The sequence below is a fragment of the Eschrichtius robustus genome, chromosome 19 (genome assembly GCF_028021215.1).
Source record: "Eschrichtius robustus isolate mEscRob2 chromosome 19, mEscRob2.pri, whole genome shotgun sequence".
NCBI classification, from domain to species: Eukaryota; Metazoa; Chordata; class Mammalia; order Artiodactyla; family Eschrichtiidae; genus Eschrichtius; species Eschrichtius robustus.
In genome coordinates this window covers 37,362,711-37,427,602 of record NC_090842.1, presented here as the reverse complement: position 1 = coordinate 37,427,602, position 64,892 = coordinate 37,362,711, and the positions used below count along the sequence as shown (strand labels likewise).

The window sequence follows — 64,892 nt, the reverse complement described above, 5'->3', positions numbered from 1 at the left end:
GACAACCCAAAATACACCACCAGACGTGGACGTGCCCACCAGAAAGACAAGATCCAGCCTCATCCACCAGAACTCAGGCACTAGTTCCCTCCACCAGGAAGCCTTCACAGCCCACTGAACCAACCTTAGCCACTGGGGACAGATACCAAAAACAACGGGAACTACGAACCTGCAGCCTGTGAAAAGGAGACCCCAAACACAGTAAGATAAGCAAAATGAGATGACAGAAAAACACACAGCAGATGAAGGAGCAGGGTCAAAACACACCAGACTTAACAAATGAAGAGGAAATAGGTAGTCTACCTGAAAAAGAATTCAGAATAATGATAGTAAGGATGATCCAAAATCTGGGAAATAGAATAGACAAAATGCAAGAAACATTTAACAAGGACGTAGAAGAACTAAAGAGGAACCAAGCAACGATGAAAAACACAATAAATGAAATTAAAAATACTCTAGATGGGATCAAGAGCAGAATAACTGAGGCAGAAGAAAGGATAAGTGACCTGGAAGATAAAATGGTGGAAATAACTACTGCAGAGCAGGATAAAGAAAAAAGAATGAAAAGAACTGAGGACAGTCTCAGAGACCTCTGGGACAACATTAAACGCACCAACATTCGAATTATAGGGGTCCCAGAAGAAGAAGAGAAAAAGAAAGGGACTGAGAAAATATTTGAAGAGATTATAGTTGAAAACTTCCCTAATATGGGAAAGGAAATAGTTAACCAAGTCCTGGAAGCACAGAGAGTCCCATACAGGATAAACCCAAGGAGAAACACGCCAAGACACATATTAATCAAACTGTCAAAAATTAAATATAAGGAAAACATATTAAAAGCAGCAAGGGAAAAACAACAAATAACACACAAGGGAATCCCCATAAGGTTAACATCTGATCTTTCAGCAGAAACTCTGCAAGCCAGAAGGGAGTGGCAGGATATACTTAAAGTGATGAAGGAGAAAAACCTACAACCAAGATTACTCTACCCAGCAAGGATCTCATTCAGATTTGATGGAGAAATTAAAACCTTTACAGACAAGCAAAAGCTGAGAGAGTTCAGCACCACCAAACCAGCTTTACAACAAATGCTAAAGGAACTTCTCTAGGCAAGAAACACAAGAGAAGGAAAACACCTACAATAACAAACCCAAAACATTTAAGAAAATGGGAATAGGAACATACATATCGATAATTACCTTGAATGTAAATGGATTAAATGCTCCCACCAAAAGACACAGGCTGGCTGAATGGATACAAAAACAAGACCCATATATGTGCTGTCTACAAGAGACCCACTTCAGACCTAGAGACACATACAGACTGAAAGTGAGGGGATGGAAAAAGATATTCCATGCAAATGGAAATCAAAAGAAAGCTGGAGTAGCAATTCTCATATCAGACAAAATAGACTTTCAAATAAAGACGATTACAAGAGACAAAGAAGGACACTATATAATGATCAAGGGATTGATCCAAGAGGAAGGTATTACAATTGTAAATATTTATGCACCCAACATAGGAGCACCTCAATACATAAGGCAAATACTAACAGCCATAAAAGGGGAAATCGACAGCAACACAATCATAGTAAGGGACTTTAACACCCCACTTTCACCAATGGACAGATCATCCAAAATGAAAATAAATAAGGAAACACAAGCTTTAGACGATACATTAAACAAGATGGACTTAATTGATATTTATAGGACATTCCACCCAAAAACAACAGAATACACATTTTTCTCAAGTGCTCATGGAACATTCTCCAGGATAGATCATATCTTGGGTCACAAATCAAGCCTTGGTAAATTTAAGAAAACTGAAATCGTATCAAGTATCTTTTCCGACCACAACTCTATGAGACTAGATATCAATTACAGGAAAAGATCTGTAAAAAATACAAACACATAGAGGCTACACAATACACTACTTAATAACGAAGTGATCACTGAAGAAATCAAAGGGGAAATCAAAAAATGCCTAGAAACAAATGACAATGGAGATACGACGACCCAAAACCTATGGGACGCAGCAAAAGCAGTGCTAAGAGGGAAGTTTATAGCAATACAAGCCTACCTCAAGAAACAGGAAACATCTCGAATAAACAACCTAACCTTGCACCTAAAGCAATTAGAGAAAGAAGAACAAAAAACCCCCAAAGCCAGCAGAAGGAAAGAAATTATAAAGATTAGGTCAGAAATAAATGAAAAAGAAATGAAGGAAACAATAGCAAAAATCAATGAAACTAAAAGCTGGTTCTTTGAGAAGATAAACAAAATTGATAAACCATTAGCCAGACTCATCAAGAGAAAAAGGGAGAAGACTCAAATCAATAGAATTAGAAATGAAAAAGGAGAAGTAACCACTGACACTGCAGAAATACAAACGATCATGAGAGATTACTACAAGCAACTCTATGCCAATAAAATGGACAACCTGGAAGAAATGGACAGATTCTTAGAAATGCACAAACTGCCGAGACTGAACCAGGAAGAAATAGAAACTATGAACAGACCAATCACAAGCACTGAAATTGAAACTGTGATTAAAAACCTTCCAACAAACAAAAGCCCAGGACCAGATGGCTTCACAGGCGAATTCTATCAAACATTTAGAGAAGAGCTAACACCTATCCTTCTCAAACTCTTCCAAAATATTGCAGAGGGAGGAACACTCCCAAACTCATTCTACGAGGCCACCATCACCCTGATACCAAAACCAGAAAAAGATGTCACAAAGAAAGAAAACTACAGGCCAATATCACTGATGAACATAGATGCAAAAATCCTCAACAAAATACTAGCAAACAGAATCCAACAGCACATTAAAAGGATCATACACCATGATCAAGTGGGGTTTATCCCAGGAATGCAAGGATTCTTCAACATACGCAAATCAATCAATGTGATACACCATATTAACAAATTGAAGGAGAAAAACCATATGATCATCTCAATAGATGCAGAGAAAGCTTTTGACAAAATTCAACACCCATTTATGATAAAAGCCCTGCAGAAAGTAGGCATAGAGGGAACTTTCCTCAACATAATAAAGGCCATATATGACAAACCCACAGCCAACATTGTCCTCAATGGTGAAAAACTGAAACCATTTCCACTAAGATCAGGAACAAGACAAGGTTGCCCACTCTCACCACTATTATTCAACATAGTTTTGGAAGTGTTAGCCACAGCAATCAGAGAAGACAAAGAAATAAAAGGAATCCAAATTGGAAAAGAAGAAGTAAAGCTGTCACTATTTGCAGATGACATGATACTATACATAGAGAATCCTAAAGATGCTACCAGAAAACTCCTAGAGCTAATCAATGAATTTGGTAAAGTAGCAGGATACAAAATTAATGCACAGAAATCTCTTGCATTTCTATACACTAATGATGAAAAATCTGAAAGTGAAATTAAGAAAACACTCCCGTTTACCATTGCAACAAAAAGAATAAAATATCTAGGAATAAACCTACCTAAGGAGACAAAAGACCTGTATGCAGAAAATTATAAGACACTGATGAAAGAAATTAAAGATGATACAAATAGATGGAGAGATATACCATGTTCCTGGATTGGAAGAATCAACATTGTGAAAATGACTCTACTACCCAAAGCAATCTACAGATTCAATGCAATCCCTATCAAACTACCACTGGCATTTTTCACAGAACTAGAACAAAAAATTTCACAATTTGTATGGAAACACAAAAGACCCCGAATAGCCAAAGCAATCTTGAGAACGAAAAATGGAGCTGGGGGAATCAGGCTCCCTGACTTCAGACTATATTACAAAGCTTCAGTAATCAAGACAGTTTGGTACTGGCACAAAACCAGAAATATAGATCAATGGAACAGGATAGAAAGCCCAGAGATAAACCCACACACATATGGTCACCTTATCTTTGCTAAAGGAGGCAAGCATATACAGTGGAGAAAAGACAGCCTCTTCAATAAGTGGTGCTGGGAAAATTGGACAGCTACATGTAAAAGTATGAAATTAGAACACTCCCTGAGACCATGCACAAAAATAAACTCAAATTGGATTAAAGACCTAAGTGTAAGGGCAGACACTATCAAACTCTTAGAGGAAAACATAGGCAGAACACTCTATGACATACATCACAGCAAGATTCTTTTTGACCCAGCTCCCAGAGAAATGGAAATAAGAACGCAAATAAACAAATGGGACCTAATGAAACTTAAAAGCTTTCGCACAGCAAAGGAAACCATAAACAAGACCAAAAGACAACCATCAGAAGGGGAGAAAAATATTTGCAAATGAAGCAACTGACAAAGGATTAATCTCCAAGATTTACAAGCAGCTCATGCAGCTCAATAACAAAAAAACGAACAACCCAATCCAAAAATGGGCAGAAGACCTAAATAGACATTTCTCCAAAGAAGATATACAGATGGCCAACAGACACATGAAAGAATGCTCAACATCATTAATCATTAGAGAAATGCAAATCAAAACTACAATGAGATATCATCTCACACCGGTCAGAATGGCCATCATCAAAAAATCTAGAAACAATAAATGCTGGAGAGGGTGTGGAGGAAAGGGAACACTCTTGCACTGTTGGTGGGAATGTAAATTGATACAGCCACTATGGAGAACAGTATGGAGGTTCCTTAAAAAACTACAAATAGAACTACCATACGACCCAGCAATCCCACTACTGGGCATATACCCTGAGAAAACCATAGTTCAAAAAGAGTCATGTACCAAAATGTTCATTGCAGCTCTATTTACAATAGCCAGGACATGGAAGCAACCTAAATGTCCATCGACAGATGAATGGATAAAGAAGATGTGGCACATATATACAATGGAATATTACTCAGCCATAAAAAGAAATGAAATGGAGGTATTTGTAATGAGGTGGATGGAGTTAGAGTCTGTCATACAGAGTGAAGTAAGTCAGAAAGAGAAAAACAAATACAGTATGCTAACACATATATACGGAATCTAAGGAAAAAAAAAAAAAAAAAAAAAAGGCCATGAAGAACCTAGTGGCAAGACGGGAATAAAGACACAGACCTACCAGAGAATGGACTTGAGGATATGGGGAGGGGGTGGGGTGAGATGTGACAGGGTAAGAGAGTGTCATGGACATATATACACTACCAAATGTAAAATAGATAGCTAGTGGGAAGCAGCCGCATAGTACAGGGAGATCAGCTTGGTGCTTTGTGACCACCTAGAGGGGTGGGATGGGGAGGGTGGGAGGGAGGGAGACGCAAGAGGGAAGAGAAATGGGAACATATTGTATATGTATAACTGATTCACTTTGTTATAAAGCAGAAGCTAACACTCCATTGTAAGGCAATTATACTTCAATAAAGATGTTAAAAAAAAAAAATGGGCAGAAAACCTGAATAGACATTTTTCCAAAGAAGATGTAACAGATGGCTAACAGGCACATGAAAAGATGCTTGATGTCGCTAATTATTAGAGAAAGAAAAAAAAAAGAAAAAAGAAAAAAAAATCACCTCACACTGGTCAGAATGGCTATCATCAAAAAGTCTACAAATAACAAATGCTGGAGAAGGTGCAGGGAAAAGGGAACCCTGCTACACTGTTGGTGGGAATGTAAATTGATACAGCCACTATGGAGACAGTATGGAGGTTCCTTAAAAAACTAAAGATAGAGTTACCATATGATCCAGCAATCCCACTCCTGGGTATATATCTGGAAAAAATGAAAACTAATTCAAAAAGATACATGCATCCCAATGTTCATTGCAGCACTGTTTACAATAGCCAAGACATGGAAACAATCCAAGTGCCCATCATCAGAAGATTGGCTTAAGAAGATGCTGTATATATACGTACATACACGATGGAATACAGCCATAAAAAAGAATGAAATAATGCCATTTGCAGCAATGTGGATGGACCTAGAGAATATCATACTAAGTGAAGTAAGTCAGAGAAAGACAAATAGTGTATTACATCGCTTATATGCGAAATCTAAAAAATGAATGTGTATAGCAAAACAGTATCATATAGAAAACAAACTACTGGTTACAGCGGGGAGAGGGAAAGGGGAAAGGACATGATAGGAGTATGGGATTAAAAGATACAAACTACTATATATAAAATAGATAAGCAACAGGGATATATTGTACAGCAGAGGGAACTATAGCCATTATTTTGCAATAACTTTTAATGGAGTATAATCTATTAAAATACTGAACCACTATGCTCTACGCCTGAAACTAATATAATATTGTAAATCAACTACAATTTAAAAAAAGAATCTGTCACTAAAAAAATTAGAAGATATAGAGTCATCCCTTGGTATCCATGGGGGATTGGTCCCAGGATCTCCCAGGATACCAAAACCTGAGGATGCTCAAATCCCTTATATAAAATGGTACAGTATTTGCATATAACTTATGCATATTCTCCCATATACTTTAAATCATCTCTACATTATTTATAATACCTAATACAATGTAAATGCTACATGAATAGCTGTAAATACAATGTAAATAGTGACTGGTGTGTGGCTAATTCAACTTTTGCTTTTTGGAATTTCCTGAAAAAAATATTTTTTGATTTGAGGTTGGTTCAATTCACAGATATGAAGGGCTGACCCTCATGTTTTTGTGGTTTTTTTTTAATCTCCTCCCCAGTTTCGTCTGCTTTGCTCTGAATGCATAACCTTGAAGTCCTTTTGAAGATATTAAATTTCAAAACTGTAAAAACATCGAGAATCCTAGTGATGCTTAGGTCAGAGCACAAAAGTGTACATTAAATCACAGTGTAAAACAAAAAGTATTCTGATTATCAAAGTAAAGATGTTCATGTGGAAAAACTAGAAAATAAAAGTCAAGGAAGAAATTTTAAAATTCCCTGTAATTCTCTAACCAGAATTAATCAAGCCTACATTCCTTTTGTTTGGCCGTGCCACATGGTTTGAGGGATCCTAGTTCCCCAACCTTGACCAGGGATCGAACCCAGGCCCTTGGCAGTGAAAGCGTGGAGTCCTAACCACTAGACCGCCAAGGAATTCCCCTAACATTCCTTACCGTCCTTTTCCTGAGAGTATTTTTATATGGTTGAGATGTGTGTATGTGTTTAGATCCTAACTTTTCCCCCTTCGACATTAGAACATGCTAATAAAAGTGCCTGGTGAGCAGTTTGGTTGGCTACTTCATCAATTCTATGGATAAATAGTCATTTGGTTAACTGCACACTTAAGCATTTAGATTATATACAGTTCCTGGTGTTTAAAAATAATGCCACTTAATACATCCATACACAGAGAGGGTATTCCCCTCCCTCACCCTTGTGTTTTAAGGCTTGTTGTGGAACATGCTCAGGAGTGGGTGTTTTCCATGAACCTCCAGGTACTTCATCCCGGAGGCAGAGCCAGAGCTGGGCACATCATTGTGCACACCTTGGCTCTAGCACTTACCAGCTAAGAGATCACTGAGCCTCAGTGTTGCCATTTGCAAAATGGGGCTAATCATACCTATTCATGGGGTAATAGAACAACTGTGAGCACTGAATGGGAAAATGTATGTGTGTGTGTGGGGGGGGGGGGGAATTAGCATATCTCATGCAAGTAGCTTCATTTGTTGACCACTTTCTGTGATAATCTGATTAATCTTTAGAGCAGTGCTGATATGATACATGTTCAATAAATGTTTAAATTGAAGGGAAAAATACACCCTTGGAATGCTAGATACAATATGAAAATGACACGTAGAGGAAGTGAGGACTCTTTCCCAACACTTCTGAACATAGCAACTTCTGAACATAGCAACACTTTGTCTGCTAGACAAAGTACACAGGTTATTTTTGTTGGTTTTTTTTTGTCAGTGGTAACTTTTTTTTGTCACACAGTTTCTGAAATAAAAAATGCATTGGGTCCAGTTACACTAGACTCCTTATGAGGTAGGTCCAATAAAAAAAAAAAAACACTTTTACAACTCTAGTGAAACTGGACATTTGTTTTTGGTGCAGGTCTATCTTGACCTGCTGGCACCAGTTAGGAACCGGTATTTGGGCTTGGTATTTACATGGGGTTGTGTCCTCTCCCAAAAGGAACTCTGTGGACCTTTTTCCCTTTATGGTTAAAGTAAGCCGCTATTTGCCATTTCCGCCTTAAAACTTTAAAACAAAATGCTCCCAGTCGTTTGAGCCAGCATCATGATACACTTTGAGTGACAAAGCCCCACTCCAGGAATTAGAGTGTATATGTTAGGATTCTTTTGGTTGTACATGACAGAAAACCAAATCTGAGAAGTCAAGAAGAACTGGATAAGTCAAACCTACCTTCCCCAGGCTCCCTTGCAGCTATGTGTGGCCATAAATTTAATGGGACATCATGAATAGTGTCATGTGGCATCTTCTGGGAACTTTCCTTAGGAGAAACCTGCCCTGTGTCCCTTTTCTTCCTTGTCCTGTCCTCTAACTGCTTGGAATGCATGGGTGACAACTGAGCCATGACAACAAGTGTTTCTTGTGCAGAAACACTGTGTAAGATTTTGCTATTATTTTTGTTGTTGTTATTACTCCACCCTAATCCTAATGACATAATCTTTTGGGCTTTCAGAATCATTTGCCTGGAATTTAGCTTGATCATCTCATCTTTGTTACCTACCAGGGCAGCTTAATAAGTGTTGGCAACATTCATAGAAATGGTAACAGCTCCTGTCGTGCATCTAGCACTGGCTGAGTAGCTGTGTGTCAGGCACAGTGCTTGGTGATGGGGAACCAGCAGTGAGTAAGACGTGGTCTCGTGGTTTATAAGGTTGATGATGCTTATGCTGATAAGAGTGGGAGAAGTAACCGTGATACACTGTTGATAGGAGTGTGAGTCTGTACCATTTTTTTGGGAGGGCATTTTGGCACGGTCAACATTAAATATACACATGCCTACTTTAAAACTGCAGTAACTGGGACTTCACTGGTGGCGCAGTGAATAAGACTCCACACTCCCAGTGCAGGGGACCAGGGTTCGATCCCTGGTCAGGGAACTAGATCTCACATGTATGCCGCAACTAAGAGTTCCCATGCCACAACTAAGGAGCCCACGTGCCACAAATAAGGAGCTAGTGAGTCGCATCTAAGGAGCCTGCCTGCCACAACTGAGACCTGGTGCAACTAAATACATAAATCAATATTTAAAAAGAAAAAAAGAAAAAAAAACTACAGTAATCAAGACAGTATGGTATTACTTTAAGGAGAGACAAAAATAAAGAGAAGAATAGAGTCCAGAAATAGAACCACATACATTTATCACTTTGGCATAAAAGAGACCACACACACACATACCTACATATGTATCTTTGACACATCTGTATTGACAAAATAATTTTTGACAAGCATGCTAAAGCAATCCAGCAGGAAAGGAAAGTCTCTTCAACAAATGGTGCTGCAACACCTGGGTATCCATATGGGGAAACAAATGAACTTCAACTCCTATCTCACACATATGCAAAATTTGGGGTGGATCATATACCTAAATTTAAGAGCTACAACGATAAATCTTCTAGAGGAAAAACATAAGAGAAAAATCTTTGAGACTTATGATGTAAATATTTCTTAGGACAAAAAGGCACAAATCTTAAAACAAAAAAAAATTGATAAATTGAACCACATCAAAATTAAGAGCTTCTGCTTTCTAAAAGGACATGATTAGGAAATTAAAAGACAAGCCACATACTGGGAGAAAACATTTTCAGAACATAAATCTCACAAAAGTCTTGTAACAAGAGTATATAAAGAACTTCAAAAGTCAATAAGACAAACAACCCAATTAAAAAACAGAGGTGGGATGAATTGGGAGATTGGGATTGACATATATACACTATTATGTATAAAATAGATAACTAATGAGAACCTATTGTATAGCACAGGGAACTCTACCTGGTGCTCTGTGGAGACATAAATGGGAAGGAAATCCAAAAATGAGGGGATATATGTATACATATGGCTGATTCACTTTGCTGTGCAGCAGAAACTGACACAGCAGTATAAAGCAACTATACGCCAATAAAAAAAAAATTTGTTTTTAAATGGGAAAGACTTGAACAGACACTTCACAAAAGAAGATATACAAATGGCCAATGAGCACATGGGAAGTTGCCCAACATCATCAGTGACTGAAAGGAATGCGAATTAAAAGCACTGAGATGTCACTAGAGTGACTAAACTGAAGAAGATTGACAATACCAAACGCTGAAGGCGTGGAACCACCAAAATCTCGGGGGTGATGCAATCACTTTGGAAGACTGGTGGCTTCTTACAAAGTCAAACATACATCTACTTAGTGACCCAGTAATTCCACGTCTAGCTAGGTGTTTCCCTAAGAAAAATAAAAACACATGTCCACAGAGGCCTTGTCTGCGAAGGCTCTGTTTGGGAACCCCTCCCTGCACTGTGGCCTGGAATCTCTCACGAGGCAGAAAGCTGGGGCCATCCTAGGGCTCCCTTCATTTGGTCCCCATCTCTCAGGGAACACTGTCTTGTGTTGACTGCTGTCTGTTGTCTGAAAAATATTGTTTCCTGTGTTTTTTCCACTCAGTTTTTAGTTTTTTAAGGTGGTTGGGTAAATCCAGTGCCCGTTACTCCATCATAGCCTGGAGCAAAATTTTCCTGTTCCATGTCTTCATAGGGCTGTGTGCTACACTGTTATATTCATCTGTCAAAAATTATAGAACTGTCCACTTAGGATTTGTGCATTTCACTGTAAGTAAATTATAACTCAACAGACTTTACTGGGGTTGGGGAGGGAATACATGTATCCCTTGATCCAGAAATTTCACCTCTAGGAATTTATCCTAGAACATTTTCCCACTTGTGAAAGATGGGTTTATATATATATATATGAAATAAAATTTATATTTTAAGGCAGGACAAGAAAAAATTAAAGATAAAATTCTCTCTCTGTGTTTGTTTGGGCCGCCTTCTCCCCTCCCTAATGTGCCGTGTGCATCTACATTACATTAACCAGAGCGCCTCAAAGATGGGAGTCCCTGCTCAACCATAAACATAGTTATTTTTTTCTTTCTTCGGACGCTAGCAGTGTAAATTTTTAAAAGAATAATGTTCTTTCCCAGCTCTGTAGGGGTCATGATGACTTGCTTCTCGCTTTGTACGTGCTTACCTGGACTATGTAACCTTGGTGAACTTTATGTAAAGTATCAGTATGTCATTTTCATGTACGATCTTTTGTCTCAGAAATGTATATGACTATGCCTTCAACTTCTTTTTTTTTTTTTTTTAATTTATTATTTTTTTTATATTTATTTTTGGCTGTGTTGGGTCTTCGTTTCTGTGAGAGGGCTTTCTCTAGTTGCGGCAAGCGGGGGCCACTCTTCATCGCGGTGCGCGGGCCTCTCACTGTCGCGGCCTCTCCTGTTGCGGAGCACAGGCTCCAGACGCGCAGGCTCAGTAATTGTGGCTCACGGGCCCAGTTGCTCTGCGGCATGTGGGATCTTCCCAGACCAGGGTTCGAACCCGTGTCCCCTGCATTGGCAGGCAGATTCTCAACCACTGCGCCACCAGGGAAGCCCGCCTTCAACTTCTAATAGGCATTCTCAGAGCTTTCTGAGAATCTGCTTCCCGAGTTATAATCCTCAATTTGGGTTGAATAAAATGCCCTTTGTTTCTCCTTAACTTGACAGTTAATTGAATTTTCGTTGACAGTATTCAAGGATGTTCTTGGCAGCGTTGTTGGCCATAGCAAAAGAGGGGGGAAACCTACATATCCATTAATGAGGGATTGGTGTATCCCTCCAAACGAATACCATGCAACTGTTAATCCAGATTAGTACATCTATATCTACTGACATGAAAAGTCATCCAAGATCCACTATTAAATTGAAGCTGCAATTGCAATTGCCACACGTAGTGCAGTGGTGGACATCTCAGTATTGTCTGATCTGACTCACCCTCTCCTGGGAATGTTCTCCCCCCCACGTCAGGGGCTGCCTCACTCTAAGGTGAGTCTGCACCCCCTGGACTGCGGCTGGATCAGTAAGTCCATTCCCAGGATTGTCTAACTTGAAACATAGAGTCTAATTCTCGAAAGGCTAAATTATTTTTAAAAAAGGAAACTCAAGCCCCAGAGAAACACATGGATCTTGTCTCATGGAGGAAAGCAGTCTTCAATGAGACAACAGAACTGACATTCAGAGAGGATCAGAGATGAGAGTCCACGGCCCAAAGGCCTTCATGGGTTTTGCCTTGAATTTCTTCAGTTGTTTTCAAAGTTCCCAGCCACATCCCCGCCGTTCCTGTGACTTGGTTATCTGATTTATTGGATCCTAAGTGCCAATAAATTCTCCTTTCGGCCATGTTAGCCGGAGTTAAGTTCCTGTTGCTGCAGACAAAGCGTATGTTAGTATATGCATAAGGAAAATTGAGGGGAAAAAAAGTTTTATATATATATATATATATATATCTGGTCTATAGTTGCTCAAACTGCTCAGCTTGATTTTTAATAAAGGGAACTGGGAGGAGGAAATGGTGTGACCACAGCTATCCACAGCTGTTGCTGGGTTTATCAGAGCAGTAAGTGAGGCTGGGGCTAGTTTCGCTTAAAGGTAGAAATGTGGATTTTGAGCGGGGAGTGGGGGTCTCCTGGGTAACCTTGAGATAGCTCTGTTCCTGACTGGTATTTGATTATGGAAATCAGTCTCTCTCACTTGCTCTGTCTCTGTCTCTTTCAGTCTCTGTGTCTCTGTGTCTCTCTTAAAGACAAAGGATTTTCCCTCATAATGTTGTTCTGCCCTAAAATACTTAAGCTGACAAATCCTTAAGAAGAATTCTTAAGAATCATTAAGCTGCTAAAAAGTTGCAAGCCCTTACTTGTCTTTAGAGCTTTGCTGGATTCAATCGCTTAATGTAATCTGTGTTCCTGGAAAAAAAAGTGTAAATCAAAGGATTTTTAATTTCTTTTTGAATTTTATTTTATTTTTTATACAGCAAGTTCTTATTAGTTATCTATTTTATACATATTAGTGTTATATATGTCAATCCCAATCTCCCAATTCATCCCACCGCCAGCACCACCGCCCCCCACCCCCCCGCTTTCCCTCCCTTGGTGTTCATACATTTGTTCTCTACATCTGTGTCTCTATTTCTGCCTGGTAGACAGAATGGTTCACCTGTACCACTTTTCTGGATTTCACATATATGCGTTAATATACGATATTTGTTTTTCTCTTTCTGCCTTACTTCACTCTGTATGACAGTCTCTAGGTCCATCCACATCTCTACAAATGACCCAATTTCATTCCTTTTATGGCTGAGTAATCCATTGTATATATGTACCACATCTTCTTGATCCATTCGTCTGTCGATGGGCATTTATGTTGCTTCCATGACCTGGCTATTGTAAATAGAGCTGCAATGAACATTGGGGTGCATGTCTTTTTGAATTATGGTTTTCTCAGGGTATATGCCCAGTAGTGGGATTGCTGGGTCATATGGTAATTCTATTTTTAGTTTTTTAAGGAACCTCCATACTGTTCTCGATAGTGGCTGTATCAATTTACATTCCCACCAACAGTGCAAGAGGGTTCCCTTTTCTCCACACCCTCTCCAACATTTGTTGTTTGTAGGTTTTCCGATGATGCCCATTCTAACCAGTGTGAGGTGATACCTCATTGTAGTTTTTTTTTTTCTTTTTTTTAAAGGATATTTATTTTACTTTTTTTTTTTAAAGGAATTCCTTTATTTTATTTATTTATTTTTGGCTGTGTTGGGTTTTCGTTTCTGTGCGAGGGCTTTCTCTAGTTGCGGCAAGCGGGGGCCATTTTTCATCACGGTGCACCGGCCTCTCATTATCGCGGCCTCTCTTGTTGCGGAGCACAGGCCCCAGACGTGCAGGCTCAGTAGTTGTGGCTCACGGGCCCAGTTGCTCCGCGGCATGTGGGATCTTCCCAGACCAGGGCTCGAACCCGTGTCCCCTGCATCGGCAGGCAGATTCTCAATCACTGCGCCAACAGGGAAGCCCTCATTGTAGTTTTGATTTGCATTTCTCTAATAATTAGTGATGTTAAGCAGGTTTTCATGTGCCTCTTGGCCATCTGTATGTCTTCTTTGGAGAAATGTCTATTTAGGTCTTCTGCCCATTTTTTGATTAAGTTGTTTGTTCTTTTAATATTGAGCTGCATGAGCTGTTTATGTATTTTGGAGACTAATCCTTTGTTCATTGATACATTTGCAAATATTTTCTCCCATTCTGAGGGCTGTCTTTTCGTCTTGTTTATGGTTTCCTTTGCTGTGCAAAAGCTTTTAAGTTTAATTAGGTCCCATTTGTTTATTTTTGTTTTTATTTCCATTACTCTAGGAGGTGGATCAAAAAAGACCTTGCTGTGATTTATGTCAAAGAGTGTCCTTCCTATGTTCCTCTAAGAGTTTTATAGTGTCTGGTCTCACATTTAGGTCTTTAATCCATTTTGAGTTTATTTTTGTGTATGGTGTTAGGGAGTGTTCTAATTTCATTCTTTTACATGTAGCTGTCCAGTTTTCCCAGCACCACTTATTGAAGAGACTGTCTTTTCTCCATTATATATCCTTGACTCCTTTGTCATAGATTAGCTGACCATAGGTGTGTGTGTTTATCTCTGGGCTTTCTATGCTGTTCCATTGATCTAAATTTCTGTTTTTGTGCCAGTACCATATTGTCTTGATTACTGTAGCTTTGTAGTATAGTCTGAAGTCAGGGAGTCTGATTCTTCCAGCTCTGTTTTTTCCCCTGAAGATTGCTTTGGCTATTCAGGGTCTTTTTGTCTCCATACAAATTTTAAGATTTTTTGTTCTAGTTCTGTAAAAAATGCCATTGGTAATTTGATAGGGATTGCATTGAATCTGTAGATTGCTTTGGGTAGTATAGTCATTTTCACAATATTGATTCTTCCAGTCCAAGATCATGGTACATCTCTCCATCTGTTTGCATCATCTTTGATATCTTTTATCAGTGTCTTATAGTTTTCTGAATACAGATATTTTACCTCCTTAGGTAGGTTTTTTCCTAGGTATTTTATTCTTTTTGTTGCAATGGTGAATGGGATTGTTTCCTTAATTTCTCTTTCTGATCTTTCATTGTTAGTGCATAGGAATGCAAGAGATTTCTGTGCATTAATTTTGTATCCTGCAACTTTACCAAATTCACTAAATTATCTCTTGTAGTTTTCTGGTGGCATCTTTAGGATTTTCTATGTACAGTATCATGTCATCTGCAAACAGCGACAGTTTTACTTCTTTTTCAATTTGTATTCCTTTTATTTCTTTTTCTTCTCTGATTGCTGTGGCTAGGACTTCCAAAACTATGTTGAATAATAGTGGTGAGAGTGGACATCCTTGTCTTGTTCCTGATCTTAGAGGAAATTCTTTCCGTTTTTCACCATTGAGAATGATGTTTGCTGTGGGTTTGTCGTATATGGCCTTTATTATGTTGAGGTAGTCTCCCTCTATGCCCACTTTCTGGAGAGTTTTCATCATACATGGGTGTTGAATTTTGTCAAAAGCTTTTGCTGCATCTACTGAGATGATCATATGGTTTTTATTCTTCAATTTGTTAATATGGTGCATCATGTTTATTGATTTGCATATATTGAAGAATCTTTGCATCCCTGGGATAAGTCCCACTTGATCATGGTGTATGAGCCTTTTTTTTTTTTTTTTTTTTTTTTTTTATTTTTGGCTGTGTTGGGTCTTCGTTTCTGTGTGAGGGCTTTCTCTAGTTGCGGCAAGCGGGGGCCACTCTTCATCGCGGTGCACGGGCCTCTCACTGTCGCGGCCTCTCCTGTTGTGGAGCACAGGCTCCAGACGCGCAGGCTCAATAGTTGTGGCTCACGGGCTTAGTTGCTCCGCGGCATGTGGGATCTTCCCAGACCAGGGCTCGAACCCGTGTCCCCTGCATTGGCAGGCAGATTCTTAACCACTGCGCCACCAGGGAAGCCCCTGAGCCTTTTAATGTGTTGTTGGAATCTGTTTGCTAGTATTTGTTGAGGATTTTTGCATCTATATTCATCAGTGGTATTGGTCTGTAATTTTCTTTTTTTGTAGCATCTTTGTCAGGTTTTGGTAACAGGGTGATGGTGGCCTTTTAGGATGAGTTTGGGAGTGTTCCTTCCTCTGCAATTTTTTGGAAGAGTTTGAGAAGGATGGGTGTTAGCTCTTCTGTAAATGTTTGATAGAATTCACCTGTGAAGCCATCTGGTCCTGGACTTCTGTTTGTTGGAAGATTTTTAATCACAGTTTCAATTTTATTACTTATGATTGGTCTGTTCATATTTTCTATTTCTTCCTGGTTCAGTCTTGGAAGGTTATACCTAAGAATTTGTCCATTTCTTCCAGGTTGTCCATTTTACTTGCATAGAGTTGCTTGTAGTAGTCTCTTATGATGCTTTGTATTTCTGCAGTGTCTGTTGTAACTTCTCCTTTTTCATTTCTAATTTTAATGATTTGAGTCCTCTCCCTCCTTTTCTTGATGAGTCTGGTTAAAAGTTTTGTTTATCTTTTCAAAGAAGCACCTTTTAGTTTTATTGATCTTTACTATTGTTTTCTTTGTTTCTATTTCACTTATTTCTGCACTGATTTTCTTTTTATAAACTTATTTATTTATTTATTTTTGGCTGCGTTGGGTCTTCATTGCTGCGCATGGGCTTTCTCTAGTTGCAGCAAGCAGGGGCTACTCTTTGTTGTAGTGTGCAGGCTTCTCATTGTGGTGGCTTCTTTTGTTGCAGAGCACGGGCTCTAGGCATGTGGGCTTCAGTAGTTGTGGTTCATGGGCTCTAGAGCACAGGCTCAGTAGTCATGGCACATGGGCTTAGTTGCTCTGTGGTATGTGGGATCTTCCCAGACCAGGGCTTGAACATGTGTCCCCTGCATTGTCAGGTGGATTCTTAACCACTGCACCACCAGGGAAGTCCTCTGCTCTGACCTTTATGATTTCTTTCCTTCTACTAACTTTGGGTTTTGTTTGTTTTTCTTTCTCTAGTTCCTTTAGGTGTAAGGTTAGATTGTTTATTTGAGGTTTTTCTTGTTTCTTGAGGTAGGATTGTATTGCTATAAACTTCCCTCTTATCTTTTGCTGCATCGCATAGGTTTTGGATCATCGTGTTTTCATTGTCATTTGTCTCTAGGTATTTTTTGATTTCTTCAGTGATCTCTTAGTTATTTAGTAACGTATTGTTTAGCTTCCATGTGTTTGTGTTTTTTATGTTTTTTTCCCTGTAATTGATTTTTAATCTCACAGCATTGTGGTCGGAAAAGATGCTTGATATGATTTCAACTTTCCTAAATTTACCGAGGCTTGATTTGTGACCCAAGATGTGATCTATCCTTGGAAATGTTCCATGTGCACTTGAGAAGAAAGTGTACTCTGCTGTTTTCAGAAGGAATGTCCTATAAATATCAATTAAATCTATCTGGTGTACTGTGTCATTTAAAGCTTGTGTTTCCTTATTAATTTTCTGTCTGGATGATCTGTCTATTGCTGTAAGTGTGGTATTAAAGTCCCCCACTATTGTTGTGTTATGGTCGATTTCCTCTTTTATAGCTGTTAGCATTTGCTTTATATATTAAGGTGTTCCTATGTTGGGTGCATATATATTTATAATTGTTATATCTTCTTCTTGGATTGATCCCTTGATCATTATGTAGTGTCCTTCCTTGTCTCTTGTAACATTCTTTATTTTAAAGTCTATTTTATCTGATATGAGTATTGCTACTCCAGCTTTCTTTTGATTTCCATTTGCATGGAATATCTTTTTCCATCCCCTCACTTTCAGTCTGTATATGTCCCTAGGTCTGAAGTGGGTCTCTTGTAGACAGCATATATATGGGTCTTGTTTTTGTATCCATTCAGCAAGCCTGTGTTTTTCGTTGCATTTAATCCATTCACATTTATGGTAATTATCAATATGTGTGTTCCTATTACCATTTTCTTAATTGTTTTGGGTTCTTTTTTTAATATTTCAGTATAGTTTAATTTTGTTTTCTCCTTTTATGAGTGACAGAATATCTGCCCAATGTCTGTGGTATAAGTTACAAAAATATTTTTTCCAGTTTGTCACATGCCTGACTTTACATATGTAGTGATATTGCTATACAAAAGTTTTACATCTTTACATAGTCATAATGATCAGTCTTACAGTGTATTACTTTAGAATTTTTTTTTTTTAAACAACTTCTGTAGCTTTTTTTTTTTTTTAACTTTGGGTTTATTTATTTATTTATTTATGGCTGTGTTGGGTCTTTGTTTCCGTGTGAGGGCTCTCTCCAGTTGCGGCAAGTGGGGGCCACTCTTCATCGCAGTGCGCGGGACTCTCACCATCGCGGCCTCTCTTGTTGCAGAGCACAGGCTCCAGACGCGCAGGCTCAGCAATTGTGGCCCACGGGCCCAGTCGCTCCGTGGCATGTGGGATCCTCCCAGACCAGGGCTCGAACCCGTGTCCCCCGCATTGGCAGGCAGACTCCCAACCACTGCGCAACCAGGGAAGCCCTAGATTTTTTTTTTATTCAAACAGAAAGTCATAAAAATTATAATCATCCTCATCAGTTCACTCAGTCCCATGTAATTAAATTTTTTTTCCTCTTGATCTTTTGTTAGCACTTTTATGAATTCATCAGTTTTCCATTACAGTTCTGAAAATGCTTATTCATTCAGTTCAGCAGTATAGTCAGTTACCAGAAGCCTGTGCTTGTCAGAGTCTTTTCCATGAATTCCTTGAAGATGAAACCCTTTTATAGGAACAGTTTTGCGAAAGCATCAGAGTACACCCAGAACTGTCTGTAAATGACAAAAGACTTAAAAATGACCACGGTTAAAGATTTGATGAAAGTTCATAATAATGCAATTGACAAGGAAATTTAGTTATTTCTGAGATATACATTTTAAAATAATAACTAGAATTATGACTTATAACATTATACCAGAACATATAAGATTTTTAGGAATTTCATGTAATGTCTGAAACATTCATATTAACATATTTCTGTACAAATAGCCCAAAGAAAGTTTAGTATTAGTTGGTTTTTTTGTTTTCTTTTTTAATTTTTAAATTTAATTTTATTTATTTTTTTATACAGCAGGTTCTTATTAGTCATCAATTTTATACACATCAGTGTATACATGTCAATCCCAATCGCCCAATTCATCACACCACCATCCCCCCCCCCCACGCGGCTTTCCCCCCTTGGTGTCCATACGTTTGTTCTCTACATCTGTGTCTCAAATTCTGCCCTGCAAACCGGTTCATCTGTACCATTTTTCTAGGTTCCACATACATGCGTTAATATACGATATTTGTTTTTCTCTTTCTGACTTACTTCACTCTGTATGACAGTCTCTAGATCCATCCACGTCTCAACAAATGACCCAATTTCACTCCTTTTTATGGCTGAGTAATATTCCATTGTATATATGTACGACAACTTCTTTATCTGTTCGTCTGTCGATGTGCATTTAGGTTGCTTCCATGACCTGGCTATTGTAAATAGTGCTGCAATGAACATTGGGGTGCATGTGTCTTTTTGAATTATGGTTTTCTCTGGGTATATGCCCAGTAGTGAGATTGCTGGATCATATGGTAATTCTATTTTTAGTTTTTTAAGGAACCTCCATACTGTTCTCCATAGTGGCTGTATCAATTTACATTCCCACCAACAGTGCAAGAGGGTTCCCTTTTCTCCACACCCTCTCCAACATTTGTTGTTTGTAGGTTTTCTGATGATGCCCATTCTAACTGGTGTGAGGTTGTTTTTGTAGGTTCTTTTCTTGTCTTGTGTTTCCCACTTAGAGAAGTTCCTTTGGCATTTGTTGTAGAGCTCGTTTGGTGACGCTGAATTCTCTTAGATTTTCTTGTCTGTAAAGCTTTTGATTTCTCCGTCGAATCTGAATGAGATACCTGCTTGGTATAGTAATCTCTGTTGTAGGTTCTTCCCTTTCATCACTTTAAATATATTGTGCCCTCCCTTCTGACTTGAGTTTCTGCTGAGAAATCAGCTGCTAACCTTATGGGAGTTCCCTTGTATGTTATTTGTCATTTTTCCCTTGTTGCTTTTAATAATTTTTCTTTGCTTTTAATTTTTGTCAGTTTGATTACTATGTGTCTTGGCATGTTTCTCCTTGGGTTTATCCTGCCTGGGACTCTCTGCGCTTCCTGGACTTGGGTGGCTCTTTCCTTTCCCATGTTAGGGAAGTATTCGACTATAATCTCTTCAAATATTTTCTCGGGTCCTTTCTCCCTCTCTTCTCCTTCTGGGACCCCTATAATGCGAATGTTGGTGCATTTAATGTTGTCCTAGAGGTCTCTTAGGCTGTTTTCCTTTCTTTTCATTCTTTTTTCTTTATTCTGTTCCATGGCAGTGAATTCCACCATTCTGTCTTCCAGGTCACTTAACCATTTTTCTGTCTCAGTTATTCTGCTATTGATTCCTTCTACTGTATTTTTCATTTCAGTTATTGTATTGTTTATCTCTGTTTGTTTGTTCTTTAATTCTTCTAGGTGTTTGTTCTTTAATTCTTCTAGGTCTTTGTTAAACATTTCTTTCATCTTCTCGATCTTTGCCTCCATTCTTTTTCTGAGGTCTTGGATCATCTTCACTCTCACTATTCTGAATTCTTTTTCTGGAAGGTTGCCTATCTCTACTTCATTTGATTGTTTTTCTAGGGTCTTGTCTTGTTCCTTCATCTGGTTCATTCCTCTGCCTTTTCATTTTGTCTGTCTTTCTGTGAATGTGGTTTTCATTCCACAGGCTGCAGGATTGTAGTTCTTTTTGCTTCTGCTCAAAGGATTTTTAATTGTTTAAATTGTTACTTTTTAATAATAGTTGATATGTTTATTTGTAAAAAAAATTAGAAAACACAGATAAGAAAAAATAAGAGAAAATCACTCATGGAAATGCAAATATAATCTGGGTAGTGCAGAAACTGGAGGGTTTATTGTTAATATGTTAGGTGTGATAATGGCATTGTAAACATATAAGAAATGTCCTTTTTAAAGACGCATGTTGAAGTATATAGGGATAACATTCAGTGATGTCTGATATTTGCTTTAAAATACTCCAGGAGAGAGAGGTCTGTTTTAAAAAATAGGTGTGAAATGTTACTATTCAACAAAGTAGTGTAAGTTTTAAGATTAAACGTATTTCTTTATTGGAAAAAAAAAATAGGTGAAGCAAGTGTGGCCAAATATTGATGATAATTAATGAATAGGGGCAATAGATTATAGAGGTTCATTTTATTATTTGACTTTTGTGTACATTTTCATAATAAAAAACATTTTTAAACACCTGTAACCTTCAAATGCAGAGAAAAATCATTATTTTCAACTTCACATACACCCCATCAGAACAGTTATGCAGGCATATATTTTAAAAACAGCAACACATTGAATGCATTTTCTATTATATAATTGACATCATGCCATAAAACATTCTTTACAACATTGTTTTTTAACAGCTACCTACTATGCATTGAATGGATGTAACAAAGTTTAATGGGGGGGATGTTCAGGTAATTTTCAATTCCTTACAATCATAATCTTTCAATAAACATTCTTGTATTGAATCTTGTTGCACAGTCATAATTTTCCCAAGATAAAGGCCTAGAAAGGGAATTTCCAGATGAAAAAATATTTAAGCACCAGGGGGAGCTGGTCACCTTTCCGATACCCAGAGGCTCTGTGCGTGTGTGTGTGTGTGTGTGTGTGTGTGTGTATGTGTGTTTAAAAGCAAACCCTCGCCCTTGAACTCAGCAGCTGAGCCCATCTCTTGTGTCATATTTCAGCTTTATGAGATGAAAGTGCAAAACACCTGGGCACACAGCCCCTAAAGAATGCCTGATACCCAGGAACACTTAACAGAGCCCCTAGTCTTTGAAACACTCTTACCAAGACAGACAACAATGGATTAAATAGACATTATGGACATGTGTCAATGTAGAGATTCTGTGCAGTGGCGGGTGGGATGGGTTCTGGGTGGGTGGGTGGATGTGCACACCAGACTCGAGTCAGGTGTGAACATCCACTGGGCAGGTTTTAGCCTACAGGTGATTCTCTCTGCTACATTCTCATTTTGTAGGCCATCTTGTAGTTATTTTGACCCTTTGACTGGCTTTGAGAGCCAGATCAGACTCTTTCACCAGGTTGCAGGGAAGGAAACCAAGATATTTAACAAGTGACTTGCTTCAGAGGTTGTCAAGATCCTAATTCAGGTGCTGCCCCACAGCCTCTATTCCCTGGTAGATACACATCTCTTTGTCAGAAAGGGTCCTCTAGGGATGACCTCCGAACATTCCAGCTGGTCAAAGATGACAAAGGACAGAGCACAACAGCCAGGAGTGTAGGTAACACACCAACTCCCGGCCTCTCCCTGCCCACCCCCCGACAAATGTGGATAATTGATGTTTCTCAAACACACAAAATGTTATCACCTTCCAGTCCCAAACACTTCTGTATGAAAATGCTGGCACTGCCACTGCCCAGGTCATGTCATTTAGGTGAGAATGGCCCCACCTCAGGCTCACAGTTGGACATGGGACCCAGCCTGGTGCCCCTGACCCCAGTGATTGGTTCAAGGATGGCACATGACCAACACCAGGCCAATGGGTGCCCCACACAGGATTTGTGCTAGGAGGGTGGAGAAAGAGGTGCTGCTTTTACAGGCTCGCTGACTTGGTTGTATAGCACTGTATTAAAGAGTCTGGGCCTTGGAGTTTGGACTTGAATTGGAATCCTCTCTTCATCACTTATTGGCCATGTGACCTTTCTGAAATTTCTTCATATCTCTGAGATCTGGCTTCCTTACCTATAAACTGGAGCAATAGTAATTTCTACCTTACAGGGTTGCTGTGGGGTTTGTGTGATGTAACATATGTAAAACACTAAGCCCTGAGCCTGGCACATGTCAGTCATTCCATGCTGTTGGATGGCTGTTATGACACTGTCCGCACCCTGAGATATAGAAGAAGACAGCAAGCTTCCATCCTGCTAAGGCTCTTAGTCCACAACACTATTGCCCTCTCATCAAAGATATATACATCTTCTTCCACTGTCAACATATATATATATATAAATGAGGCATCATCATATGGTGACCATGCACCTGGGATTTTCTGGGAACTCCCAATTTCAAATATTTGATCCTGTGGACAGAAAACAAGTTGCAGCTTCTGGTCAGAGGAACATACTTCCTGTCCATCTATGATGGGGATGGACCAGCGCCATTGCTCTGGGCATGTGATTTAGGCCATTCTAGGAGACAGAGTGATTTGGGCTGGGCTACCCTTGTGTCAGGAAGGACTCGGTTGCCAAGTGACAGAAAACCCAACTTTAACTGGCTCTAATTCACAAGAACTGAGAGTGAGGAAGGTACTGGTCCCTTAGAGCAGAAGTAAGCAAATTTTACCTATAAACGGGAAGACAGTAAATATTTTAGACTTTACAGGCCACATGGTCTCTGTTGTAAGTGCTCAACCCTGCTATTGTAGCACAAAAGCAGCATAGAAAATATGTAAAACAATGAGCATGACTGTGTTCCAATAAAACTTTATTTACAAAAATAGGTGGTAGGTGATTTGACCCATGGGCTATAGTTTGCAGACCCCTGGCTTTAGAGGAAAACCAGGGTATAAGCACCCAGAAAGAGGGGATTGAATGAAGGTAGCTAAAATTTTTTTAGATGCCCTTTATAAGCCCCTAATACTCCTGACATAGTCTGACCCTTGATTGTCCATGGATCAAGACTCTTGGACTTTCAACAATACAATGTATTATGTATTATGGGCTCTTCCTCCTCCAGATGTGCCTCACTGCTTCTTAAGACTGGTATGTTTTTGTTCATTGCAATCACAAGATGTCTTAGATGCAATTACGTACTAATCAGTATAAGCAGAAATGTAATCAGCCATTATTTCCTTTGAAATGTCTTGGGCAGACAAAAATGTATACCATTGGCAAAGGCATTCCAAAGATTATATGTAGACCAAACATTAAATAGTTTAAGGAATCTTGTGTTGAAAAAATGTAGTCAATAGTCCTCTGTGAGTAAATACAAAGGACAAGGAAACTCTGTTGACAAACTCTTTGAAGCCAAAGCTGTTCTAAAAATGAGTCAGAGGGTTTCTAAAGGAGCGATGGCCAGTGGAGCACTGCTTCTTCATCCTTGGTCTTTGAACTTTCCCACCTCTGAAGGATCAGCTATGACAAGAGCTTAGCCAATAGCTGAATCTCTCTTTTTTTGTTGTTTTGTTTTGATAGCAAGAAATGAAGTATTCAAAGCATAAATTCCTATAGTGGGGCCACTATAGTGGATGTCTCTAGACTGTTGGGATACACAGGGAATATCCAACACTGCCTGTCTTTCCTAGGATGATCATTCTGGGTACCCAGCTACTGATTGATGTCTAGGATCAAACAAAAGAGGACTTAGAACCAAAGGAGCTTTAAATAAGACACTCCTGGATCAACGGGATGAAAGGAGAATGGGCTAGGGTATCACCATGTTGTCCTGTCATGCCACTGCCATCCATATTGATAGGTTTCTTTGGAGAGCCTGGTCATCAAGAGCACTGAGGACAAAGGATCAGCTATGCCTTCAAGGAAATGGCTCAACCCTCCTGGTGAGCTCTGTAGAATCCACCTTTTAGATGCCTGAGCAAGGCCAGAACCTCAGAGACTTGAGTCCAGCTGAAACCAATTGCCCATATGAGAAGATCAAGAATCACTTCCTTCATTCAATAAATATTTATTTAGGTTCTACTATGTGCCAGTGTTCTTTGCATTAGAAGCTTAACTTTGTAATCTGTGCATTGTGTACAAATGCACAGACATATTTATGAAGATATTATGCATATCATTGTTTGTAATAAGAAATAATTGGAAACGATCCCAATATCTATCAATAGAAGAATGAATAATGGTTCATTCAAACAACAGAACTTTGAGATCACTAAAAAGAAGACATAGATCTTTATGTATTAGTATGCAAATATGGCAAAGGAATAATAAGACCAAAGAAAAGTTATAAAGTAAGTTGTATCCCATTTTTACACACACAAGAAATCGGTAAAAGTGGTGGGAGAAGGACTAAAGATGGGAGATTTGGTTCTATATGCATTAAAAAAAATCTTGAAGAATAAAGACCAATCTATTTGTATTGATAGTCTCATGAGCATGGGATTTGATGGGGGCAGTGGATTACTCATATTTCCAAGTACACAGGTCTGTAATGTTTGATTTTGTAATGGCTATGTACTGCATTCCTAACAGAAAAAATAATTTGTGGCTCACAAGAGGGGATTAGCTGTTCACACATAGGCTATTAAAGTACACCACTGATTGAAAGTTCTCAACCTATCCCTGCTAAAGAGATTTCTCAGGCCCTTTTCTTCCTATAGCTGAGAAGTCAGGTCTTCTAGCATCTTTAGCTTGACTCATTTGGCCCACTTTGACTAGAGATTTAACTGAACTTTCAGAAATTAAAAACAAGAATCATACTAACAATATTCTCTAGAAGTCTGTGCCAGATTATGTGGGCTTCAGAATTTTATCAAATCCCATGCAACTGGAGATGACTTAATCACAAGACTCTGGGAGTCTTTATTAGTAGTATTATTATTTTGGCTGAGCCACTCGGCTTGCGGGATGTTAGTTCCCTGACAAGGGATCCAACCGGGGCCCTGGCAGTGAAAGCACTGAGTCCTAACCACTGGACTGCCAGGGAATTCCCAGGAGTCTTCATTATTAGATTACATGCATCCCTTTGTAATCAAACTCCAGCTATTTATATTAATATAAAATGTGTTTACTTAATGAAATACTATAAAAACTTCCAAGCTAGTAAGCCAGAAAAGGAAGACTAGGTTTATGGATCTAACTTACTAAGTGTGGCATAAGTAAATGGGTTAGCAAGGAAAAGCAAGAAAATGAGTGGGTGTAGCAGCCACTGTGGAAAACAGTATGAAGAGTTCTCAAAAAAATAAAAAACTGTAACTACCATACGTATGATCCAGCAATTCATTTTCCCGAAGAAAACGAAAACACTAATTTGAAAAGATGTATGCACGTCTACATTCATTGTAACATTATTTACAATAGCTAAGATATGGAAGCAACCCATATATATATATATATATAGTGGAATATTAGCCACAAGAAAGAATGAAACTTGTCATTTGTGACAACATGGGTGGACCTAGAGGATATTATGCTAAGTGAAATAAGTCAAAGACAAACAGTGTATGATTCCACTTACATGTGGAATCTAAAAAACAAAACAAATGAACAAACATAACTAAACAGATACAGAGTCATAGATATAGAGAACATACAGGTGGTTGCCAAGGGACGAGGGAAGGGGGGGATGAGAGAAATACGTGAGGGAGATTAAGAGGTAACGAACTTTCAGTTACAAAATAAATGAGTACAGGTATGAAATGTACAGTGTGGGGAATACAGTCAATAATATTATAATATCTTTGTATAATGACACATGACAACTAGATTTATCAAGGGATCATTTTGAAATGTATGGAAATATCAGATCACTATGTTGTGTACCAGGAACTAACATAAAGTTGTAGGTCAATTATAGCTCAAAAACTCAGAGCCAAAGAGATCAGATTTGTGGTTACCAGAGGTAGAGGTGTGGGGAGGGGGGATTGGATGAAGACAGTCAAAAGGCACACACTTCCAGTTATAAGTACTAGGGATGTAATGTACAACATAATAAATGTCATTAACACTGCTATATATTATATAAAAGTTTAGAGAGCAAATCCTAAGAGTTCCCATCAAACACAAAAAGTATTTTTTTCTATTTCTTTACTGTTGTTATCTATATGAGATGATGGATGTTCACTAAACTTATTGTGATCATCATTTCATGATTATGAAAGTCAAATCATTATGCTGTCACACCTTAAACTTATACAGTGCTGTATGTCAATTATATTTCAATAAAACTGAAAGAAAAAAAAAGAAAATGAGGGGGTATAATCAGTACTTGGGGCAAAATACCCAAGACTTAATTGATGTAACTGTTGAACAGTAACTTCATGTAGGCTTCCCAAGTAAATTATCAATAACCAAGTAAGGTCTACAATGTCCTACGTACTCCCAGAGCCAGATGACTGCTGTTATGTAAAAAACCAGCTACTATACCACAATGAACACTGAAGGTCATTTCCAGTGTTATACACTTTGGTTAAAAATTTTATATAAGTAACAAAAGAAATAAATTGGACTTAATGAAAATTTAAAAAACTTTGTGCTTCAAAGGACACTATCAAGAAAGTGAAGACAACCCACGGAATGGTAAAAAATATTTGCAAATCAAATATCTGATAAGGTGGGACTTCCCTGGTGGTCCAGTGGTTAAGACTCCCCCGTCCAATGCAGGACACGTGGCTTCGATCCCTGGTCAGGGAACTAAGATCCCACCTGGTCAGGGAACTAAGATCCCACATGCTGAGGGGCAACTAAGCCTGAGCACCGCAACTACTGAGCCCATGAGCCACAACTAGAGAGAAGCCCACGTGCCGCAACTCAGACCTGACACAGCCAAAAATAAACAAACAAATAAATAAATAAATCTGATAAGGGATACACTGTGGTACAGCCGTACAATGGAATCTTTTTCAGCAATAATAGGAAATGAGCTATCAAGCCACAAAAAGACAAGAACGCATCCTTTGTCTTTAAAGATTTTTTTTTTAATTTGGACTATTTTTTTTTTTTAACGTCTTTATTGAAATTTTGTTACAATATTGCTTCTCTTTTATGTTTTGGCTTTTTGGCCATGAGGCATGTGGGATCCTAGCTCCCCAACCAGGGATTGAACCCGCACACCCTGCATTGGAAGGTGAGGTCTTAACCACTGGACCACCAGGGAAGTCCCCAAGATATGAACACATCTTAAGTGCATATTGCTAAGTGAAAGACTGAAGAGGTTACATACTATATGACTCAATATGAAATTTTGGAAAAGGCAAAACAATAAGTGCTTGCCACGGAATCAGGAGGGGGAGACGAGTCGAATAGGTGAAGTCCAGGGGTTTTTTTATTGTGTATGACATACTAGTAAATACATGACACTATGCATTTGTCAAGACATTTTGAACTTCACAACACAAAGAGTGACCCTCAATGTATGCAGATTTTTTTAATTTATTTTTGGCCACGCTGCACAGCTTGTGGGATTTTACTTCCCCAACCAGGGATTGAACCTGCGCCCTCAGCAGTGAAAGGATGGAGTCCTAACCACTGGATCACTAGGGAATTCCCTGTATGCAGATTTAAAAAAATCATTTAGGAGGTGTTGGTGGGGTGGTTCCTGGGATAGAATGTAGAATGCAATCACACAATTTAACTATATTACAAATGTATGAAACAATCTCATGGAAGGGGGTGGGGGGAAAGGTTACTTTCCTAAGTAACTTTGGAAATGGAGTCTGTGAAATTAAAGGTAAAAGAAACTATGCTTAGCACTGTACTCTAGTTGATTAGGTTTTTTTTTCCCATGTGGGTATGGGTTAACAATTCTGATACTACCACACGTGTATACTGGAATTGAACAACTAAGCAAAAAGTTGGCAGATGGTGGGAGCAAGGTTTCCCATGTTTCTCCCAAAGTACACACTGATTCACTCATGCAAGTAAGACTATTAGAAATAACTTTTACACACGTGCCTTGACAGAGTTTATAATACGCAGCTGTTTCACTGAAATATCAATAACACTGTGATACTGTGATAGAATAAGAAAAATAATTTGGTTTTCATCCCTGGTTCCTGGCAGAGAGCTCCCCAAACCCATGGAACTTCCTGATAGGGGTTAGTGGTGTGTCTTTAAATTTATAACAGGCCCCTTTCAGCTATTCCTGAGTTTATATTAATGACGGGGGGCTGCTTACCAGAGGGAACCAACCATACGGTAAGAAGGTTGGAACTTTCGGTCCCACCCCTAGACCTCTGGGAGGGGGAGAGGGGCTGACACTGAGTTCAATCATCAATGGTGAATGATTACGCCCTATTCCATTTGGCTGTTCCTGAGTTGTATCTCTTATAATAACCTGGTAATCTAGTAAGAAAAGTGTTCCTGAGTTCTATGAGCCATTCCAGCAAATTACTGAAACCGAGGAGGGGCTTGTGGGTACCCTGCATTTATAACTAGTTGGTCAAAAGTACAGGTGACAATCTGGGACTTGTGATTGGTGTCTGAAGACCAGGCAGTCCTGTGGGACTGAGCCCTTAACCTGTGGGGTCTAACTCCAGGTAGTATCAAAAGTGTTATGAGTAGAGAAAACAGGTTTTTCTTTTAAACATCATACTGATACATTCCCGCAACTAGTACTATCAGAATCAACTTTTACATATGTTAATACTAATATTACATTGTTCATTCTACAAAATACCTGACTACTATTGCTCAGAATTGTCTAGGTCACCAATCAAAAACAAATAAAATCAGAACTGTTACAGCCAAGAGGAGCCTATGCAAATATGACTAAGTGTAATATGGTGTCCTAGAACAGAAAAAGGTTAGAAAGTAAGAAAATCTATTGAATAAAGCATGGGAAAAGGATCTGAAATAGACATTTCTCCAAAAACACAGATGGCCAGTAAGTACATGAAAAGATGCTTAACATCATTAGTCGTAGGCAAATGCAAATCAAAACCACTTCATACCCACTAGGATAGCTATACTAAAAGACAGCAAATGTTGGCAGTTACATGGAAAAATTGAAACCCTCATACATTGTTGTATTGTAAAATGGTGCAGCCTTTTTGGAAGTTTGGCAGTTCTTCAAAAGATTCAACAGTTACCATGTGACCCAGCAATTCCACTCCTAGGTTTATCCAAAAGAATTTAAAACATGTCCACACACAAATTTGTACATGAATGTTCACAGCAGCATTACTCCAAATGGAAAAAACTCAAATGTCCCCCAACTGATGGATGAGTAAACAAACATACGGTATTTCTATACAATGGAGTATTATTTTGCCATAAAAATGAAATACCAATACATGTTACGACAGGGATGAACCTTGAAAACATACTAAATGAACACATCACAAACGGCCACATACTGTTATGATTCCATTTTATAGAAAACATCTGAAATAGGCAAATACTTAGAAACTAGAGAGTGCAAGTAAATACTAATGGATTTTTCTTTTCTGGCGTGATGAAAATATTCTGGAATCAGTGGTGATGGTTGCAAAACACTGTGAATACACTAAAAACCACTGAATGGCACACCTTTTTTTCTTTTTTTTGGCTGCGCAGCTTGCAGAATCTTAGTTCCCAGACCACAGACAGAACCCAGGGCCCCAGCAGTGGAAGCAAAGTCCTAACCACTGGACTGCCAGGGAATTCCCTGCACACCTTCCTTAAAAAGTAGATTTAATGGTATATGAATTATATTTCAATAAGGCTGTTATAAAAGGTTCTTTGTATTGATGATATATGCTTATTCTCTAGACAGATGCTCTACAACGTAGAGCCAGTAGAGTCAGTGAAATAACAGACCTTAACAAGGTTTTATTCCCCTTCCATATGGTTCTCTACTGTAGTCCAAAAACCTGGGTAGAAGAATTGAAAGAAAGACTACACTGAACAACTCTAATGTTTTATAAACCTTTATTGGAAAGGCTACAAACTTTGTATTGCCACTGCATTTCTTACTTAAAGTGGTTGTGGGGAAGTAACCTTGGATACAGAACTATTATGCTGTTGCATCTTGCCCAGGCTGGTTGTAAAATAGTTTTTGTACAATGGAGGTAGAGTGGATAGGGCAATAATTTAAACCTCAAGGCCTTGATTAATGCCAGGACACCTTTTTTTTTTTCATTCAGGTTCTAGTAGACCTAGAAGTAAACTACAAGTACTACAATTAGGCTCAGGGATGGCATAATACATTTAAACTTCTTAGTTTTCGGCTTTCTCCCATTTGTCCTTTTACAAACATAAAATCTATAAATGATGTCTCTTTTCCCTAAAATTAAAGTGTGTTCTAAAAATACCTACTCTGGGAATGAAAAGAAGGTAGTAGAAGATGAAAGAAGAGCAATACAACATCCTTTTCATAGTAGTTTTACCTGATTTTTCTCATACCAGCCTAAGAGTCTTACTTTTCTATAAAACAATAGTAATCAATGCTTCCCCCCCCAATCTCAAATATTCAACTTAATGGAGACAAGAGAATCTTTAACTTAACATTTAATGAAAACAGAGCATTTTAACAGGTTCTATGCAGACATGGTTCTAATATTGATTTGCTGTTACCTTATTTTTTTAAAAAGGGGGTGGGGTGAGGAAATACAGGCCAGGTTAACCTGGCCCCAGTGCTCAGGATCATAACTTAGGAGTTACATAACTCAGATGTCCTTGACTCTACAAAGCATTAATTGAAGCCAATAAAGCCTGTTTCTACCAACATATCAAACTTTCTTTTGTCTTTTGAAACTATAAAATGGGCATGTGCCTGAGGCATAAGCTTCAGGCCAATGGGTTTTTAAGGGCTGTTTAAGAACCAGAACTAAGGATACATTCTCCAGTTTAAGGATAGATTTTACAGTTCAAAATATTTCTTCCTTCTAAAAATGTGAGACAAAGAGTAATTTACACCAACTGCTTTTTATTATTGAGTTTCAGAAACCTTTCACAAGATGGTAAAAAAAAAGGAAGGAAAAAAAAAAGGGGTGGGGGAGAAACCCCAAACTTTACAACCACAGCTCAGCTAATGTTTTTTCCATTGTTCCCAGTCAGCTCCAAACCCATTGTGTGCAAAGCCCATTTTTCCATGCATCTAAATGATAGATACAGGCTATGAAATTCTTTATTCTATTTGTAGCAGCTTATGCAGGTGCAGCCAAACACAAAGCTTCAGGACAAATTGTACACAAACTTTACAATGTGGGATTTGAATTTAAAATATGAAACATAAAATCTACACAAAACTGATAAAAATCAAGCACAGATACCAGGACTGAAACTTATAACCCATGTGTGAAAGGGAGTCTTGTTTCCTTTCAAGTGCTTTATTCTGCTACAGAACAGTCGAAATGAAGATGTAAAGCTTTGTGGTTAGTTTAAATTATACACTCTGTAGATACTATACCAATTTTAAAAGTTACACATAGACCAACAGATGTCCATCAGTTCATCTGGGTTGACCAGCTGGATCGCTGAAAACAAACCAGGCAAGTGTGGAAAGAAAATCCACCTGTGCAATTTGTTTGCAGAGTTTACTGATGGGCACACTGCACTCCTGGTCCATGATGGCTACCGCTTTCTTCATCAGAGCTATCATTATAGGCTTCACGCCTCTGACCACCTCCTGAGCCCCGAGTGCTATCAAACTCTTGAAGCTCTACCTCCTCTGTGTCTCCAATAATGTTCGGAACTTCTGGTCTAGATGGCAGAAGATCTTCTAATTCCTTCATTAAAATAAACAAAAATAAGGTTAGCTGGAAGATTATCTTCATCCACTATCAAGTTCCCTTTTGATACAATCCAAGGTATATGTTTGACAGTCTTTGCACTTTAAGCCAGAGATCACAAATGGATGACCCACAGACCAAATCTGCAGACATCTTTTGTGCAACCCATCTATTGCTTAGAAAACAAAAAACAGAATTAGTTGGCTAACGTTTAAACACTGGAAGATTTCACACTAGACATGCCTTCCTGCATGAACAACCAGCAGATGCTAAGCTGGGGGGCTGCCCTCTTCAGGTGAGAGATCTGCTCTCCAGGGAGCCCCAATCCTCCCACCACCACCTCACACGCAGTCTGCTTTACTCCTTCACTATTCCCTACTTGGCCCCGTAAACTTTTACATCAGGTATCCTCACTTTAAAACAACCAGGACAGCCCATCAATCACTCAAATTAATAAATTGTGTAATCTTAGCACCCAAAACAAACGCAAGGTGACACAGAAACACAACTATTATTAAACTTTAAGTCATCTGTTGCCTAAATTTAGAGAACACTTACAGAAAGCTTGTCTGGGTTGATCCAGTTGTTTTCAGGAAACTGCACATCAAATTTTATGTAAAGATCACCTTTTTCAAAGGGATTACGATACTGTGGCATTCCTTCACCTCGAACTACACGGACACATCCTATTATTTGAGTAAATAAAGGGGAAAGTATTAAGAATTTTACCCAAGAAGGTGCTCAATAATATTTTTTTGAGTCACCTACTGTAGAAGATTACACAGAATCTTGGATCAGACAAAAATCAAGATTTACCTGGCTCAATTACTTTGCCAGGCGGGTATTTCACCACAATCTGACGTCCATCAAGGTGCTTAAATGTGAACTGAAATCCACATAGAGCTTCAACAAGTCCTATCTTATATGTCATGTGCAAATCATTTCCGTCTCTCTGGAACACCTACAAATAAAGCACACCAGGAACATCTTTTTAAAAAATTATGGAGGCGTACTCTGTTGTTCTGTGTTCCTTGAATCAATTTCAAAACCTTAGTTCTACCATTTACTGCAAAAGCCAAACTGCCACCATCCCTAGGTTTCCTAAATTTATATAAGGAAACCTAGCTATTCTCAATATGCTAAAAACTTCTATCACGAAAGAACTGGAATTGGGAAAACAATGGCTAGTAAGGTACAACTGAAGCTTCAAAAACAGAACCAGGTATATTTTACAATTATGGACCATTTCCGAACACTGTCTCTGAGTGAAAAGGTGTACAAGGCCCAGTGGGATTCTGGAGAACAGGTTCACTTGGTGTTTCCTCCAGATGTGATCCCAACAGGGGAAGGGGAAGGCCCAAGTTCAACTAAAAAAGCTCAACCAGTAATGCTCAGCCAGTAAAGGGGCTCAAACCCCATGCTTCATACAAGTACAAACAAATTTTACCTCACCTAAAATTCAAAACTTGCTTAGGTGAATGTAAAACAAATGCTAAAGTTGGCTTATTATTATACCATAAGCCTATGGACTAGGTAATGCAAAGGTTATTCAATAAACATTAAAAAATGAGCGTTCAGTGTGTAGGGGAAAATACATCCAATTTCACACATGCCCAACTTATAACATTTGCTTATTAAAATTCACAAATATCTATAGTTAACTTTTGAAATTTACGTTTGCTTATTAGAATTCACAAATATCTATAGTTAACTTTTGAAATTTAAGTTGAAATAAAATTAACTGCAGTGAAAGGTCACCTAGTTTTTTTCCAATACAATAGTTATCTCTTCCAAAGAATAATCCTGGCTGGTTCAGTCAGAGAGGAGAGGAAATCTGAAAGATATCCTCTTTTCCTAAATTATCCTCCTAAATTTACCTACGAAAAAAAGTTAATCTCAAACCATTATCTTGACCAGTGGTCCTGGACCAGCAGCCTCAGCAGCACCAGGAAACTGGTTAGGAACGCACATTCTTGGGCCTCATCCCATAACCACTGCATCAGAATCTATGAAGGTGAGGACCTGCAATCTGTAGTTTTAATAAACCCTCTAGGGGATTCTAACGTATGCTAAAGTTTGAGAACCACTGAACGTATATTTCCTATGAGAGTTTACTCAGGTGTTTCTCACAATGGGTGGAAAAATTAATTTCAATACGGTTTCTTTCATGCAGCACTTCTCAATGCTTTTCCAAGTTCATAAAATGAAAGTGTTTCTGAACATATCATTACATTACTGTTCCAAAAACTATCTTTAACCAAATATTCTTTGGTTAAAGCTATATTAGAAGCAGAGAGTGGACTTCCCTGGTGGTCCAGTGGTTAACACTCCACATTCCCAATGCAGGGGACACGGGTTCCATCCCTGGTTGGGGAAGTTCCACATGCTGCACAATGTGGCCAAATAAATAAATTTAAAAAAAAAAAAAAAAAAAAAAGAAGTAGGGAGCATGAAGGGATACTATGTTCTTGTATAGGAGACCTCAACTTAAAGTAATTCCAATAAAAAACGGTATTAGGGGTTTTTTTGGGGGGAGGAAGGGACCAGCAGGAAGGGTGGTTATATTAGACAGTTTGATGCTAAAATTCAAATAGAGAATAAACAGGCCAGAATGGCCAGGAAATTTTTGAAAAACCAGACTAATGAGGAGAAATTACCAAGAACCAGACAGTAAAACACTTAAAAGCTGTAATAATTTCTGAAAAATAAAAATATAGAGCATAGAGGAGAGACTAACATCACCAGATCTTACCCACCACTGTGGTTCTTTGCTGTACAAACGCACTATGATAGCAAGATTACCAAAATACACACACACCTGTACTGAAAGATGATACACATGCATACATAGCACTCTCAAAATTGAATTGTTTTTTTTTTTTTTTGAATTGTTTTTTGATCAGAAGATTTACACTCTGTTTCAGCTACAGTACCCACCCTGATCTCATGGCCTCACAATTCCTTCAGCACAAGTGTTGAGAGTTTTTTTTAAAAAAGAAAGCCCCCAAAAAATACAAGTATGTTCATGAACTAGTCAAACTAATCAATTTTTCTTAAGAAGGTTAAGAATATTCTCAGTGGTATAAATGAAACAAGATGCCTAAATCTCATTCTGGGCTCAAATTTACTTTACCGGTCACAATAAAACCAAGAAGGAACAATCTTTGACCTCTTACTAGATGAACTTCCATTCTAACCTTCATCATCTTCTATTTTCTACTTTGGACAACCAGTAACATCTGCTGTCTGTTGGAAATTCCACGCAATTCCACTGCTGCCAATAATTTTGGAGGTGATTTACTTCCAAATGCCTCCTCCTCACAGCCCCAAGAAAGAAGAGCAGCTTATTCATTATCTCATTTGATTCTATACTATCTTTCTGAGGGACGACATTTTTTTTTTTCAGTATGCAAAGCCAAGCCCAGGGAAGCTAAAGCTAGTAAATGGGAGCCAGAACTTAAGTCCCTTGTCTCCAAGGTCAGTGATTTCTATTTTTTAAAATCCCAATATATTTACAGAATATTTTAACCCATAACGCTCTAAGGCAGAATTCTAGAAATAACTCCTTGAAAAAAAACAACAACAAAAGCAATCTAGGGACCCTTGCCATTGGTAGGTTTGGCAATATTCACTAAAGGCCAAGATATATAGCAATTTACAGCTTTCCTGAGGCAATAAATTTGACTAGTATACCTTGAGAAAGCTTGTCTAGGAGAGCAAGCCACAATCTAATGAGGGAATGAATCAAATCAAATTCCCAGAATCTGCATCTCAATATGGCTTTAATCTCTACTGGATTCTTGAAGTGATTTTTAAAATTTACTTTATTTGTAGAAATCACCATCAAATGGGAGAAAATTTTAGTGTGAACTAAAAAAGGCAGCTGACTTGTAATCTAAATACTTCCAAAGGAACTCAAAATGGCAATGTGATCAAGTACAAAGCCAGAATCCTGTCAAATGCTTCTATATCCAAGAATTTAGGGGACTTCCCTGGTGGCCCAGTGGTTAAGACTTCACCTTCCAATGCAGGGGTTGTGGGGTCAATCCCTGGTCGGGGAGCTAAGACCCCACATGCCTCGTGGCCAAAGAAACCAAAACATAAAACAGAAGCAATATTGTAACAAATTCAATAAAGACTTTAAAAATGGTCCAAATGAAAAAACAAACAAACAACTTAAAATATACTCCATCGCACATTTTAAAAATACAGATACAATGGTATAATCAAAATAACATATACCAGGCCACATCATCAGCCCAGTACATTTTGCCATGTACATTAATGGACACAATACAGAGTCAATGAGCAATTTAAAAATAGGGTGTTCCCCGGCAGTCCAGTGGTTAGGACTCGGCGCTTTCACTACCGTGGGCCCGGGTTCAATCCCTGGCTGGGGAACTAAGATCCCACAAGCTGCGCGGCACGGCCAAAAAAAAAAAAAAGAAATTTAAAAATAAAATGTTTTTAAAACTGCAGAACCTTTTCTTTCAAGAAAGCTCACATAGATACCCAATATGTAAAACAAGTCAACAGAGCAGTACTAAGGACTGAAACCCTCACCAACCATCCAAGGAGTTTCACAGTGAAAACTAGGCTGCCTAGATTATCTGGTCCAATGCCCTTATTTTCATAAATAAGGAAACCGGGGTACAGACACAACAGGATTACTTAAGGTTATACTGCCAGTCAATGGCAGAGCTGGGACCAAGACCAACTCCTTCTACAGTGCTTCTGACAGCACCTGTCTTGTTGGTCTACTAAAGAAGTCAGTTCTTATGAACTCAGCCTAAGGACTTAACAACTTCATCTATGTTCAGTGTTGCTTCAGGAAACTCAAACTGATCTAACCTATATCTTGCATACAAGACCCATTTCTGGTCTTCTGAGGCAAAAATAAAACAAACAAAAAGGAAATTACCTCATGTTCTTTTTCTTGTAGCAAAAGAACAATGTCTCCTGGTTCCACTCCTGGGGCCTGGTCTGCTTCCCCGGTAAATGTAATTCTCTGTCCATGTTTCATGCCTTTGTCTACGTGGACTTCAAGAATCTTGACTTCTTTAATCACCTTCTTCCCTTCACATTTTTTACAGCGGTCCTTTTCATTAATTACCTCCCCTGGAAAAAGAGGTCATTCAAACTTCCAGCAAGGGTACTATACCGCACTCAAGTAAGACAGGTCTTGATAATGTCTTTATTCACTAAATAAATTTCCTGAACGTCTTTAAACTGCTACCTAAACTTTTGATTAAAATATCATTCTTAATAACAAAAACTCACATCTTACTGCAGGTTACTTAAAGGACCCAGCTACCTAGTCTCCTCTATTCCAGAGTATAAAGTATCTTAAACAATATTTTCTTAACTCTTGACTCTACTTCCTAAGTTAAAACAAAGCCTAATGATCAAGCAAACAAAATGGGTGGTCAGATGCCTGAACTTCTACAACTGCTTCTTCATTTTTTGTCTTAGTTTCATTTAAATTTAACAATGGAGAGAGACAACCCAAATAAAGATTTAAACATCCTTTATTTAAACATCCTTTAATCATATGTATTCTTCTGAAATATTTGATCAGTACTATAATAAAATAAAACCAAAGCTGTACATAGTATACTGTGAAAAAAAAATACCATCAATTTCTAATGGATGATTAGTGGCACACTTTAATGCTCAGATGACATGTATAAGTGACTTCAGGAACACTGCTTCTGCAAAGTATGTTCTGCAAAGCACCAGTTCCTTAAAATGGTAATGGCACATGGGAAAAGATTTCAGTCAATTCTGATTTCTTGAGAGTGGGAATTGTTAGCAACTTTAATAAGGTAAAATGCCCTGAGACGATCCAGGAGGGGAATATGATATGCAGCTTCTCCAAATTATCTTGTCTCTTCCAGAAGCAATTTGGAAAAGGATGTTCTAGAACTGACCAATATGGTAACCACTAGCCAATGTGGCTATTTAATTTAAAAATAATTAAAATTAAAAGTTCGGTTCCTCAGTCATACACAAGTGGCTAGTGGCTACTATACTAGACATCACATACACAGAACTTTCCCATCATCACAGAAAAATTCTTTTGGATAGCACTGCTCTAGAACAAGGGCTGGCAAACTAAGGCTCACAGGACAAAACGGGCATGCCTTTGTTTCTATAAGTAATGTTTATCTAGAAGACTGTCATGCCCACTTGTTTACATATTGTCTGTGGCTATAAAAGTGCTAAAAGGGCAGAAGTGAATAGCAGTTTCAGAAAACATTCGCCCACAAAGCCTAAATAAAATATTTACTTCTGTAAAAAGAGCTTCAATTGCAATAATCTATCCTCAAAAGCTAACTAAAGCTTACAGTAAAATTCTCTACTTATCAGGATGAGAACTAAACAATTTGCTCTCTCTCTTTTACCAAATACAACTTTTTAAAATATAAAGGGACAAAAAACTTTGCCCCATCTTTTTGGAATGAAAAAAGACTAAACATTTCACTCAACATAAGTTTACTGTTTATCTGTGTTCACTGGGCCTATGCATAAGGAAATATTATTTTTACATTTTTCTTTCAGAACTCTCTGTATCTTTAATAAGATGAATACAAACACACGCTGAAAAAGAAAAACTGTAAGCCTCTCCAACTTCTGCATTCCCAATCCATCCAACATAAAAGCAGAGAAACACTGGCATGCATACCTTCTCCATTACAGTCAGAACACACAGACTGCATCTGTTGTACCATTCCTGGAGCCAGCTGTCTGATCATGATGCGTACACCTCGACCCCGACAAGCACTACACTTCTGAACAGCTCCAGACTTTCCACCTTGGCTAAAAAGCAAGCAAAAGTATAAATTAGAATTTTCCCCCTAGGCCATGACAAATAGGAATTGTGCTTTTCACCTTCATCTTCAACGCCCAATGACTGGTATTTAAAGACTTTCAGAGGTATCAGAAAGTGTTCTGGGTTGGGTAGTCAAGTTTGAAGTCACGAACAATTTTTATCTGATATAGACTCAATGTGCCACTGAAAGAATGGATGAAATTCATTTCATAACCAGAAAACACACTTACCCACTGCATGCGCTACAGAGTACATTCTTGCTAAGTTGTAGTTTGGTTGTCTTGCCATTATACAAATCTTCTAAAGATACTCTGGGGAGAAAAGAATTAGGTTCAAATTTTGCCAAGTTCTCTTAAATTCAAGATATAAACGATAGCTGATATAGCAAATTCCACTATAACCTTTTAAAAAAAGAATTCAAGAACACCTTACATAAATCAACTGAGTGAGATTTTATTTTGTAGCTCAAATTGTTTATGGCTATAAACAATATATGTATTGCTCAAAGCCACAACCTAAAGGATCAGGCCAATAATTTACTGTGCTGCATTTCCTGATAAAGCTGATAACTGCACAAACTCAAAACATCACACCTTCTTCTGGCCTCAAGGAAGACCTCCACCTAATCCAACCCTCTGAACGAGGTATATATTACAGGACAAAATTGAGGCACAGAGAAGTAACTTGCCCAAGATCACATAGGCAGTCTGGCTCCAGAGTCCAGGCTCTACTATAAGGCTCTGTCCCCTTCAAGGACAATTCAGAAACGCTACAAAGTTACATTACAATTTACGGGAGGCAATTAGATTGCGTATGTCTTAAAAAAAAAACAACTGGCCTTATCTAGAGTGTGACAGATGAGAAGGATAGGTTTCCAAGAGAGAGCCTACAACAAGTTTTAGATGTCTGAAAAACGCAGTGAATTATAAGCAAAACTTGAGCAACTTTTACAAAAATTTCAAAGGGGTCTATGACCCCAAAACGGCCAAGCTAAAAAGCCTATTAAAAATCGCAAATGATAAAACCCAACTCGTCTTTATTCATACGGCATATCTGAACTGCAGGACCATTCATTTCCAAATAAACATCAAAAAAAAAGATCTATATACATCAAAAGTCTCAAAAATATTATTCATTTACAATTTGCAAGCAATGCATTTAATTTGGTTTTACCCTTCTCATGGTGTTTTTAAATCTCCTTTAATAGTAAAGGTTTACTTTAAAATAGAGGAAAAAAAGAAGTTAAATGTGCTTTGCAAAGCACCTATACTATTTTGTGGCATTCAAACTTTCTCAAAATTGTTATCTTTTATACAGTCTAGACAGCATAATAAAACACTTATGGTCAAAACACTATCAGCACTTCCAAACAACGGCATATCTAGACCTTAGACTAAAGCACTTGGTTCCATCAGACTTTAACTTCCTCCTAAGAACCTTTAACCAACCATTTACATGACAGGTAGGTCTTCTTCCCCTTACTGCAATGATATTAAACTGCAATTAGTATGCAACACCACTGTGTAAGAGGCCAGAAAAATCTTCATTTCAATAAACATGGCAAAAGAAGGAAAAATGTGGGTAATGGTCTAGTGAAGCTGGCACTCTCCACCAGTGGGGCTAAACTGGCACAATCCTCTACAAGGCAATTTAGTTATATTTATCAGCCTCAGAACACTGATGCCTGCCCAGGAATCTCTGCCAAGGAGAGACAAAGCTGTACATAAAGATACTCACAGCAGCACTATTTATGATAGGAAAAAACTGGTAACATCCTATAGGAAAGGGAGTGATTAAAAATAAATGATGGAATGGAATATTATAAAGCCACCCAAAATGAAAGGTTGTAATAACAGGAAAATTTTAACAAATTACACTTTACTTCCTCTTATCTACTCAAATGTATATACTAGATACTATGAAATATTTCAAATAAACACTTGAACTTCAGTCTCTGGCATTTGCTAGTATAACCATTACCGGTCCATGAAAAATTAACGGGATAAAAGATCTCACAAATTTTGCAAAGTAAAATAGTTATTTTCATATTGGGTTCACAGTCTAAGATCAAGGTCAGACACCATTCATATGCTGGCAGGTTAATGTCAGGCTTGAGGCCAGCAAGCTCCGCGGAAATCAATTTAGGAGAGTTCACACTGAGGAACAAGTAATGAGTTACTGTAACATGTTAACAAACTAGCCAGATGGTCACTCAATTTGTAAGTTTTTAAATAAAAAGTAACTCAGGAGGTTTAGATACTTCAAAGAAAAGAATCTTCATAATTGAAATTTTAAAAACAAGCAGCCTCAGAAGCATATACCAAAACAATCTTCCTACTCTGTAAAAACACCAACCATCCTTTAAGATCGGTTAGCAAAATACCAACATTCAGGTTATTAAATTCAACTTAGTCACCCAATGAGGACAGCATGGTAAATGGAAGATTTTTTTTTCTGAGGGACAGAGTATTTTTTGATGCCTCTTCTCTCTTTTACTGAGTACTTCTACTTGAAAAAAAGTATTTAGCATTTTTTTAAAAAAAGAAAAAAGATATTCACTTGAGTGGATGCATCATGTCTTCTCCTCTTCTTCTGCCATTTCGACTTCTGCTCTGATTGCCCATGAAGCCGAATAATCCCCCACCAAAAATGTGAGAGAAAATATCATCCATGCCACCACCTCCGCTGCTACCTTCCCGAAGACCTTGTTCTCCATATCTGTCATATAGTTCGCGCTTCTCAGGATTTGATAGTACTTCATACGCAAAACTTATTTCTTTGAACTATAAAGAAAAAGTACAAAGGAAAACAATTGGATTTTCAAATAAAAGACTACAAATAAAAAGCTATAGGAATCTAGAATTCATTTAATTCTAAGAAAAGTTACAAGTTACCTTTGGTTTGATTCTGGTCCTATTTACCACCTACCACTGCCCAGAATGATAGTATTCCCATTATAAAACCGAAATACTCTTAACATAAAAATTTGGCACTATGGGCATAAATGGACTTTTCTTACAACATTCCCTTTTTTTCCCAAGAAGGGCGATTTAAGTTTAAAACAGAAATCTCAGGGGAAAAAAGTCTCAAATAACTTACTTTGTCACCAGCATTTGGATTCTTATCAGGATGGTATTCCTTGGCTAACTTTCTGTATGCCTTCAATAAAAGAGTTTTTAAAAAAAAGGTTATATGTAAAGACCAGTTTAAAGATTTGTGAGTACTAACTTAACATCCAATTTTCTGAAAAGCAATGTTCTAAAATCATAACCTCCCAAAATATCCTTTATTCATTGGCATTGTTGGGCATATTCCATCTTAATACTGTTTACTCACTAATAACAAAGCAGACAGTAGTTATACTTGAAAATAGGTTATACTAAAGCCAGATACAAACAATAAAACAAAGCCACAGAGAGAAACAAAATACTGAAAAATCCCCTATTTTCACTACTGTCAAATGTCTTTGATGGCCCGTAAGCAGACCAAGACGACTCCAATAAACTCTAAAGAGAAATGACTGTTAAGCTCTACAGCCTGCAAAACCACTATTATTAAAATTAAACTAAGGTAAGAATCCGGGCTCACGATGGCTCCTCTAATTGTAGCATCAGGAAAAAGCGAAGACAAGCTCCTAGGTCATGGTTTATTTTCATACGGTGGATTGATTGGGGTCTTAATTGGAGTGACCTCGGTCTTAGTGAAGCTGCATACATTAGGGTGGCTGAGATATAAAGCACTTAAGCGTTCATTCACAGACACCTGAATTATGTAACACAGAATAGCATTTCCGGTAAGGTAACAGGAAGTGCTTTTATTCTCAATTGCACCCGTCCCACTGCCTAAGGAGCATTCTCATTTTCCTAAGCTTACAAATCCGGATACTCTAAGGCTCGTGAAGATGCTGTGGGGCTTAATCAAATGCCTCAAATGCTTTGAAATCCTGAGATGAAAGATTCGCAGCAATGCAAACAGCGATAATGAGGCCTATTTATTTTTAGTCAGTGTACACTCAGGTGTTTGGCTGGGACCCACAGCTTTTTCCTGAAACGAGTACATAACATTTGGGTTACCTGCCCACAGAACAATGCACCCAGACACAGACCCACGCCACCTCCGGGTCAATGGGCGAGGGAGGAAGAAGGGGAGAAGCTCCGCGGCCGCGGCTCCCAGGAAACATCCCTAAGTTCCCGCAGGCACCCGGCGGGGGCGGCCTCGACCCTCCGCCAGGCCCCAGACCAGCCCCGACGCGGCTCGGGCGCCGACGTCCGCGGCGCGCTCAACTCCTCTCCCGGGGCCGGGATGCGCTGGGCGTCTCGGTCCAACCTGTTTTTCCAGGGTGGTGACCTCGGCGCGGGGAGGGCCGGGCAGGCAGCTGCCTCCCGGGAGCGCCCGGCCTCCGGCGCCCGCCGGGGGAGGGAGGAAGGAAGCGTTTTCGTTTTTGCGCAGGGGTGGGTTTTATTTGCTGCATCTGTAGGCGGGCGGGCGGGGCCGGCGGCCCAAGGTCAGCCGAGGCTGGAGTGCGCGGCCCGCGGCGGGCCGGTCTCGCCGCCGGCCCCCAGCCTGGGCCCGCCGCCGCCGGCTAGCGGGCCGCCCCGCAGCGCGGCCTGGCAGTCCCAGCCGCGCAGGCCCGCGCCCCTCACACCCTGCCCGGGCGGCCCGCTCCCCAATACCTTCTTCAGCTCGTTCTCGCTGGCGCCGGGCGGGACGCCCAGGATGTCGTACAGCTTCGTGTCGGCCACGTTCGCCATGGCGGCCGGCCGGGCAGCGCTCAGGGAGGAAGGCGGCGGAGCAGGCGGAGCGGATCCCGGCCCACAGCAGCGGTAGCGGCAGCAGCGGCAGCGCAGGCCGAGCGAGACAGCGAGGGGGAAGCGGAGGCGGAGCCGAACTTTGAACCGACGCACGGCGCGCCGTGACGTTGCTTCGCGGAGCCCGCCTCGAGCGCTCAGCTGCGGTGGTGGCGGCGTCTCGGGCGGTGAGGGAGCGGGTGAGGTGCTCTACTGCCTTGAGGCTCTGGGCCGCTGGGCGAAGTCCAGCGTAGAAACCGGGATAACTAAGTGTGCACGCTACCCTCCGTGACACCAGCTCTCTCCAGAGGCGTTTATGGGGGTGCTGAAAGGATGAAGAGGCCGATGCGGCCCACAGCCGCCCCCTCGGTCAACTTCGAGTCCGGCGGGAGAGAAAGGCGGTCCGGGCTCGCGGAGGTAGTCCTCAGAATCCGAGCTGCCGCCGGTGGACCCTCTGGATCTGGTTCCCTCGGGGTTTACGATGAAAAACAGCACCTGGGTGTGTGTGTGCTGTGTGTGTTTTATATTAGGGCATTTTCAGACATTCACCAAAAGTAGTACATTATACTGAACGGTTAGCTACGTTTTGCCCACTTTGTTTCATCTATTCCGCCCATACTCCCTGCTTCCAGTGTTTTAAGGGAAATCATTAAGTTTATAAATTCTCTATGTATATATAAGTCTAACAGATGACTTTTTAAGGCATAATCACATCACCACATGTAATGAAATGAATTCCTTCATCTAATTCCTAGTCCGTGTTTAGATCTTCACAATTGTCTCATGTCCGTTCACAATTGGCTTGTGGCATCTAGATCCACAAGTTCCACCTGTTACCTCCGGATCATGTGTTTAGGTCTCTTGGTAGCTTTAAAATTAGCCAACACCAGAGGCCTAGATGGTATCAGGCAGCCTGGTTGGACGCACAGTCGTCTGGTGATTGTTGCCCATGATTTAGATTTGCTTCAGAAAATGTTTGCTATACACCTGCCATGTGCTAAGAGTTATGGACGCCTGGACTGGTGGAGGGGAGTATTAAGAATAAGCCATGGTGCCTACCTTCAACCCACTAACGATTTATGGAGACAGAAAAAATAAGATGTTCTGATCCTTTGGAACCTGAACTGGTAATAAAGGCTCCAACATAGGCATCTCACTTAGGATAATCCCTTCTCCCTGGCTTTCCCCCAGACCTAGTTTGGAGGGCACTGAATGCCATGCCAAAAAGTTGAAATTTATCCTGAAAACCCTGGGGAGTTAATGTGAAGTCATGATGCTCCTTTCACCTAACTCTTCCAGTTTTCTCAAATCCTGTCCAAAGTGCTGCTGTTTCAGTGAAGTCTTCCTAGATTCCACAACCTGGTGAACATTGCTATCTCATTTGAGTTCCCACTATCCTTGGCTTGTGCCTTTTGAAAGATAGGTCTGATGTGGGACTTGAGTGGTATTTTGCTGTGAGTCTGAACTCCATTAGTGGGCTGTTAAGTTCCTTAGGGGAAATTCACTCCTCTGTTTTTGAATGCAGATGGTCTAGTTTTGAATGCAGTAAAGGCCTCAATAATTTCAACTCCCCCACTTCCTTTTCACATTTTGAGTGGTTCATAAGAGGCAGTATAAAGTTGTGGTGGAGTTAGAGTGTGTGGGCTGGTAGCCTGGCTCCGCCATTTATTAACAATGTGACCTTGAACAAGTGACTTAACTTTTCTGAGGCTCTCGCCTCACGTGTGAAATGGGGTTTAATAATATTTATAGCATTGGCTTGTTTTGAGGATTAAAAGAGTTAATACAGAGTACTAAAAACAGGAGCTAAAACCAAGTATTAGCAACTTTTTTTGGCCCATTTGCCTATAAGCTGTCTCCACATCTCTATTCATTGTCTTTATTTAAATTCTTGGATTCCCAAGTGGAATTCCCCAACTTCCTCCAATTGCCTGTGTGGAATACTCCTCAGTCCTTCTTCCTGATCTCAGATACCCAGCTCTCCCTGCTTGCCAGTTACCACATTCTCTTCTTCCTCCATCCATTTGTGCTCCACACGACAATATGAACTGAAAACTTTGTCTTTATTGCAGCCTTCATATAGTTTATTGTTTTATTTTCATCTTATTTTCTTTCTGTCCATAACGAGTCAAAAAGAGCTGAACTTTTCTATTTGTTTCAGTTTTACTTAATGTTTTTTTAGCAAGGGTTTTCCCTTGGTTCAATTTTAGCTTCTGTTTTCTAGTGAAGAGTAGCTGGGTCAATCCCCCCACCCCACCCCAGGTCTAAGTTATTTTCTTTACCTGACTTAAATCAGTCGCCACAGTTCATATATTTTTTATTTTCATTTATTCACAGTATTTTCTCCATTTCTGAGTGTTAATTGTAGTCAGCATTGTTATTTGCTAATGTTACAGGTCAACAGGTTATTTCAGAACAGTTCTGTGTGCTTCAGCTGACACTTGCCGTCCTCCCTGTCATCGCATGTTGAGTCACATCTGTGTCAGGGTGAGCACTGTAACATTTCAGCCACTGAGTTTGTGTTTTTAAGGTATCTCATTTATTTTCGCTCCGTATTTAGGTAATGCCATGAAGGGAACAGGACCTTTATCTCATTTCGTCTCAGGCATCAAAATGCTGAGTCACAGTGCATCTGAGGGCTGCTCTCACTAGGCAGATGATTTAAAGTTTGAAGTTGGAGTGATTTCAGATTTCTGCTAGGTTTATATTGTTGTTCAATTTCTTTCTTTTATCTTTTTTTTTTTTTTTTTAATTTGGTGTATTTGTGTAACTTTGTGGGGTTGAGGTGGGGAGTAGGTGGATAAGGACTAGGGAGAGACTGTATGAACCAGAAAGGCCATTCATATTGTTCCCAGCTAACTGAATATAGAACCACGTAACCCGTTATTTTAGATAGCCTTTTATATATGATTCAGGCAGTTCAAACAGTAGTTTTGCTTTCTGCCTTTTATCTAACTAGTTTTGTGTGTGTGTGTGTATGTGTGTGTGTGCACTTGAAAAGAATGTTTATTCTGCTGTTGTGTGGAGTGTTCTATAAATCTAACTAGTTTTGAACGTACAGAGCAGGTGACGCCATTTGAAATATTTTTCATGGTATATGGAAGGCAGTACTCTTGTCATGAGGATATTAGTGCCATTAGAATTGACGACTGTTGGTACTCTGAGAAGAAAAAATTGTGGGGTTTGGATCACTGGAGAGTCTGCATTCCTTGCGGTTCCTAAACTGGATTGTTTAGTGATGGGACGCATGGTTGTATATAGTATATATGTATCTATGTTTACATACATTTATACATTTGTATACATACACATGTACGTATAGTGTATATGGCTGTATAGCCCCACTGCTAACCTGTCAAACCCTGTCATGTCAAACCCTTCCAAGTCAATTAGCACATTTAAACTTTCAGTTTGCTTATATCATTGCAATGGTATAGTAAGCAGAGAAACTGGAAAGTTTAACCATTTGTGTGGGGGAAAATAGTGGTGAAAATATGTCTATATATTCATTCATTCAACAAATATGTATTATGGACCCACTGTGTGTCAGACACTTTTCAGGGCTAGGGATACAATCATAAAACAAAATCTCTTCCTTCACAGAACTTACATCCTAGCGGTGAAGACAGAAGGTAAACGAACAAGTAAATACACAGTATAACAGATGAGAAAGAAGAGAGATAAGGAAGTATTGAAGTTGGACACTATTTTTATTTACGGTATTTGGGGAAGACTTCATTGATAAGGTGATATTTGAACTTTAAAGGAAGTGAGGGAGTTAGCTACGAGGATATTTGAGAAAACTTCCCAGCAGTGGGCCTGCAAAGGCCCGAAGGCAGAACATGCCTGGTTTATTAGAGGAAGGAAGCCAGTATGGCTGGGTGACAGCAAGTTAAGGAGATAGTAGGAGTTGAAGTTAGACGTTGTGAAAGACCCAATTAGGTCCATTGTAAAGACTTTGGCTTTTACCCTGAGTGAGATGGGAAGCCATTAAAGGGTTTGAGCAGAAGAGAAACATAAACCAAGTGGTATTTTAAATGCATCTGGTAGCTGTGTTGAGAATCTATTGTAATAAAACCCTGGAGAGGGATGACTTGGGCCCAGGTAGAAGAGCTGGAGTTGGTGAGGAATGGTTGGATTCTGGATATATTTTGAACTTGGAGCTGATAGAATTAAATTTGGGGCGGAAATGGGAGTGGGGTAAAAATAAGAGTTCATGTTAAATTAGAGATGCTTATTAGACGTTTAAGGAGCAATGCTGGGTAAGCAGTGGGTTTATAAGAATAGAGTTGGAAGGGCTGCAGTCCAGGCTGAAGGTGTAAATTTAGGACCCTGTCAACACATTGATGGTGTATAAAGAGATAAGACTGGGTAATCTCACCTATGATAGTTGACTCAATAACTGCACATTAGAACCCCTGGAGGAGCTTTTTAAAAATTCCAGTGTCCTCCCAGAGCTCCTGACTGAATTGATCAGAAATAGGGCAAGACATTGTATTTTTAAAAATAGTCTATGGTGATTCTATTTTTGAATACTTAGATTGTTTATAGTTTTTTTTTTAACATTGTAAACAATGCTTCTGTGAACTGCCTTATAGTCTAATTTCTTGTGCATATTCTTAGTTGCTTCCATAGGATATGTTTCTAGAATACTGTTAATATTTTTATTTTGTCAATTCACACATGAATAACACATGCTTTTGTTCTGGAATACAGTTCTTAAAGTATTCTAAAGTTGTGAATTTGCTTAATAAAATTTCCATACCTTAAGTGTTAGAACAATTGTTATTTTTTTTTTTTTAATTTTTATTTATTTATTTATTTATTTTGGCTGTGCTGGGTCTTCGTTTCTGTGCGAGGGCTTTCTCTAGTTGTGGCGAGCGGGGGCCACTCTTCATCGCGGTGCGCGGGCCTCTCACTATCGCGACCTCTCTTATTGCGGAGCACAGGCTCCAGACGCGCAGGCTCAGTAATTGTGGCTCACGGGCCCAGTTGCTCCGCGGCATGTGGGATCTTCCCAGACCAGGGCTCGAACCCGTGTGCCCTGCATCAGCAGGCAGATTCTCAACCACTGCGCCACCAGGGAAGCCCAGAACAATTGTTATTTAACAATTGATAATATAGATCAGGAAAATCATCCAAAATCTATAGTGACATTTAAGTGTCAAATCTTTTTTCCTAGACATAGTGCTAAGAGGTCTTAACATTGCTTAATCAGAAGAAAAGAAATCATAGCTAAGAAAGAGCAAAAAATGAATAGAAAACAGAAAGCTCATTCAATTCTGACTTAGTCATCAAGGTAGTCACAATCTGGGAGTCAGTTTGATATTCTTATGAGATACCTTCTTTCTCTGTGAATTTCATCAGGTTAAAACAAATCACAGTATCAATGACACACAATGTAAAATGTTGGTAGACAAGGATCAAGCAAACCAATTAGGAAGCTCAATTGCAGGGATTCTGGAGAGAGAGAGAAAGGTAGACAGCGTGGACTAGGGTGGCAACAGTAAAAATGGAGAGGAGTGAATGGATTTGGTATATATTTTAGAAGTAAAGCCTGCAGATAATATGGGTGAATCTCATTGCTATTTCCAGATATTTCTTCCTCCCATATTCCTAAAAACGCAAAGCCTTTAGTTTTTAGTCACCAGACAGTATCACCTATTACCTGATATTTCATTGTCAATTTATTGACCCCTAGAATCCCTCTTATTTCTCAAAAATTGTAACTCTTGGCTTACTCTCCAACTCCACTACTGTCCTAATTTTTAGTTTGTAAATGCTCCTTCCAACAGCCTGGCCTCTCACTTCTTTGAACTTACATCCAGTGGTCTTGTCCTCTGTCGCCGTGGAGCTACTCACTCCCTTGGTTTTATGACTGTGTCATTGCCAAACTCTCCTTAATCTCATTCACTGATTACAGCTATTTTTCCACTCCCTCTAATACTCTGACCCCAACAATCTTTCAACCACACCAGGATTGGATTTAGCAAAGTGGAGACCATTATGAGAATAGAACAAGGACTTTGAAGCTGTGCAGGAGACAGATGATGTTTGATGGTGAATGTCAGTGAGAATGTGGTACTTTCAGTGGATTATGGGTCCTGTTCTTATAGGACTTGCTGATGGATTTGATATAGATATCTGAAAGATGAGAAAAATCAAGATGATTCCAGATTTTTATTTGAGTCACTAAAGTGGTAGTAAAGTCATTTATAGAGATGAAAAAGGCTGAGGAAGAAGATTTGGTGGTTGTGTGAATCGAGAACTCTATTTTGGCGAGTTAAATTGGAAATTCCAATATCTAACTAGAGATGTAGACTAAGGAATCAGATCTGATCACTTAGAGCCCAGGAATCAGATCTGATCACTTAGAGCTCAGGGTCAGGATTGGGATAGAAATTTTGCAACAGTTATCCTAGGTGGCATTCAATGTCTGGGACCTGGTTGAAGTCACCCTCCAGGCCCAGGGGAAAGGAGGAAAAACAGCCACAGTTTAAGAGCGCTGCAGTTTCCATTTGAATAAGAAGGCAAAGGGAAAGTTCACAGGAGTTGAGGATATGGGAATTTTGATGGGCAGTGAATTCCAGAGGGCAGAGAGGAAGAATTTCAGACTTCATAATTTTAGACCCACTCGACAGGAATTTAAATTTCTTCTAGTACCAGCCAGTATTGCTTTGAAACAGTTCAAATCTGGTGTGATCTGGCTGCAAAAACTCTAGAATGATTTATTACAGAACTTTAATTATATTAAAAGATACTGGATATTTTTCCAGTTCTAGCCTAATCAAGAGTCCTAATGCTTTCTCTCTAAATTTCTGGGTCTGAAGGATTGATCAGTTTCTTAAAGGAAAAAGAAGAAGAAAAAAATAAAAAGAACTTGATTCAATCTACCTTAGAAAAATTTCATTAAATGATTTTCAGAATCACCTATTTTTCAGTTTCATCTATCTCAACTTGAATGTTTCTTAGACCTATGACTTTATGAATGTAGACATCTTGCTTACAAGTAAATTAAGGTTTTTTATAAATACATTTATGTAGTTCAAAATTATACAAAGGAAATCTTGCTTCCATCCCTGTCCTCTCCACCCCTGTTTACCTCACCCCAGTTGCCTATATTTCTTATTTATCCTTCCATTGTTTCTTTATACAAGTCAAGCAATACAAATTTATATTCTTATCTCCACTTTTTTTTTTAAATAAGTTTATTCATTTATTTATTTATTTTGGCTGTGTTGGGTCTTCATTTCTGTGCGAGGGCTTTCTCCAGTTGCGGCGAGCGGGGGCCACTCTTCATCGCGGTGCGCGGGCCTCTCACTATCGCGGCCTCTCTCGTTGCGGAGCACAGGCTCCAGACGCACAGGCTCAGTAATCGTGGCTCACGGGCCCAGTTGCTCCGCAGCACGTGGGATCTTCCCAGACCAGGGCTCGAACCCGTGTCCCCTGCATTGGCAGGCGGACTCCCAACCACTGCACCACCAGGGAAGCCCTCTCCACGTTTTTTAAATATGAAAAGTAAAATACTATATGTACTGCTCTGCACTGGCTTTGATCACCTAATGAATCCTGAAAATCCTTCCACATCAGTACATAGAGCTTTTCCTCATTCTTTTTTTTTTTTCTGATTCTTTTTTGTAGCAACATACATTGTGAGAATGTACCATGATTTATTTAATTAGCTCTTTATTGATGGACAATTGACTTGTTATCTGGTAATTAAGATATGTATCTATGCAAGAGATGAAAACACCTTAGAAGTTATTCTTTATTTCCCAACTTTTAGAAAATAGGATCTAATTCTTCAGGAATATTCTACAAGGCTTAAAGATGTTTTGAATTTATTTTTGATAGCTTAATTTTTAAAGGAAATTTCTTTAATCAAAAGAAAATTTCAAATTTTCTTTAGAACAGGAGGCATTAATTTCAAATATCTTAGAATTAAGGAGCTCCCAGGGGACTATCTAAAGCTAACAGCCATCAGCATCAGTATTTGTCATTTGAGCTCAGTCATTAACTTTCTCCTCTGTTTCAGGGAAAGATATCTCGAAATTGTAAGAACAGTAGCTTTGAATTACAGTTTCTAGGTCAACGTAATGGAGACATTGCGTTAGATGTGGTTTAGCTGTGAACTTGGCTAGCAGATTTATTCTGCTAAAGAAACAAGCTACTCAGGTCCAACTGGAAAAATACATAGAAGAAATCCAGAGGATTGTTGGCCTTGGCGATGGAAGCCCTCTTTTCCTCTAAAAGAAACCACACACAGTAGAATACTCTTTAGGGGGATCTCCATGAGCGATAAAACTCACTGAAATGATTATAGTTCCAGTCTGTGTCTCCTTGGAAAGAAGATCCCATTCTGAAGTTTTCTTTCGGCAAACCAAAGATCAGTTATTTAAATATTTTTTTCCAGCCAGATTAGGGGGCTGGCAGACTAAGAAGGTTCATAAATGCATAGCTCTCCTTATCTAAAAAGCCACCATATCAATGGTGACCTGAAGTAAAGTGCCACACCTCCTGCAAGAATTTCTTATAAGAGTTCTTTTTTCTCTTTCTTAGCAGGATTAATGAAGTTCTAAAGCTTAGTTGTGACCACTCCTCTAAAAGTTGCTCTGGGAAAGGCCACAAGTTGTGGCTATTCTTTGCTGAGGTGGTCAGTAACAACAATAACTACCATTTACTGAATACTCACTCTTGCCAGGTGCTATAGAACGGGCATGGCCTTTTTCCTCAAAGACTATTCACCATGAAGACAGCTTCAACACTGCCTGTGTTTTCCAGCAATTGGATTCCAGAATTGGATTCCAGAATTGGATGGACATTGAGACGTGAATGTGGTTTATCACTAATAAGAAGGATTCCATTGCTCTTTGGAGATGAGAGATAAATTCTATAATTGTTAGGTTCCAGGATGCTCTATAAGGGTAAAGGAAGCGCCATCTGTAGATTTGTGCACAGCCCGAAGACGACGGTTCTTATGTCCTATTGTGCAGTAAGTTTTCTGAGGATGTAAGTAGTTTAAAGATCCCTTCCTACTTTTCTGTAAGTTTCATGGGAGCAGGAATTATCTCTCTCTTGCTTGTTTTATTTCCTCTACTTTAAAAAGTGCTTCGTGCATAGTGGTAAAATATTAAAATGACACTTGTTGAAGCATAGTAAGGAAGACTTTACAGGGGGTGGGAGGGGGAAGCGCACTATAGTGATAGGTATAGTACCACTGGGGTGGAATTTTGCATTGAGAGAGAAAGATTGCGCTTAACTCTTAACATAGCATGGACAATAGGGAATTTATAGCCAAGGAGCAGAGTGGGGGTCAGTGGGTGGAAAATTACTAGGAAACAACATCAGAGGTAAGGGGAGATTCTGGCTAAACTGACCTAACAGGATTCTTGCTGAAGGCAGCCCAGGGTGATCAGACATCATCTGGGGGATGGTAGAGGATGAGGAACCTGATTAGATATTGAGGGTGATGAGATATGCAGGATGGGAGATTCTGGCTAAACAGATTTATCAGGATTCTTGTTTAAGTTGAAAAATGAAGTAGATGAATAAAGAAGTCCAAAAGTCATGCGTAGTTGAAAACGAGTTCAGGGGAATCTGAGTAGAATTTGGTCAATGAGAGAATCTTTTTCAAAAGCAGTCAGATATCTGTGGAATGAATAATAAATAATAATGAATTCCTTATATAAAATATTCATGTATTCATCCATTTGTTCATTTCACAAATATATAAGTGAAATATTTATAGTATAGGCACTGTTCTAGGCCCTTGGTGGGAAAAGTCAGTGGACAATTGCCAGGTTCAGTCCCTGCCCTCATGGAACTTATATTCTAGTTGGTAAACGAGATAAGTAAGTAAAATAATATGTTAAGTGTGATTGTGATCAATGCTAAGGAGAAGAAAAAGCAGGAAAAGAGAATAGGAACTGTTAGGGGAAGGATATAGTATTGAAATCTTAGATATGGTGGCCAGAGAAGACTTCCCTAAGATGGTGATATTTAAGTAAAGCCCAGATGGAAGTGAGGGAAGGAAGGATCTACCAGATACCTGGGGATAGAACATTCCAATTCAAGCAGAAGGAACAGCAGGTGTACAGATCCTGTGACAGGAGTGTACCAAGGAGTGTGACAGGTTCAGAAATGTAAAGTAAGGCAGGACACACAGAGTCTTATGTTCATTGTATAGACTTTGGCCTTTACCCAGGGTGAGATGAGAAGACATTGAAAGATTTTGAGCAGCGAAGCAATGTGGTGGGATGGACATTTTCAAAGGGTACTCTGCTGCATTGAGAATGGATTGAAGAGCAGTAAGGGCAGAAGTTAGGAGGTTATTGTAACAATCCAGGCAAGAGATGTCCAGGGTGTTATTGGTGCCAGATACTTAGCAGTGGCTGAATTCTGGATTGATTTTTAAAGATGACACAGAAAGTAATGGCTTATGGATCTGTTGTGAGGTGTGAAAAAAAGAAGTGAAGGGTGAAAACCATGGGGAAATGCTCTTACAATTGGTGTTGAGTTGTGTCTGCAACCACAGTATGTTGTACTGACACAGTGTTCACGTGTGTAAAGCAAAAATATAAAGCCCCCTAAAAAAAAGGTAATGCCAAGTAGCATGCCCCAACCAATTTCTTGACTTGTGCATGTGCTTAGCATTTACTGCACTGGATTATGTTTAACTTGAATGTTGAACCCAGTAGAATTTAGGTTCTTAATGGGTAGGGTTTGTGACTTTTGTCTTTATTTCTCTATTTCCTAGCAAAGTACCTGGCATAGAGTAGACACGGAATACATGTTTGCTGAGTGAATAAATTTTTCTGAATGTGTTATGTTCCCAAGCATTTTCCATATGAATTTATTTTAAAATCTTTTTGTTTAGAAAACACAAAGGTTTTTTATATTAAAATATATACACATTGTAAATGGTACCAGGGTTCTGCTCAGAAACATCTACTCTTGTGCTTTTTCTGTACATGTTGTAATTCAATTAAAATTTCTCCTTTTTTAATTTTAATTTTATTTTTGGCTGCATTGGGTCTTAGTTGTGGCACACGGGATCTTTGTTTTGGCGCGTGGGCTTGCACGGGCTCTCTAGTTGTGGTGCGCGTGCTCAGTAGTTGTGGTGCATGGGCTTAGTTGCCCCACGGCACGTGGGATCTTATTTCCCTGACCAGGGATCGAACCTGTGTCCCCTGCGTTGGAAAGTGGATTCTTAACCACTGGACCACCAGGGAAGTCCCTCAATTAAAATTTCTTTAGACTCCTGTTGAACTTGTATTATTAATATGTCCCCTATCAAAAAAAATATGTCCCCTATTAATGCTAAGTTGTGAATTTGAGAATTTATTTTGTAATAAGTTTGATGTCTCTTAACTGAGAACTGTTATGTTCTAAGAAGTTTGTAAAGCAGAAAAGTGGCCCTGCATACTCTCAAATTTCCACTGCCCCATTGCCCCAGCACTTCCACTTTTATACAATGACCTCATCCTTTCGGTTGCTCCCATCACAAACCTCTCTTATTCACCCTGAACTCCACTTTCTCATTTCCATCCACTCATGTCATTTAGCTCCTGTCTACTCTTAAGCTGGCAGATGAAGTGGCTTCTACATGTTGAATCCAACTTGGTGACTGGTCTTCAGAGTTTATATCAACTTTGAAAGAAAATAAAGTTAAATAAATCTTTTTGGATCTCCTTCATTTCCCACCTCCCCTACAACACCAGACAATGGAAAGGCAGAGGGAACCTTTCCCTCACTTTCTTTCCATCCCCAGCAATTGTTATTCAGATTCTCCTAGTGAAAGGAGCAACCCTGCCCAGCAGAAAATTCTCTTCCTAAATATTCTTAAATGTTTTGAACCATTTGTTACCCCGGGAAATATGTGGAGTATTTAAAAAGCAGGTCACTCTGAGCAGACATATTTATAAATTTTTACATACGTTATCTTAAACTTTATAACATTAGCTATGCTGTGAAGATTAGCAATCATATTTTTTTATCTCAGAAGGCTAAATAACAAACGTGCCCCAGGGACTTCCCTGGTGGCGCAGTGGTTAAGAATCCACCTGCTAACGCAGGGGACACGGGTTCCAGTCCTGGTCCGAGAAGATCCCACATGCTGCGGAGCAACTAAGCCCGTGCGTCACAACAACTGAGCCTGCGCTCTAGAGCCTGTGAGCCACAACTACTGAGCCTCTGTGCCACAACTACTGAAGCCGATGTGCCTAGAGCCCCTGCTCCACAACAAGAGAAGCCACCACAATTAGAAGCCCGTGCACTGCAACGAAGAGTAGCCCCCGCTCGCTGCAACTAGAGAAAGCCTGCGTGTAGCAATGAAGACCCAACACAGCCAAAAATAAATAAATTTATATATTAAAAAAAAAGAAATGTGCCCCAAATCACGCAGCATGTAGAAGATTCAAATTTGGTCTAAGAACAGAGCACTTGTGGCTTTAACAGTCTCAGTGGGGCCTGTGGATATTGTGTATATAAGGGTAAAATATATGCTCGCCAAGCCTAGTATCCCTCCTAATGTGCAGCCACTTGATTTGTCTTTGTAAGTGTCATCTATATAGTGAAAGGATTTATCTCAGATGCACAGGGGGAGTATGTGGAAAATGTCCAGCAATTTTGTAAGACTCATCTGTGTGTCTTCTTTTCAATATACAGATTTCATTCAGTCTTTCCACAAATTTTTGATGAGCACTTACTCTATGCCAGACACTGTGCTAGAGCCTAGAGATAAAATTGTGAATAAAACAGCAAATTCCTTGCTCTCATAGAGCTTGCACTTCAGTTAGGAGGGGAAGACAAAAAACAAATTAAAGATTATCTAATAGTACTAAAAGCTAAGGACAAAATAAAGGAGAGAATGAGGCTGCAGCGTGCTGGGAAGGCATGGGACTGTGGGTGGTAGAAGCTATTTTAAATAAGATGGCCAGGGAAGACCTCATTATAAAGAAGACAATTGCGCAGAGACCAGAAAGAGGGTGAGGGAACTGGCCATGCTGCTCTTTGAGAGAAGAAACTTCAAGGAAGAGGGAACAGCAGGTGCAAAGGCCTTGAGGCTGGAATGTATTTAGTGGGCTTGGTCGGTTAGTTGGGTTTGTTTTTGTTTTTGTTTTTTTCAGGAAAGCGGCTTCTTCTGACTCCTACTGAAAGGAAACATTTGATATTTCAGCAGGTCACTCCCATTCAGTTACTGTACACATTCTACCTTCTTTTAATTTCAGAGGGGCTTATGGATCACCAAAATCACAAAATCCACTTTCAACTAAAATATATTAATAAATAAAATGCATCATCATATTAATAACTTTTAAAAACTGCCCAAATAGCACCTGTTAGCTATATGATACAGAATTCAGCCCATCTATCAGAACCATGGCCAAGAGAAGGCAGACGAGAGACAGCAAAGTTGCCACAAAGGGTGAAAAACACAGGGTAAAAATCGTGAATCAGACTCCTTCCCATTGCTCATGGGGAGAGTACATAAGCTGAGACTGTCTGGTCTAGATATTTTGTTTTCACATCAGCCTTTCTTCCCAGGAGACTGGTGATTTCAGTAGGGCTCTTTGGGTGGCAGGGAACAGAGATGCCCTTGAGCTTACTCAGGCAAAGAAGGTTTGTTCCCCTCCCACCCTTGGCCACAAGGCTTGTGGGATCTTAGTTCCCCGACCAGGGATTGAACCCGGGCCCTCAGCAGTGAGAGCGTGGAGTCCTAACCACTGGACCGCCAGGGAATTCCCCAAAGATAATTTTATTATAAGGATTTATAAGGTTTGACCCAAACCTTGATCCAATACCAGGAGCTACCACAGGAACCTGGGGCCAGGTACTGTGGGAGCTGTGTGCCCCCAATTTGGAGGGCCTACTCTGTCCTACTCTCTGCTCACTGGCTTCTTCTGCCTACTCCTCTAATAACTGTGATTTACCAATGGCTTTGGGTTTTTTTTGGTTTTGTTGTTGTCGTCATCGTTTTGGCTAATTGCTGATGTTGTTTTTAAAATTAAAATGATTCATTCATGAATAAAGAACTATTTCTCTTCCACTCCAGACTCTCAGCCTTTTTCCTCAGAAGGTAATTTCTGTTAATAACAGTCTCTTATGCATAATCTCAGGCATTTTCTATGCACATGTAAGCATATATACATTTTATACACAAATAATTGTATAGAAGGCACAGTTTTTCTTTTCCACCAAATTTTAATAAAAATTCTACCTAGAAACAGATTGGTTTACTAATTTACCTTAGTTGGTCAAAGCAGTTCGTGTTAGAAAAAAAGTCAGTGAAACAGTGTCTGCTTTTTCTGTAGTTTTTTCACTCATTAGTTAGCTATTCACTCCTTTTTAATTTTCCAAATCAGATGACCCCTTGGGAGGCATATTAAAGGATTTAAAATTTAGATCATAAAATAAATCACTCATTCCCAATAAGCAATACAACACCATGCATTATTCAGTTCAGATATATTGACCATGGCTGTGTGTGGCTGGAAATGCTGGAAATGTTTTATGATTTCAGCTTCATGGTGCTATCGTCCTTGGCTAAAACCAGTGCAGTTTACATTTTGCAGTGGGCATACAACTGAGGTAGGCAAGAAATAGAACTTTTTCTGCTGTTCTATAACTCAATTTCTATCTAGGACCCCTATTTGACCAAGGTTGTGGAAACTTGGAGCTCCTCCCTTTCCTGTGGTTTTGTCTAAGCTCTAGGGGCTTTCGTCATACCAGGAAGTTGAGGTGTGTCCTCTTTGTTGCGTACCAAGTGTCCATGAAGCCGTCCCTCCCTGAATCTGCCTGGACCCTTTAGGTCATGTAGCTGGGTCCACACTTGTGAATGGCATCACTGCTGCTGCTTCCGTTGCTGTGCTTAGGCTTTGGGAAGTAACAGTGTCTCTCTGAAGCCACATCTGCTTAGACTCCTATGCATTCATTTCCTCCCTGGGGTTTTGCAGCTTTCCCCACGCAAGGGGACACAAACCTCTTTGCTCTCAGACTCTCGGGTTTTAGTGTGTTTCTTTGTGCATTGCCCACTGGACAGCATTCACTCCCGTTTACCCAGTTTTCACCTGTGTGTAAACCTTCATCACTTTCTCTCCACCTCTCTTTTCTCCCTACCAGTCTACCAGCCCTCAATCAGGGTGTCTTTTGTTTTAGTCTGGAATAGATGAAGATGGGGAGGAGATGAAGAGCAAAGAGCTAAAAGGGGCCATTATTCTGCTACAGTCAAATCTCTTAGCATTTCTTTTAGGTTTCTATTCTGGGACAATACCCAATTGGCCCTCCCCTCCACCTACATCTGGCCCCATCCCATCCAGCCCCAGCATATCAGCCTCCTCCTGTTACATCATGTAAAGGAAAATCCATTAGAAGTGCTCCACCTGGTCGGCATATAATTTTCCAGAGGGCTCTATCTGTTAAAGTTCGGTCTTCCCCTTTGTATCCCACTTCATAGGGTTAAAAGGGGGCAGGGTATTTGGCAAACCCGAACCAGAGGGCAGTAGAATCTGTTCTTTGTCTGCTCCTGAGAAGAGAAGCCCTAAGGGAACAGCTGAGAAGGCCCAGGAAGTGGGCTGGATCAAGTCTTGGTCCCGGGAGATGAATAATTTGGGTGGGGGTGGTGCAGCCACCTATGTCTTCCCAGCTCACATTGGTCCTGTCTACCTTTGGGACAACTGGACTTTGTGGTTTCCTGCCTTCAAGCCAACTTTCCAGATGCATCTCTACCAACTCGTGCTTTAGAGAGAGGGAGTCCAATACATAGTATATATGACTCTTGATTCAGAGCTCTAAGATGTGGCAGAATATTTAGAAATGCTTAAGACAAAATGAATTATAATAAACAGGAAAAGCAGTATATACATTCTATTAGGCTGAAAAAAAAATCAGTTCCTTTTTTCCTTTTTTAATATATAGTATTATCATAGATTAAACTTTTAGGAAAGAAGTGAAAATATGTATAGTTTTGTTCATGGCATAGACATTAAAAAGTCAATGTCCAACATTATCTGAGAAGTTGTAATGATAGCATGCATCTCTGCTGTGTTTGTGCTGCTCTGCCCTGAGCAGGCTGTGTCAGCAGCAAAGTGTCTAACTGTGCTGTCACTATGGTAAAGGATGCAGAAAAAGCATTCATCTCTTTCCCTCTTTCAGCACCATTGATCATGCTTCATCATCTGTGAACTGATGTTTTCCAGTCACAATTACACTTCAAATTTAGAAAAACACTCAGCATGTAATTTAAAGTCATTAGGACTGCATAGAATCCCACAGCAAATGCAAAGGTGGGTACTGATTGGGAACTGACTTTGCTTCTTGCCTTGTGTACCAAGAACCCCAAATTTTGATTGGCAGCTTCAATAATACTATCCCAAAATTAGTACATTTATAATAAATTGTTAATTTCTTTATTATTTTATTCTAAAAATGTGTAAGCAGCTGATTTTAAGCTGGTTTTATAGGGTTTTATAGCATTTGTACCAGGTTCATTTTGCTTCATATGTTTAGTTTTTTCTCTCTCTTTATGACACTTAAAAGAAAATCATTTAGACAAAGAAGGCATTTGATATTCTAGATCAGGACTTGGAAATTTAATTAGCTGCAGAGGGGCACAAATGAGGTAAACTGAGGGTACTACAGTTTGGATCGATGAGGATTGTGGTGTTCTGAAGGACTCGTATGTCAACTAAATGAAGAAGCCCCTTTCCAGGTCCAGCTAATTGTAGCCAGATAGATAGAAATGTGAGTGTGGGACTTCCCTGGTGGTCCAGTGGTTAAGACTCCATGCTTCTGCTGCATGGGACATGGGTTCGATCCCTGGTAGGAGAACTAAGATCCCGCATGCTGTGAAGAAAGAAAGAAAGAAAGAAAAGAAGGAAAGAAAGAAAGAAAGAAAAAGAAAGAAAGAAAGAAAGAAAGAAAGAAAGAAAGAAAGAAAGAAAGAAAGGAAGGAAGGAAGGAAGGAAGGATGGAAGAGAAAGAAAGAAAGAAAATGTGAGTCCCATGTTGACAGAACTGCTGTTTCAAGTCAATGTGAAAATCCAAATTTTCATGGGAAATGGATTGATTTTTTTTTGAGCTATATGGGACCTGCCAAGACAAACGTGCATGCCAGATTTGGTTACAACTTCTATTTTTGACTTTCTGGTTTATATTACTTCTGTTATAAAAATTAAACTATGAGACTCTATAAGCAAGATCTTGGCAGATTTCTGCCAAATTAATACAGACATTAGAGAAAATATTTTTAATCCAGGAGAGTGAGAAATTAAAGCTCCCTCCAAATAGTGGAAATTTTGACACCTTTCTTCAGAGAATAAGAATAGAGCAAAAAGTTGCACTAAAAGAATTTGCACATGGGGGAAAATATCTTTTAGAAAAGGATACGACAGATGCATCACCAAGATGGCAGAGTAGGAAGGGCCTGAGCTCACCTTCTCCCACAGACACACCAAAATTACAACTATTTACAGAGCAACTCTCTATGAGAACTACCTGAAGACTAGCAGAAAAGATTTTCCATAACTAAAAATATAAAGAAGGAAATGTGAGACAGGTAGGAGGAACAGAGACTCAGCATAGTCAAGACCCAAAACCACAGGTAGGCGACCCACAAATAGGATCATGACAATTGCAGAGGTTCTTCCCAAGAAGTGAGGGGTCCAAGCCTCATATTGGGCTCCCCAGCCCAGGGGTCCTGCAGCAGGAAAATAAGCCCCCAGAACATCTGACTTTGAAGGCCAGTGGGAGTGTGTGGGAGAGCAGAAGGGCTGTAGGAAACAGACTGCTCTTGAAGGATACTCACAAAATCTCACACACTTTGAGTCCCAGCACAGAGGCAGTAATTTGGAAGGAGCCTGGGTCAGACCCACTTGCTGATCTTAGAGAGCCTCCTGGAGTGGCAGGAGGTAACTGGGACTCACCCCAGGGACACAGATGCTGGCAGCAGCCATTTGGGGGAGCTTGTTCTACCATGAGAGCACTGTGCTAGCAAATACCATTTTGGAGTCTTCCCTCTAGCCTATTATCTCCAGGGGCTTACACACCTTCCAGTGGTCCTACATGAGCCAGAACCCAGCCCTGCTACCAGTGAACCAACAGCAGCCCTGGGATCCAGCCCCACCCACCAGTGGGCTAGCACCATCCCTGGACCCCAGCTCCCACAGCCAGCCACCTTGACACCTAGCCCTGCCCACTAGTGGGCTGGCACTAGCCCAAGACTCCTTTGGCCCCCCCACAGCCAGGTGTCCCAGGACCCAGCCCTGCCCATGAGCGGACAGGCACCAGCCCTGGGACCTCACAGGCTTCTCAGCCAGCCTCCCTGAAACCTGGTCCCATCCACCAGTGGGCCAGCATCAGCCCCAAGACACTGGATTATACAGTCAGCTGTGCTGGGACCTGGTCTTGCCCACTAGCGGGCCAGCAGCCACCACACAAGGCAGGGCCTGGCAGCCAACTGGGCCAGTGACCAGTCCTGTCTACCAGCACACTCACAGTAGGTAGCGCCACCATAACAGAAGGGCCTATGCAGCCCCCATAGGGGGCACCCCTAGAGCGTATAGCTCTGGTGACTAGAGGGGAGAGTGCTCTTGGGCCCTATAGGATGTCTTCTACTAAGACCACTTCTCCAAGATCAGGAAATGTAACTGACCTACCTAATTCATAGAAGTAAACATAGAGAACCAGGCAAAATGAGGCAACAGAGGAATATTTTAGAAATGAAGGAACAAGACAAAACCCTGGAAGAAGAACTAAGTGGAGATAAAAAATCTACCCAGCAGAGGAACCAAGATGATGGAGTAGAAGGACGGGCTCTCACTCCCTCTTGCAAGAACACCAGAATCACAACTAGCTGCTGGACAATCATCGACAGGAAGACACTGGAACGCACCAAAAAAGATACCCCACATCCAAACACAAAGGAGAAGCCACAATGAGACGGTAGGAGGGGCACAATCAGAGTAAAATCAAATCCCATAACTGGTGAGTGGGTGACTCACAGACTGGTGAACACTTATACCACAGAAGTCCACCCACTGGAGTGAAGGTTCTGAGCCCCACATCAGGCTTCCCAACCTGGGGGTCCAGCAACGGGAGGAGGAATTCATAGAGAATCAGACTTTGAAGCCTAGTGGGAATTGATTGCAGGACTTCAACAGGACTGGGGGAAACAGAGACCCCACTCTTGGAGGGTGCACACAAAATAGTGTGCGCATCGGGACCCAGGGGAAGGAGCAGTGACCCCAGGGTAGACTGAACCAGACCTACCTGCTAGTGTTGGAAGGTCTCCTGCAGAGGCAGAGGGTGGTTCTGCTTCACCGTGGGGACAGGGACACTGGCAGCAGAAGTTCTGGGAAGTACTCCTTGGCGTGAGCCCTCCCAGAGTCTCATTAGCCCCACCAAAGAGCCCAGGTAGGCTCCAGTGTTGGATTGCCTCAGGCAAAACAACCAACAGGGAGGGAACCCAGCCTGACCCATCAACATTCAGGTGGATTAAAGTTTTACTGGGCTCTGACCACCACAGCAACAGTCAGCTCTATCCACCACCAGGGCTTCCCATCAAGACTCTTAGATAGCCTCAACCACCAGAGGGCAGACAGCAGAAGCAAGAAAAACTACAATCCTGCAGCCTGTGGAACAAAAACCACATTCACAGAAAGATAAACAAGATGAAAAGGCAGAGGGCTACATACCACATGAAAGAACAAGATAAAACCCCAGAAAAACAACTAAGTGAAGTGGAGATAGGCAACCTTCCAGAAAAAGAATTCAGAATAATGATAGTGAAGATGATCCAGGACCTCAGAATAAGAATGGAGGCAAAGATCGAGAAGATGCAAGAAATGTTTAAAAAAGACCTAGAAGAATTAAAGAACAAACAAACAGAGATGAAAAATATAATAACTGAAATGAAAACTACACTAGAAGGAATAAATAGCAGAATAACTGAGGCAGAAGAACGGATAAGTGACCTGGAAGACAGAATGGTGGAATTCACTGCTGCGGAACAGACTAAAGAAAAAAGAATGAAAAGAAATGAAGACAGCCTAAGAGACCTCTGGGACAACATTAAATGCAACAACATTCGCATTATAGGGGTCCCAGAAGGAGAATAGAGAGAGAAAGGACCAGAGAAAATATTTGAAGAGATTATAGTCAAAAACTTCCCTAACATGGGAAAGGAAATAGACACCCAATTCCGGGAAGCGCAGAGAGTCCCATACAGGATAAACCCAAGGAGAAACACGCTGAGACACATAGTAATCAAATTGGCAAAAATTAAAGACAAAGAAAAATTATTGAAAGCAGCAAGGGAAAAACAACAAATAACATACAAGGGAACTCCCATAAGGTTAACAGGTGATTTCTCAGCAGAAACTCTACAAGCCAGAAGGGAGTGGCATGATATACTTAAAGTAATGAAAGGGAAGAACCTATAACCAAGATTACTCTACCAGGCAAGGATCTCATTTAGATTTGATGGAGAAATCAAAAGCTTTACAGACAAGCAAAAGCTAAGAGAATTCAGCACCACCAAACCAGCTCTACAACAAATGCGAAAGGAATTTCTCTAAGTGGGAAACAAAAGAGAAGAAAAGGACCTACAAAAACAAACCCAAAACAATTAAGAAAATGGTCATAGGACCATACATATCGATAATTACCTTAAACGTGGATGGATTAAATGCTCCAACCAAAAGACACAGGTTTGCTGAATGGATACAAAAACAAGATCCATACATATGCTGTCTACAAGAGACCCACTTCAGACCTAGGGACATATACAGACTGAAAGTGAGGGGATGGAAAAAGATATTCTATGCAAATGGAAATC

At 39.7% G+C, this 64,892-nt stretch overlaps 1 protein-coding gene across 1 annotated transcript; it reads right to left on the bottom strand.

Annotated features, from left to right (window-relative positions):
* Positions 1-30,621: 30,621 nt before the first annotated feature.
* Positions 30,622-44,149, bottom strand: DNAJA2 (DnaJ heat shock protein family (Hsp40) member A2). Its single transcript, XM_068527540.1, has 9 exons — positions 43,946-44,149; positions 42,372-42,431; positions 41,832-42,055; positions 39,503-39,583; positions 39,126-39,259; positions 37,362-37,558; positions 33,257-33,401; positions 32,999-33,126; positions 30,622-32,437 (listed from the first exon to the last, which is right to left on the bottom strand). The coding sequence occupies exons 1-9, from the start codon at positions 44,021-44,023 to the stop codon at positions 32,246-32,248; spliced, it is 1,239 nt and encodes a 412-aa protein (XP_068383641.1). The 5' UTR covers positions 44,024-44,149; the 3' UTR covers positions 30,622-32,245.
* Between the last annotated feature and the right edge of the window lie 20,743 nt (positions 44,150-64,892).

Excerpts from the sequence above, each read along its gene's own strand:
- DNAJA2 (XM_068527540.1), bottom strand. The coding sequence starts at position 44,023 with ATGGCGAACGTGGCCGACACGAAGCTGTACGACATCCTGGGCGTCCCG. Across the intron at positions 42,432-43,945 it reads GCGAGAACGAGCTGAAGAAG|GCATACAGAAAGTTAGCCAA; the intron begins GTATTGGGGAGC and ends CTTTTATTGAAG. Across the intron at positions 37,559-39,125 it reads TTCTGACTGTAATGGAGAAG|GGGAGGTAATTAATGAAAAG; the intron begins GTATGCATGCCA and ends CTCTTTTTCCAG.